Here is a 72,089-nt window from a genome sequence, read left to right on the forward strand (position 1 = left end):
CTTACCTCCATTCTGTGTAAAATAATGGGATCAATCATCAGGAGTGAACGTGAGTATAGGTCTAATAGTAACCTAGTAAATACGAGCCAACATGGATTCAGGATGAGAAGATTGTCCCTGATTAACTTCCTTGACTTCTTTGAGGAAGCAACATCCCAAGTGAACTGTGAAAAGCCCTACAACATAGTGTGACTAGACTTCCAAAAGATATTTGGCAAAGTTCCTCATGAATGGCTATTAGTCAAACTCAAAGCATTAGGGACTCATGGTGAGCCTTGGGAATGGATAAGGAACTAGTTGAAGAATAGAAGGCAATGAGTACTCATTAGAGGAGTTATTCTAGGATGGGAGGGAAGTATTGAGTGAGTGCTCCAGGGCTTGATGTTGGTATCACTACTGTTTCTCAGTTACATAAATTACCCAGTCTCAGAAACTCAATACAAGTGGTCAAATTGCTGATAATACCAAACTGGGATCGGCAGTAGAATAGGAGGAAGCAGTTCAAAAATTAGAGTGAGTTGGACAAAACAAAAATATATGGGCTCATGAAATATAATTTATACAAGTTCAAAGTACTGCATGTAGGACAGAAAAGTAAGCAGCAGCACATGTATTCCATGAATAGTGTTGAAATAGCTAAGGATGACGTAGAAAGAGACCGAGGAATCTCAGTACACTCTACACTAAACATGTCCAACAATGAAAAACAGCAATCCACGGAGCCAATAGAATTTTGAATATACGTCAGAGGGAGTGATGACCAAATTGTACAATGCTCCAGGAACATAGGAACAGGGGTAGGCCATTTAGCCCCTCGAGCCTATTCCGCCATTCAATGAGATCATGGCTGATCTGTGACCAAACTCCATAGACTTTGCCCATATCCCATAATATCTTTGGTTAACAAAAATCTAGCAATCTCAGATTTAAAATTAACAATTGACCTAGCATCAATTGCTATTTGCGGAAGAGAGTTCCAAACCACACCTTGTGTGTAGAAATGTTTCCTAGCTTCAGTCCTGAAAGGCCTGCCTCTAATTTTTAGACTATGCCCCGTAGTCCTAGACTCCCCAACCAGCAGAAATAGTTTCTCTCTAACTACCCTATCAGTTCCCCATAATACTTTGATCGGTAGCGTAGTGGTAATGTCACTGGGCTAGTAATCCAGAGGCCTGAGCTAATGATCCAGAGACGTGAATTCAAATCTCACCACGGCAGCTGGAGAATTTAAATCCATTTAATTAAATAAATCTGGAATAATTATTGTATTGGTAACCATGAAACTATCGGATTGTCGTAAAAACCCATCTGGTTCACTAATGTCCTTTAAGGAAGAAAATCTGCTGTCCTTATCTGGTCTAGCCTATTTGTGACTCCAGACCCACAGCAATGTGGTTGACTCTTAACTGCCCTCTGAAATGGCCTAGCAAGCCACTCAGTTGTAACAAACCGCTACGAAAATCAATAAAAAGAATGAAACTGGACAGACCAGCCGGCATTGACCTCGGCACTGGCTATGGACAGGGCAACGGCGCACCCAGCCCAGTCAACCCTGTAAAGTCGTCCTCACCAACATCTGGGGACTTGTGCCAAAATTGGAAGAGCTGTCCTACAAACTAGTCAAGCAACAGCCTGATAGTCATACTCACAGAATCATACCTTTCAGCCAATGTCCCAAACACCTCCATCACCATCCCTGGGTATTTCCTTTCCCACCGGCAGGACAGACCCACCAGAGGTGGCGGCACAGTGGTATACAGTCGGGAAGGGGTGGCCCTGGGAGTCCTCACATTGACTCTGGACCACATGAAGTCTCATGGCTTCAGGTATGGGCAAGAAAACCTCCTGCTGATTACCACCTCCCGCCCTCCATCAGCTGATGAATCAGTACTCATCCATGTTCAACATCACTTGGAAGAAGCACTGAGAGCAGCAAGGGCACAGAATGTACTTTGGGTGGGGGACTTAAATGTCCATCACCAAGAGTGGCTCGGTAGCACCACTACTGACAAGCTGGCCGAGTCCTGAAGGACTACCAGTCTGGGCCTGCAACAGGTGGTGAGAGAACCAACACGAGGGAAAAACCTACTTGACCTCGTCCTCGCCAAACTAGCTGTCGCAGATGCATCTGTCCATGACAGTATTGGTAGCAGTGACCACCACAGAGTCATTGTGGAGACAAAGTCCCGTCTTCACACTGCGGATACCCTCCATCGTGTTGTGTGGCACCACCACTGTGCTAAATGGGATAGATTCAGAACAGATCTAGCAGCTCAAAATTGGGCATCCATGAGGCGCTGTGGGCCATCAGCAGCAGCAGAATTGTATTCCACCACAATCTGTAACCTCATGGCCCGGCATATCCGTCACTCTACCATTACCATCAAGCCAGGGGGCCAACCCTGGTTCAATAAGGAGTGTAGAAGAGCATGCCAGGATCAGCACCCGGCGTACCTAAAAATGAGGTGCCAACCTGGGGAAACTGCAACACAGGACTACATGCATAGAAACATAGAAGATAGGAGCAGGAGTAGGCCATTTGGCCCCTCGAGCCTGCTCCGCCATTCAATGAGATCATGGCTGATCATCCAAATTCAGTACCCTGTCCCTGCTTTCTCCCCATATCCCGTGATCCCTTTAGCCTTAAGAAATATATCTAACTCCTTCTTGAATACATTTACTGAATTGGCCTCAACTGCCTTCTGTGGTAGAGAATTCCACAGGTTCACCACTCTCTGGGTGAAGAAATTCCTCCTCATCGCTGTCCTAAATGGCTTACCCCTTATCTTTAGACTGTGACCCCTGGTTCTGGACTCCCCCGCGATCGGGAACATCCTTCCTGCATCTAGTCTGTCTAGTCCTGTTAGAATTTTATAAGTTTCAATGAGATCCCCTCTCATTCTTCTAAACTCCAGCGAGTATAAGCCCAATCGACCCAATCTCTCCTCATACGTCATTCCTGCCATCCCAGGTATCAGTCTGGTGAATCTTCGCTGCACTCCCTCCATGGCAAGAACAGCCTTCCTCAGATAAGGCGGCCAAAACTGCACACAATACTCAAGGTGTGGTCTCACCAAGGCCCTGTACAACTGCAGCAAGACATCCTTGTTCCTGTACTCAAACCCTCTCGCTACGAAGGCCAACATACCATTTGCCTTCTTAACCGCCTGCTGCACCTGCATGCTTCAGCGACTGGTGCACAAGGACACCCAGGTCTCGCTGCCCTTCCCCTTCTCCCAATCTATTGCCGTTCAGATAATAATCTGCCTTCCTGTTTTTGCCACCAAAGTGGATAACCTCGCATTTATCCACATTATACTGCATCTGCCATGCATCTGCCCAATCACCCAACCTGTCCAAATCATACTGGAGTTTCTCGGCATCCTCCTCACAGCACACACGCCCACCCAGCTTTGTGTCATCTGCAAACTTGGAGATATTACATCGAGTTCCCTTGTCTAGATCATTAATATATATTGTGAAGAGCTGGGGTCCTAGGACCGATCCCTGCGGTACCCCACTAGTCACTGCCTGCCACTCGGAAAAAGACCCGTTTAATTGAACTCTTTGCTTCCTGTCTGCCAACCAGTTCTCTATCCAAGTCAGTACCTTGCCCCCAATCCCATGTGCCTTAACTTTACATGCTAATCTCTTATGCGGGGCCTTATCAAAAGCCTTCTGAAAGTCCAAATACACCACATCCACTGGTTCTCCCTTATCTATTCTACCAGTTACATCCTCAAAAAATTCCAGTAGATTAGTCAAGCAGGATTTACCTTTTGTAAATCCATGTTGACTTTGTCCGATCCTGTCACTGTTTTCCAAGTGCTCTGCTATTACATCTTTTATAATGGACTCTAGCATTTTCCCCACTACCGATGTCAGGCTTACCGGTCTATAATTCCCCGTTTTCTCTCTACCACCTTTTTTGAACAGTGGGGTAACATTAGCTACCCTCCAATCCATGGGAACTATTCCAGAGTCTATAGACTTTTGGAAGATGACCAGCAATGCATCTACTATTTCTAGAGTCACTTCCTTAAGTACCCTAGGATGTAGATGCATGCTAAAAAGCAGAAGCAGCATGCTGTAGACAGGGCTAAATGATCCCACAATCCACGGATCAGATCAAAGCTCTGCAGTCCTGCCACATTCAGTTGTGAATGGTGGTGGACCATTAAACAAATAATGGGAGGAGGAGGCTCAATGAAGATCCCATCCTCAATGATGGTGGAGCCCAGCATGTGAGTGCAAAAGACAAGCTGAAGCGTTTGCAACCATCTTCAGCCAGAAGTGCCGAGTGGATGATCCATATCGGCCTACTCTTGAGGTCCCTACCATCACAGAAGCCAGTCTTCTGTGCTAGAGAGCAGCTGAGAGTAATTAATTAATTAGCTGGTCTAATCTGGTTCTGTAACTGCCAGAGAGCTCACTTATTTAAATCTCAGCAGTATGAGTTTGGTGAGTGAGGAAGTGAATCGTAAAGGTTAATCTCTTTTTTTCTATAAAATCTAGTCTTGTGTGCTTGCAATTAGCATTTAACTTCAATTTAAATTGACTGTTTCAAGTTTTAAGTTTCTTCCAGGCTTGGGCAGGGCTAAGCAAGCTCTGTGCTTGAGAGCAGGTGAGAGTAATTAATTAATTAACTGGTCTAATCTGGCTCTGTAACTGCCAGAGAGCTCAATTATTTAAATCCCAGTAGTATAAATAAGGGAGGCTAGAGTGCAGTTTGTCATGGAGTGCAGCTTGGACAGAGTGTTAAGCTGTGAGTTTGGTGAGTGAGGGAGTTCGGGGAGGGAGATGTTCCTTTTTCTATCTTTGTCAGCTTCCAGGAGAGCAGGAGCTAAAAAGCTGCACAAGAGGGGACAGAGAGCCAGCGGGAGTTCGGCTCTGTGACACCCCCTCAACCGCATCTGGAGAAAAATAAAAGGTGACATCACAGGGAAATGGGTAAGTGATTGGTTGGTGAGTATTTTCCTCACTTCCCTTATCTTTTAAAGCTGAGGAAATTTATTAGTAATTGTAAGGTTTCATTAGTACTAGTTTACTAGCAGTAATAAATCTTATTAGGTGTAGTAGGGTTTGTTAATTAACAAAAATAAATTAATTAAGACTCAATAAAGATGGCAGAGCAGGTGATGTGTTGCGACTGCAGTATGTGGGAGTTCCTGGACGCTAGCGTGATCCAGGACGAACACGTCTGCGGTAAGTGTCTGCGGCTTGAGGAGCTTCGGCTCAGAGTTGATGAGCTGGAGGCAGAGCTGCGGACTCTGTGATGCATCAGGGAAGGGGAATGTTACCTGGACACTTTATTCCAGGAGGCAGTCACACCCCTTAGGATAGGGTCTTCTGATTTGGTCAGGGACAGGAGGATGTGACTACGAGTGAGGCAGGTATGGGGACCCAGGAGGTGGAGGAGCCTCAGCCTTTGCAATTGCCCAACAGGTTTGAGGCTCTTACGGCCTGCATGGATGAAAGCGGTGGCTGCAGGGTGGATGAGCAAACTGACCATGACACAGGTACAGGAAGCCATTCAAGCAGGGGGAGTTAATAGGAATGTAGTGGTAATTGGGGACAGCATAGTCAGGGGGATAGATACAGTTCTCTGCAGCCAAAAGTGAGAGTCCAGATGGCTGTGTTGCCTGCCTGGTGCCAGGGTTCGATAAATCTGCTCTGGGCTGGAGAGGAACTTGCAGTGGGAGGGGGAGGAGCCAGTGGTCATGGTCCATGTAGGTACCAATGACATAGGTAGAACTAGGAAAGAGGTTCTGCTGAGAGTATGAGCAGCTAGGGGCTAAATTAAAAAGCAGAACCTCAAGGGTAATAATGTCTGCATTATTACCTGAGCCATGAGCAAATTGGCATAGGGTAAATAAAATTAGAGATGAATGCGTGGCTCAAAGACTGGTGTGGGAGAAATGGGTTTCAATTCCTGGGGCACTGGCACCAGGACTGGGAAAAGTAGGATCTGTATCGTTGGGACGGTCTTCACCTGAACCGTGCTGGGACCAGTGTTCTGGCGAGTTGTATAACTAGGGGGGTAGAGAGGGCTTTAAACTAAATATTGGGGGCATGGGATCAAATTTGGTAAGATGTGGTAATTCAAAGCTTAGAGACAAGGCTATAGAGGAAGGTATTAATATGGGAAATGATAAACAGACCATGACAGGAAAGGATAGAGAGTACAATTCTAAGCGTAAATCAACAGATAAGGCTAGAGGTTACAAAAATAATAAAAGGACAAAACTAAAGGCTCTGCATCTGAATGCACGTAGCATTCGAAACAAATCAGATGAACTGATAGCTCAAATAGAAATAAATAAATATGATCTGATAGCCATTACAGAAACATGGCTGCAGGATGACATAGATTGGGACCTGAATATTGAAGGGTACATGACATACAGGAAGGTGGGAAAAGGTGGAGGGGTGGCTCTGTTAATTAATGATGGTATTAGCACAATAGAGAGGGATGACCTAAGTTCAGGAAACCAGGATGTAGAAGCAGTTTGGGTAGAGATGAGAAATAATAAAGGCAAGAAGTCACTTGTGGGAGTGGTGTAGAGGCCCCGTAACAGTAACCACATTGTAGGATGGAGTATAAAGGAAGAAATAATGGGAGCTTGTCAGAAGGGTAAGGCAATAATCATGGGGGATTTTAATCTGCATATAGACTGGAAAAATCAGATGGGCAGAGGTATGTTTTCAGGATAGTTTCTTACAACAGCACATTCTGGAGCCAACCAGAGAGCAGGCTATACTAGACCTGGTATTGTGCAACAAAATAGGATTAATTAATGACCTCCTAGTGAAGGCACCCCTAGGTAGCAGCGATTATAATATGGTTGAATTTTACATTCAGTTTGAGAGAGAGAGAGAAGAGTGGGTCCAAGACTAGTATTTTAAACAGAAATGAGGGCATGAAAGCAGAGCTAGCTAAAATGAACTGGCAAATTAGGTTAAGGGATAGGTCAATAGAGTTGCAGTGGCAGACATTTAAGGGGATATTTCAAAATACACAGAATATATATATTCCAACAAGAGAGAAAAATTCCAAGGGGAGGAACCACCATCCGTGGCTAACTAAAAAAGTTAAAGATAGTATTAAACTTAAAGAAAAAGCATATAATTGCGCAAAGATGGGTGGCAGGTCAGAAGATTGGACAAAATATAAAAAACAGCAGAGAATGACTAAAAGATTAATAAGGAGAGAAAAATTAGAGTACGAGAGAAAGCTAGCTAGAAATATAAAAACAGATAGTAAGAGTTTCTATAGATATTTAAAAAAGAAAAGAGTTAACAAAGTGAGCGTTGGTCCTATAAAAAGTGAGTCTGTGGAATTAATAATGGAAAATAAGGAGATGGCAGTTGAATTGAACAGGTATTTTGCGTCGGTCTTCACTATAGAGGACACAAATAACATCCCAGAAATAGCTGTAAATCAGGAAATGGAAGGGAGGGAGGAACTCAAGAAAATTATAATCACCAGGGAAGTGGTACTGAGCAAATTGTTGGAGCTGCGGTTTGACAAGTCCCCGGGTCCTGATGGACTTTATCCGAGTGCCTTAAAAGAAGTGGCTAGTGAGATAGTTGATGCGTTTGGTTTTAATTTTCCAAAATACCCTAGATTCGGGGAAGATTCCATTAGATTAGAAAATAGTGAATGTAACTCCTTTATTCAAAAAGGGAGGGAGACAGAAAGCAGGAATCTACAGGCCAGTTAGCTTAACATCTGTCATAGGGAAGATGTTAGAAGCTATTATTAAAGATGTTATAGCAGGGCATTTAGAAAAGTTCAAAGTAATCAGGCAGAGTCAACATGGTTTTGTGCAAGAGAAATCATGTTTAACCAATTTATTGAAGTTCTTTGAGGCAGTAACATGTGCTGTGGATAAAGGGGAACCGGTGGATGTACGGTACTTAGGTTTCCAGAAGGCATTTGATAAGATGCCACATCAAAAGTTATTGCGGAAAATAAAAGCTCATGGTTTAGGGGGTAACATATTGGCATGGATAGAAGATTGGCTAGCTAACAGGAAACAGAGTAGGCATAAATGGGTCATTTTCTGATTGGCAAGATGTAACGAGTGTGTGCCACAGGGATCAGTGCTGGGGCCTCAACTTTTTACAATTTATATAAATGACTTGGATGAAGGGACTGAAGGTATGGTTGCTAAATTTACTGATGAGACAAAGATAGGTAGGAAAGTAAATTGTAAAGAGGACACAAGGAGGCTACAAAGGGATATAGATAGGTTAAGTGAGTGGGCAAAGATCTGACAAATGGAGTATTATGTGGGAAAATGTGAAGTTGTCCATTTTGGCAGGAAGAATAAAAAAGATGCATATTATCTAAATGGTGAGAGATTGCAGAGCTCTGAGATGCAATGGGATCTGGGTGTCCTAGTGCATGAATCACAAAAGGTTACTATGCAGGTACAGCAAGTAATTAGGAAAGCTAATAGAATGTTATCGTTTATTGCGAGGGGATTTGAATACAAAAGTAGGGAGGTTATGCTTCAGTTATACAGGGCATTGGTGAGACCACATCTGGAGTACTGTGTACAGTATTGGTCTCCTTATTTAATGAAGGATGTAAATGCGTTGGAAGCATTTCAGAGACGGCTTACTAGACTAATACCTGGAATGGGTGGGTTGTCTTATGAGGAAAGGTTGGACAGGCTAGGCTTGTATTCGCTGGAGTTTAGAAGAGTAAGAGGTGACTTGATTGAAACATATGATCCTGAGGGGTCTGGACAGGGTGGCTGTGGAGAGGATGTTTCCTCTTGTGGGAGAATCTAGAACTAGGGGTCACTGTTTAAAAATATGGGGTCACCCATTTAAGACAGATGAGGAGAAATTTTTTCTCTGAGGGTCGTGAGTCCTTGGAATTCTCTTCCTCAGAGGGCGGTGGAAGCAGAGTCTTTGAATATTTTAAAGGCAGAGGTAGATAGATTCTTGGTAAGCAAGGGGGTGAAAAGTTATCGGGGGTAGGCGGGAATGTGGAGTAATCAGAGCAGCCATGATCTTATTGAATGGCGGAGCAGGCTCGAAGGGCCGAGTGGCCTGCTCCTGCTCCTAATTCGTATGTTTGTATGTTCTTCAGCCAATTCGATTCACTCCACGTGATATCAAGAAACAGCTGAGCGCACTGGATACAGCAAAGGCTATGGGCCCCGACAACAATCCCGGCTATTGTGCTGAAGACTTGTGCTCCAGAACTAGCCGCACCTCTAGCCAAACTGTTCCAGTACAGCTACAACACTGGCATCTATCCAACAATGTGGAAAACTGCCCAGGTATGTCCTGTCCACAAAAAGCAGGACAAATCCAACCCGGCCAATTAACCCAGCCAATTACCGCCCCATCAGTCAACTCTCAATCATCAGCAAAGTAATGGAAGGTGTCATTGAAAGTGCTTTCAAGTGGCACTTACTCACCAATAACCTGCTCATGGATGCCCAGTTTGGGTTCCGCCAAGACCACTCGGCTCCCGATCTCATTACAGCCTTGGTCCAAACATGGACAAAGGAGCTGAATTCCAGAGGTGAGGTGAGAGTGACTGCCCTTGACATCAAGGCAGCATTTGACCGAGTGTGGCATCAAGGAGCCCCAGTAAAACCGAAGTCAATGGGAATCGGGGGGCAGATGGTTGTGGTGGTTGAAGGTCAATCATCACAGCCCCAGGGCACCACTGCAGGAGTTCCTCACGGCAGTGTCCTAGGCCCAACCATCTTCAGCTGCTTCATCAATGACCGTCCCTCCAGCATAAGGACAGAAATGGGGATGTTCGCTGATGACTGCACAGTGTTCAGTGCCATTCACAACTCCTCAGATTATGAAGCAGTCCATGCCCGCATGCAACAAGACCTGGACGACGTTCAGGCTTGGGCTGATAAGTGGCAGGTAACATTCACGCCACATAAGTGCCAGGCAATGACTACCTCCAACAAGCGAGAGTCTAACCACCGCCCCTTGACATTCAACGGTATTACCATCGCTGAATCCCCCACCATCAACATCCTGGGGGTCACCATTGACCAGAAATTTAACTGGACCAGCCACATAAATACTGTGGCAACAAGAGCAGGTCAGAGACTAGATATTCTGCGGCAAGTGTCTCACCTCCTGACTCCATAAAGCCTTTCCACCATCCAATAGGCACAAGTAAGGAGTGTGATGAAATACTCTCCACTTGCCTGGATGAATGCAGCTCCAACAACACTCAAGAAGCTCGACACCATTCAGGACAAAGCAGCCCGCTTGATTGGCACCCCATCCACCACCTTAAACATTCACTCCCTCCACCACCGGCGCACCGTGGCTGCAGTGTGTACCATCTACAAGATGCACTGCAGCAACTCGCCAAGGCTTCTTCGGCAGCACCTCCCAAACCCGCGACCTCTTCCACCTAGAAGGACAAGGGCAGCAGGCGCATGGGAACACCACCACATCATCCAAGTCCCCCTCCAATTCACACATCACCCTGACTTAGAAGTATATCGCCCATCCTTCATCGTCACTGGGTCAAAATCCTGGAACTCCCTCCCTAACAGCAGTGTGGGAGTACCTTCACCACACGGACTGCAGCGGTTCAAGAAGGCGCCTCACCACCATCTTCTCAAGGGCAATAAATGCTGGCCTTGCCTGCGACGTCTACATCCCATAAACGAATTTAAAAAAAAAAATCATCCCTTCACCTTCTAAATTCCAGGGAATACAACCCTAGTTTGTTTAATCTCGCCTCATAATTTAACCCTTGGAGTCCAGTATCATTCTGGTAAATCTACGCTGCACTCCCTCCAAGTCCAGTATATCCTTCCTAAGGTGTGCTGCCCAGAACTGCTCACAGTACTCCAGGTGTGGTCTAACCAGGGCTCTGGATAGCTGTAGCATGACTTCTACCCCCTTGTATTCTAGTCCTCTGGATATAAAAGCCAGCATGTACCTGTTCATGACATTTTAATAATCTATGTACACGGACCCCAAGTCTCTTTGGACCTCCACTATTTATAGCTTTTCACCATTTAGAAAGTACACTGTTCTATCCTTTTTTGGTCCAAAGTGGATGACCCCATATTTATCTACATTGAAATCCATTTGCCATGGTTATGCCCATTCGTTTAATCTATTAATATCTCTTTGTAATTATATGCATGCATCTACACTGCTTACAATGCTGCCTATCTTTGTGTCATCAGCAAACTTGGATATGTGGCTTTCTATCCCATTATCTAAGTTGTTAATAAATACAGTGAATAGTTTAGGCACCAAAACAGATCCTTGCAGGACACCACTAATCACATCCTGCCAATTAGAGTACCTGCCCATTATCCCGACCCTCTGACTCCTGCCGCTCAGCTAATTTCCTAACCAGGTCAATAATTTGCCTTCAATTCCATGAGCTACAACTTTAGCTAACAGTCTCTTATGAGGGACTTTATCAAATGCCTTCTCGAAGTCCATATAAGTAGCATCCATAGGTATTCCCCTGTCCACTACTTTAGTCACCTTTTCAAAAATTTGAATGAGGTTCAGCAATAACTTGCATTTATATAGCGCCTTTAACATAGTGAAATGTCCGAAGGTGCTTCACAGGAGCATTAGAAGACAAAAATAACAACAGAAAATGCTGGAAAAACTCAGCAGGCCAGGCAACATCCGTGGAGAGAGAAATAGAGTCATCGTTTCAGGTCGAAACCCTTCGTCAGGACGAAGGGTTTCGACCTGAAACATTGACTCCATTTTTCTCTCCACGGATGTTGCCTGGCCTGCTGAGTTTTTCCAGCATTTTCTGTTGTTATTTCGGATTTCCAGCATCCGCAGTATTTTGCTATTGTTAGAAAAAAAATTTAACACCGAGCCACCTAAGGAGAAATTAGGGCAGGTGACCAAAAGCTTGGTCAAAGAGGTAGGTTTTAAGGAGCTTCATAAAGGAGGAAAGAGAGGCAGAGAAGTTTGGCCAGGGAATTCCAGAGCTTAGGGCCTAGGCAACAAAAGGCAAGGCCACCAATGGTTGAGCGATTTATAATCAGGGATGCTCAAGAGAGCAGAATTAGATGAGCACAGATATCTCGGTGGGGCTGAAGGAGATTACAGTGATAGGGAGGGGCGAGGCCATGGAGGGATTTGAAAACAAGGATGAGAATTTTGAAATCGAGGCGCTGCTCAACTGGGAGCCAATGTAGGTCAGCGAGCACAGGGGTGATGGGTGAACAGGACTTGGTGCGAGTTAGGACACGGGCAGCCGAGTTTTGTATCACCTCAAGTTTGCATAGGGTAGAATGTGGGAGGCCAGCCAGGAGTGCGTTGGAATAGTCAAGTTTAGAGGTAACGAAGGCATGGATGAGGGTTTCAGCAGCGGATGAGCTGAGGCAGGGGCAGAGACGGGCGATGTTATGGAGGTAGAAATAGGCGGTCTTAGTTATGCTGTGGATATGTGGTCGGAAGCTCATTTCAGGGTCAAATATGACAGCAAGGTTGCGAACAGTGTAGTTCAGCCTCAGACAGATGTTAGGGAGAGGGATGGAGTCAGTGATTAGGAAACGGAGTTTGTGGCGGGAACCGAAAATAATGGCATTGGTCTTCCCAATATTTAATTGGAGAAAATTGGAGGTTCATCAGACATGACCTACCCTTTACAAATCCATGCAGGTTTTCTCTGATCAGCTGAAAATTTTCAAGGTGTTCAGTCACCCTATCGTTGATTATAGACTCTAGTAATTTCCCGACAACAGATTTTAGGCTAACTGGTCTATAATTCCCTGGTTTCCCTCTCTCACCTTTCTTAAATAGCGGTGGGACGTGTGCAATTTTCCAATTTAAAGGAACAGTCCCTGAATCAAGAGAACTTTGGAAGATTATAATTAGGGTATTTGCAATGTTCTCATCTACTTTTTAAAAAACCCTGGGATGGAAACCATCTTGTCCTGGGGATTTGCCACTCTTTAGTGCCATTATTTGCTTCATTACTGTTATTATGCTTACTTTAATTTTGGTGAATCCCCATCCCTGATTCAATATTATTTTCCTTGGGATGTCTGGCATGCTATTCTCTTCCTCTAGCCAGACCACACAGTATTGTGTCCCGTTCTGGTTGCCGATACACGAGGAAGACATTCAAGCACTAAAGGCAGTGCAAAGAAGAGCCACAAGGCTGATCCCTGGTTTCAGGGATCTAAGATATTAGGAAATACCAGAGAGGTTTTCAGGCTGAAAGGTGGTCTCTGAGAGGTAAAGTTATAGAGCTATACAAGATAGTACTGCAGCAACTCGCCAAGGCTTCTTCGACAACAGCCCCCAAACCCACGACCTCTACCGCCTAGAAGGACAAGGGCAGCAGGCGCATGGGAACACCATCACCTCCAAGTTCCCCTCCAAGTCACACACCATTTGACTTGGAAATATATCGCTTTTTCTTCATCGTCACTGTGTCAAAATCCTGGAACTCCCTCCCTAACGACACTATGGGATTAGTTTCACCACATGGACTGCAGCGTTTCAAGAAGGTGGCTTACCACCACCTTCTCAAGAGCAACTAGGGATGGGCAATAAATGCTGGCCTTGGCAGCGATGTCCACATCCCATGAATGAATTTTTAAAAATCGTATGGAAAAGGTAAATCGTGGGAGTAGGACAAGGGGACATAGGTTAAAACTAGTAAAAGGTAATTTTAGAACACCCCACAGAGAGTAATAAACACTTGGAATGCACTTCAGTGAAGAGTTTTGGATGTATTTAAAAAACTTGATGCAGTAATGGGGTAACTATAGGATGCTTCTATGTGGATGAACTAATGTGGGTTGAATAGATTTTGTCAGCCATAATATTTTATGAATTGCCCACCAGTCCCTGGACAGCATTTCTGTAAACTCCATTTGAATCCCAGCATTGGTTTTACTCGCACTGCAGTTTCTGGTGCCCTTGTGGAACATAAGAACATAAGAAATTGGAGCAGGAGCAGGAGCAGGAGCAGCCCAATCGGCCCCTCGAGCCTGCTCCATCATTCAATAAGATCATGGCTGATCTGATCCTAACCTCAAATCTTCTATCACTCTCCATCCCACCCGAACCCATGTGATCTCCCGGGAGAGGCGAAAAACCAGATTTTTAAAAAACCCAATGGCCAATTTGGGAGAAAAAATCTGGGAAATTCCTCTCCGACCCATCTAGGCGATCGAAACTCGTCCAGGAGATCACTCTGTCCCTATATTTTCTACAGTACTTACCTTCTGTAAAGGCGATCTCCACCCCAGCCAGGAACAGGAATAAAACCATCTCCTGAAATCTAACACAGAATTAGAACACAAGAAGTAGGAGCAGAACCAGGCTACACGGCCCCTGGGCCCGCTCCACTACCCACAGGGCCATGACCATTCCGAACCTAGACTCATGTCCAATTTCCTGCCCACTCCCCGTAACCCTTAATTCCCTTTACTTCTGGGAAACTATCTATTTCTGTTTTAAATTTATTTAATGATGTAGCTTCCACAGCTTTCTGGGGCAGCAAATTCCACAGACCTACCACCCTCTGAGTGAAGAAGTTTCTCCTCATCTCAGTTTTGAAAGAGCAGCCCCTTATTCTAAGATTATGCCCCCTAGTTCTAGTTTCACCCATCATTGGGAACATCCTCACCGCATCCACCCGATCAAGCCCTTTCACAATCTTATATGTTTCAATAAGATCGCCTCTCATTCTTCTGAACGCCAATGAGTAGAGTCCCAATCTACTCAACCTCTCCTCATATGACCACCCCCTCATCCCCGGGATTAACCGAGTGAACCTTCTTTGTACTGACTCGAGAGCAAGTATGTCTTCTTAAGTATGGACACCAAAACTGTATGCAGTATTCCAGGTGCGGTCTCACCAATACCTTGTACAACTGCAGCAATACCTCCCTGTTTTTATATTCTATCCCCCTAGCAATAAAAGCCAACATTCCATTGGCCTTCTTGATCACTTGCTGCACCTGCATACTAACTTTTTGAGTTTCGTGCACCAGGACCCCCAGATCTCTTTGTACTACAGTACTTTCCAGTTTCTTGCCATTAAGATACTAACTTGCTCTATGATTTTTCCTGCCAAAGTGCATAACCTCACACTTTCCAGTATTGTATTCCATCTGCCAAATCTCTGCCCACTTACTTAGCCTGTCTATGTCCCTTTGCAGGTTTTTTATGTCCTCCTCACTCACTACTTTCCCTCCCATCTTTGTATCATCTGCAAACTTTGATATGTTACAATCGGTCCCCTCCTCCAAATCGTTAATATAGATTGTAAAGAGTTGGGGACCCAGCACTGACCCCTGCGGAACACCACTAGTTACTGATTGCCAGTCTGAGAATGAACCATTTATCCCAACTCTCTGCTTTCTGTTAGAGAGCCAATCCTCCACCCATGCCAGAATATTACCCCCAATCCCGTGATTTTTATCTTGAGCAATAATCTTTTGTGTGGCACCTTGTCAAATGCCTTTTGGAAGTCTAAATACACTACGTCCACTGGTTCCCCTTTATCCACCCTGTATGTTACTTCCTCAAAGAACTCAAGCAAATTTGTCAAACATGACTTCCCCTTCATGAAACCATGCTGAGTTTGTCCTATTAAATTATGTTTATCCAAATGTCCTGTTACTGTCTCCTTAATAATGGACTCTAAAATTTTACCAACCACAGCTGTTAGGCTAACCGGTGTATAGTTTCCAGCCTTCTGCCTACTACCCTTTTTAAATAAGGGTGTTACATTAGCAGTTTTCCAATCTGCCGGGACCTTTGCTGAGTCCAGGGAGTTTTGGAAAATTATTACCAATGCATCCACAATCCCTACCGCCACGTCCCTCAAGACCCTAGGATGTAAGCCATCAGGTCCAGGTGATTTATCCGCCTTGAGTCCCATTATTTTACCAAGTACCACTTCCTTAGTGATTTTAATCGTATTTAGCTCTTTCCCCCCCCCCCCCCCCCTTAGAGCCCCCTGTTTGTTCAGTGTTGGGATATTCCTAGTGTCCTCTACCATAAAGACTGATACAAAATATTTGTTCAGCGTTTTTGAATGCTGGTTTCTCAAGGAAATGTACCTGCCTCAAAAATTTCCCTTTTAAAAATAAAGCTATAATATGTACAACATCTAGTCAGGGTACACCAACTCTTAGAATCTCTAATATAAGATTAAATTATTGAATATTTAGAGATGCTTAAGATAATCAATGACAGGTTAGTGGAATGAGCAAATGGTGGCAGATGCAATTTAATGCAGAGAAGTGTGAGTTTATGTATTTTAGGAGGAAAAAAGAGAATTGGTGTATAAACACAATGGAAAGGCACTGAAGGGTGTGGAGGAGCAGAGAATCCTAGGGGTCCACAACATACATAATTCCTTGAAAAAAGTTAATGCATCAGGATAAAATTCCAGGAGAATATAATCTCCAATAATTATGAATTTGTGCATTTAATATTAATAGGGTAGTGTGCATCCTGCATATGAATGTGGCTTTCCAGTGTTGTTAAAAGGCTTACTTATGTTCTAATACTTGCGTTTATGTATTGCCAATGTTTCTGCATGTCAAAATCTCAAAGCATTTCACACAATCATTACTTTTGAAAAGCAGTGATGTTTCTGCAGGCAAAGTATATACACTTTTATACCATTAATCCAGCAGCCTTACTGTACCACAGGTTCCTGTGATACAATTAGATGCCTACATTCCTAGCCTCACTGGGGCTAGACTCTATTGCTTTATAGCTGAAAATGCCATCACAAGATGCACCTTGGTTCTTGGGCTGCTTGTTTTAAAATAACCTTCCAAGTTTAGAAGGGCAGAATCTATGATTGTACTGCTGGGCAATTTTCACAGTTTACATAGTGTGCATAGTTACACAGCCAAACAGTATGCTTTACTGAAAATCCAGCTTTCTCAGATCACAAGTTCGCCATCATTTCCACACCAGTGAGGACTCAGTTGCCAATTGAAAGGAGCAGGAACTGGGGGGAGATGAGAATTCTTTTTACGCAGCGAGTTATGATGATCTGGAATGCGCTGCCTGAAAGTGTGGAGGAAGCAGATTCTATAGAAACTATTGAAAGGAAGTTGGATGTATATTTGAATATGAAAAATTTGCAGGGCGATTGGGGAAAGAATAAGGGAGTACAACTAATTGGATAGCTCTTTCAAAGATCAGGCATGATGGGTCGAATGGCCTTCTGTGTTTGGATTCTGTTATCAAATTTGTACAAAATTCTTAGAGGGCTTGACAGGGTATATGCTGAGAGGCTGTTTCCCCTGGCTGGAGAGTCTAGAACTAGGGCTCATAGTCTCAGGATAAGGGGTCGGCCATTTAGGACTGAGATGAGAAGTTTCATCACTCAGAGGGTTGTGAATCTTTGGAATTCTCTACCCTTTGGACACTAAGGGAATGAAGGGATATGTGGATAGGGCAGGAAAGTGGAGTTGAGATAGAAGATCAGCCATGATCTTATTGAATGGCGGAGCAGTCTCGAGGGGCCGTATGGCCTACTTCTGCTCCTATTTCGTAATTGAGGCAGTGACCGCTGCACCTTCTAAGGGAAAAGTAGAAGTTTGAAGCAGTGGAAGATATAGGATGTGGGATTTGTTTTGGATTGCTCTAGCTATGAGAATGACCTCTTTCTATGCGGGAAGCTTTTATGGTTGTATGGTACTCCCAGGCATCTGCTGACACCAACTTCATCCAGCCAGTAGGAAGTGCATAAGGACAAGTAACCCTCCAAACTTACCTAAGAGGAAATGCTAATGCAAAACTTCCACTCAGAATCCCCTCTTGATAGGATGCCTGCATCCTATCAGTTCATCATGCATCACAGTGGAGCAGTAACATACCACACAGATTAACACTGTCATGCCATTCCATACAGATCTTTTAAAATAAGCCCTGCAAAAGCAAAATACTACTATAATGAACCTTTTCATTTGTAATGTTAGCTGTTGTTGCAAATTATTGGCCTAGAAATTCAGTCGCGCCACTTTTGGAGCACTAAAGTCGGGCGGTCGCTAAAGTTAGCGCCCGCCGGAAAGTGTAGGCCACTTCGCCGAAATTCAGTAGATTTGGCCAAGGAGTTTGGGCGAGTGCTGAAACTGGCGTTGCACTCCTATCTTTAGGCGCTAAGCCGGCGGTGCGGACTGATAACGCCGAGGCCGGGCGCAGCGCAGGTGCGGTCATGTTTTGATTGACAGCAGACACCCTGACGCCGGCCAGCTCTTAAAGGGGGAAGAGCCGACTTTGTCTGCTGCCACGCCCTGGATAGTGGAGCCCTGCAGCTAGGCCTCAACACTGCTGGTGGACCCAAATAGCGCCTGAAGCCATGCAGAAGGCCCGTGAACGAGCGCAGCGCTTCTCAGAGCCTACTTTGTGGGTGCTGCTTAAGGGTTTGGAAAAGAGAAGAGAGATCTTGTGCCCGGACAGTGGCAAGAAGGCTCCCAGGAGGCAGTTCAGGAGAGCCTGGAGGGAAATCGCCCACAGGGTGTCAGCCACCAGCGATGTCCCCAGGACTGGTGACCAATGCCGCAAGAAGTACAACGACCTCACTCGGTTGGTCAAGGTGAGTAGCCTTTCCAGTGTCCTCCTCATCCTTGCATGTGCACCTCACATTATGGGCAAAGGGACCTCAAAGGCCTAATGGCCATCCCTCCTCCCGCAGCTATGGCACTGGCATGATCATCAATAGCACTTTCTGCACTTTACACACTGGCCAAGCTATTCGACCATGGGAGGCAGTGCACACAACAACAGGGCACCACACTGGCCAAGCTATTCCACCATGGGAGGCAGTGCACACAACAACAGGGCACCACACTGTACTTAGAGGCCGTCCTTTCTCTTGCAGGCCAAGCTGGCCCAGAATATGAAGAGCCGGAATGTCACCGGGGGAGGCCGTGCCCAGTTCCAGGAGCTCAGTGAGCTGGAGGAGCGCGTGGCTCGACTCATGCGTGGCCGGGTGGTTGGCCCCGTTGCTATTGGTGATGCGGACCCTGTGCTGGGCCCCAATGGTAAGGACATGACCGTTTGGACCTCTCTCGTTCCCCTTGCGCTTCAGATCTACATCCTTTGCCACTGTCCGACCAATGCGCATAATGCCTCCCTCGCTGACGCCCTGTCCTCACTCTAAAGCTACTCTTCTCCTCACCAGCTGAAAGCAGGAAGGCACGAGGTCCATGAAGCTGAGAGTGCCAGTCCCTCGGAAGAGGAGGACGACGAGGACCAAGAGGAAGGCGGCACATCGGGGGAACCCTCATCCGCGTCAGGGGATGGCAATGGAGGGGAGACGTCTTGCCTGGAGGAGAGCCAGGGGGAAGTGTTGCAGGGGGGTGTAGCTCCTGGGCCCAGTGGCGTCCAGGCACGCGGGAAGGGTCGGGCAGCACAGCTGCCTTCTCCCCAGAGGGGGGAAGTGTTGCAGGGGAGGGCAGTTGCTGGGCCCAGTGGCGTCCAGGCACGCGGGAAGGGTCGGGCAGCTCGGCGGCCTTCTCCCCAGAGGGAGAGTCCGCCCTCCAGTCCGGAGACGGTCCTCGCCCAGGAGGTGCGCCTCCTTGATGAAATGTCCGCGGCCTCGGAGCGGCGCCACAACGAGTTCATGGGGGTTGTGGGACAGATGCCTCAGGCCTTTGAGTCCCTGGCTCATAGTGTGGCCGCTTTCGGGGACTCACAGGCCAGGGGTGTCGACCAACTCGCGGCAGCACGGGCCAGGGGTGTCGACCAACTCGCGGCAGCACAGGACGCGAGTCGCGAGTTCATGAGTGGTGTCGTGCAGACACTGGCTGATCTGATGCGGGCACAGACCAGGGCAGTTCGGGCACTCACTTCTGCCACACTCGCGGTGTCACGGAAGCATCGCCAGGGCACCCGCCGCCCTGCTGCAGCACAGCGGTCTGGCCTCCACCAGATTGCTGCAGTGCCAGCCTGGCCGAGTGCCAGTGTCTCTGGCGACCAGCGAGCGCCTGGCATCAGCCAGCTTGCCCCCATTGCTGCAGCCGCCACTGCCACTCCCCCAGCCAAGGTGCAACGAGCTGATGCAGAGACTGATGCTGCAGCAGTCAGCAGCCGGCCCCTCCAGGGCCGGACCTCGTCTAGGCCGACCCCCAAGGGCATCTGCCGTCACGCAGTGTGCCCCTCAGGAGCCTTCCCCCAGCCTTGCCACACCCACAGGGCCCAGGTTGAGGTGGCGCAACAGGTCGGGCAGGGGCCGGAGAAGCCTGCACAAGGACTCGCCCTCTCGGCACACCAAGTAGAGTGTGTTGCCAACTGTTTTTTTTATATGGGGGTGTTTGTGTTCTGCGGGGGGGGGCTTATTTTGGGAAGGCCGAGGATGAAGGCAAATATTATTGACAAGTTTTGTTATTCCTCCCCAGGTTGTGGGAGTGAGATATGTTTTTGACTGACTTTTTTGGGGGTCTTGTCTGTTTCTCTGTTTCATGTGGGAAGGGCCCTGAGTTTGTTAAATAAAGCTTCTTATTTATTCAGCTTGTCCAGGTGTCATGTTTCAAGTGGTTGTTGCGTTAACCGGCTGAGGGCTTGCGGAGCGGCTGCATTCAGGTGCGTTCATTGCCACAAGCCATTCCCTGACAGGGGGCCTAGAAGTGCCGTTCAATAAGCCGCCGGCGGACGGCCCTTGGACCTTGTGGCTCCCTCCTGGGCTGGTACTCCTCCTCCTCCTCCTCATGGTCCTCCTGCTCGTCCTCCTGAGGTGGTGGTCCAACGTGAGGTGGCAGTGCCTGAGTCCTGCGGATAGCCAGGTTGTGTAGCATGCAGCAAACGACGACGAACTGGGAGACGCTATCCGGCGAATACTGTAGAGATCCGCCGGAACGATCCAGGCAGCGGAACCGTTGCTTGAGGACGCCAATCGTTTGCTCTATGATGTTCCTTGTGGCTTGATGGCTTTCGTTGTATGCCTCCTCCGCAGGGGTCCTGGGCGCGCGGAGCGGGGTCATGAGCCATGTACACAAAGGGTAGCCCTTGTCCCCAATAAGCCATCCCCTTGGTGGAGGCTGTGCCTGGAACATGTCAGCCACAGTAGTCTGGCGCAGGATAAATGCATCGTGGCTGCTTCCTGGAAAGCGGGCATTGACAGCTAGGATGCGCTGCCTGTGGTCACACACCAGCTGTACATTGAGGGAATGGTAGCCCTTCCGGTTGCGGTAATCCTCGGCATTGTCGATAGGTGCCCGCATAGCCACATGCGTGCAGTCAATGGCGCCCTGCACCATGGGGAAGTCGGCGATCCTGGCAAATCCGACTGCACGCTGCTCCTGCCTCTAGGGTCATGGGGAAGGAGATGAATTGGTGTCTCCTTGCAAAAAGGGCATCGGTGACCTGCCGGATGCAGCGATGCACGGCGAACTGGGAAATGTTCGCTATGTCCCCAGCAGCGGCTTGGAATGATCCGCTTGCATAAAAGTTCAGAGCCACCGTGACCTTCACTTCCACCGACAGAGACGTCCTGCACATCAGCTGTGGACGCAGATCTCTGTGAAGCAGCTGGCAGATCTCTGCAACCACCTCCCTTCTGAAGCGCAGCCTCTTAACACAATGCGCGGCAGTCATGGTGAGATAGGACACCTGCTGCCGGTATTCCCTGAGTGGGTAAGGCCTACGTTGCCGACGCCTGATGGCCCCTCTGCGTCTAGGCATGGCTGGCCCTCTCACACAGTGTCTGCGAGCCCTTCGCACATAATGCTGGAACTGAGGGTTGGAACCCCATGCAGCCCCCATAATAAACTTGCAAACAGTGAAATCACAATGAGTGAAAGTTCCAAGCTCTGGCCAGAAGCCAAAAATACCTCTCCTATGTTGTCCCAAATCAGGAAGGTCTGTTCCTTGGTCTCTGTCCAGAAATCCAAAGCACTAAAGTCATTGCAGCAAAATGGCTGGCCTTTATAGTTCAGTGTAAGTGCCCTTTAATTAGCGCTCCCCGAGGCCCACAGGGCCTCTGCTGTGTTCCACTTCACAGTTCTTAACAGCGCCACGCCCACATTGGGCGGGCGCCACTGAATTTCCGGTTTGGGGCGCACAAACAGCGTTGCACGACGAAATGATGCCAAAGCTGCGCGCGCAGCTGAGCGGGCGCAAACACTTTGCGCCGGCGCTAAATGTCAACTGAAGTTGGGCGTAGGCGCAGATCGGCCTGCGCCCGGGCGCTAAGTGCCTAGCGCTGGAAATCTACCCCTCTTATGGCGCTAACAGCTGGCGGACGCAACTGAATTTCTAGGTCATAATGTTTTGTTTAATTTGTGGGGCAGGGAATATAGTATGGTATTGTTTATTCCAAGTGATGATTAAAAGGAGGATTACTTATATATAAATAAATGAGCTGCTTGTGCTTGTTACTGCTACTTCACACTCTTGCATGTGTGAAGTGCTTTTAATGTAAAAAAAAGTCCCAAAGCACTTTGCAAAAATTTATATGAATGAATGAATGGCCACAATGGGAGGATTAGAAAAGATGACCAAAAGCTTGCTTTTGAAAGGTGTTTTTGAAGGTGTAAAGAGAGCTGGAGGAGTTTAGGGAAGGCATGCCAGTGAATACGATTGAGTCAGTCTTCACACAGCAGTGTCAGCCTTGGCTCAGTGGTAGCACTCTCATCCCCGAGTCAAAAAGTCATGGGTTCAAGCCCCACTCCAGAAACTTGGGCACATAATCTAGACTGGTACTTCAGTGCAGTACTGAAGGAGTGCAGCACTCCATCAGAGGTGCCATCTTTCAGACGAGACATTAAACCAAGGTCCCAACTGACCTCTCAGGTGGATATAAAAGAACCTACGGCGCTATTCAAAGAAGAGCAGGGGAGCTCTCCTGGTATCCTGGCCAACACTTATTTCTCCACCAACATGTGAAAACAGATGATCTGATCATTTATTTCATTGCTGTTTGTGGGACCTTGCTGTGCGCAAATTGGCTGTCACACAAAGTCTAAATTTTCCTAGTGGTGCTTTCTATTTGATCTCTGGATTGACTACAAGTTACCTAGAAATTGGACAGGTAAATATACAATCCAGACCATAAAGAGTGAATATGAGAAAATTATCTAGAGTACAAATCTAAAAATATAACACACACTTCATGAACAAAAGCATCTGCCATTCTGCCCTCCCTGATGTTTGTGTGGATGGGCTTAAGAGGTGAGGATCACTGGGAAAGTTTTCATATAAATTGTGTTACAATTTCCATTAGGCAGAAATAAATATCATTGGAAGTATGATGCAAAAGAGCTTTAATTTTCTTAAATTGTTACAGCAATCATTGGCTAATAGCAAATAAAAGTAGAACCACAATAGTAAAAAGTACTCCTTGAAATTACTCAGCAATTCTAAACGAATACAGTTGGTTATAGGTAAATCACATGACAATGCAAGGACAGAAGCTGGAACAATGTTAATATGGCCAAATTCAATGACAAGAGTAGTAATTCTTGAATCCTCAACACAATTCTGAAGTTTTCAAGAAGTGGCACAAATGTATTAATTATTTGCATACTTCTGAATTTGCATACACAATATCAATGACTTGCTTGCTGGCGTAGTAATAACGAAACATCGTGTATCCACGGAAGAAATAAATTAAACCTGAGAAAATAATAAGATTAATCATTTTAAAAGTCAACACTCACAAACATAATCCAAATGTTTACTGAAAAGAAATCATGCTACACTAGACATTCTTTGTAATAATGCCTTCAACAGCCATACAGAAAGCATATGAGTAAGATCTGCTATATACAAGAGATGCAGACATGTCAGATGCGATATATCATAAGTGCACTTGACTATGTAACCAATGAGTGGTGGATTCATGACTTGGTTATGCTGGCCAGGTTTACAAGTGGCATAGAAATTGTGCACCACAGGTGGCAGTAGTATATTCTGTTTCTTGTTCTTTTTACGTCTTTGGGGATGTTCAAAAAATGGCAAATGATTTTCATATTATGATTACACAGAGATGGTGTAACATAGGCGTAGATATTCAACATGCTGCCCAGGTGTAGAAGTGGCATTGCGGATCAACTGCCCATTACAGAAACTGCCTGATTTTCCTTTCCAATGGGCTGCTGATCTGCAACATCAGTTTTATGACCAGGCAGAAAGTTGAAAATCTACCCCATAGAATCTTGTATTGTTTGAGGGATTGTATATACTGAGGGACTGAAGTATTTCAACTATTACTGTGGCAGGATTGGTCTTTATTATATCTATAAAACTAGTAAAAAAAAGTCTCTTCAAACTTTATCTTTCATTACATCCACTATATATACATGAGCCTTTGTAATTAAGCACGGAAGAAAGCAAGACTAAAGTATTGTTCTGGTAAGCAACTGAACATTGCATCTATTTATAATTATAAATTGGTGCATACTGCAGTAACTAAATGAAAACAACATTGTGGCTTTAATGAAAACATACCATTTTGGTTAACCGCAGCATCCACGTGGCTACCAATGCCAGGCCAGTCATTTTCTATCCATTTTGGGTATCCTTCATCCATTGTTTCTGTACGTTCATCATAACTAATAAACAAAAGGACATTGTCCAATTATTTTTAGAAAGAGTGCTTGATAAGAATTTCAGTTACATTTACATAAAGTTCAATCTCATACCTCCAGCATTTGTTTTCCACAAAGAAGAATGTCTTTCCAATCTCAGCAATATGTAATGCTGCATCAATTTTCTTAACAGTTTTGGGAAAACCAAAATTGTCGATAGTCTTAGGGTACCCTGGTAAAATATCATATCCATTGACAGCCCAGTATTTGGTTCCTGTATAATTAAATTAATTGAAATAGTTTGTGAATACATCATGAAAAGAATTGCATACTTCAATCAAAATTTAACATACACAGTTCTTAAGAGTGAGATCTAAACTAATAAGATTCAAACACATTAATTTTACATGATATCACTAAACATATATAAAGAAGATATTTGGAAGTAAGAATAGGGGAAAGAAATACACCTTAAATGGGAAGTTTCATGGCTTTAGGTCAAACAAGGCCAAGGAGCTCTCTGCTGATTACCACCTATCGCACTCCCTCAATTGGCAAATCAGTACTTCTCCATGTTGAACACCACTTGAAGGAAGAACCGACGAAAGCAAGGGCACAAATGTACTCTGGGTGGGGCACTTTAATGTCCAACACTAATAGTGGCTTGATAAAACAAACACTGATCGAGCTGGTCAAATAATAAGGGACATGGCTGCCAGACTGGGTATGTGTCAGGTGGGGAGATAACCAATATCTCCCCTTTGACCTTGTCTTCACCAGCCTACTTGTTGCAGACACATCTATCCATAGTAGAACCTGTAAGAGTGACTACCATAAAATCCTTGTGAAGATAAAGTCTCATTTTCAAAGTGAAGACACCCTCCATCATGTAATATGGCACTACCACCATGCTAAGTGGACAGCATGACGTTAGTGTGCCAGTGCAGCCTTCGGTCACCTGAGGAAGAGAGTGTTTGAAGACCAGGACCTCAAACCCGGCACTAAGCTCATGGTCTACAGAGCAGCAGTGATACCTGCCCTGCTGTACGCCTCAGAGACATGAACCATGTACAGCAGGCACCTCAAAGCACTGGAGAGGTCCCACCAACGCTGCCTCCGCAAGATCCTGCAAATACATTGGCAGGATAGGCGCACCAACGTCAGTGTACTCGCTCAGGCCAACATCCCCAGCATTGAAGCTTTGACCACGCTCGATCAGCTCCGATGGACAGTTCACATCGTCCGCATGCCCGATACGAGACTCCCAAAACAAGCGGTCTACTCGGAGCTCTGACACGGCAAGAGAGCCCCAGGTGGGAAGAGGAAACGCTTCAAGGACACCCTCAAAGCCTCCTTGAAAAAGTGCAACATCCCCACTGACAGCTGGGAATCCCTGGCCCAAGACCGCACAAAGTGGAGGAGAAGCACCCGGGAAGACGCCGAACACCTCGAGTCTCTTCGCTGGGAGCAAGCGGAAGACAAGCGCAAGGAGCGCACGTCAACCCAAGCACCCCACCCACTCGCCCTTTCAACCACCGTCTGCCCCACTTGTGACAGAAACTGTAGGTCCTGCATTTGACTCATCAGTCACTTGAGAACTCATTTTTAATGTGGAAGCAAGTCATCCTCGGTTCCGAGGGACTGCCTAAGAAGAAGAGAAGAAGTTCTAGCAGCCCAAAATTGGGCATTGTTAGGTACTGTGGGCTGTCGGCAGCAGAATTGTGTACCACCACAATCTGCCCCGACAAATCCCTCACGCCCCATCTCTATCAAACCAGGAGATTCACCCTGGTTCAAAGGGGAGTTCAGAAGAGTGTACCAGGAGCTAGGAGCAGCACCAGGTGAATTTTAGAATGAGGCACCAACCTGATGACACTGCACACAGGGCTAACTGCATTACCTCCACCATCAACATTCTGGGGGTCACCTTTGAGCAGAAACTTAACTTATCAACACTGTGGCGACAGGAGCAGAGCAAAGGCTAGGAACTCTGTGATGAGTGGCTCACCTCCTGACCCCTCAATGGCTCTCCACCATCAACAAGGCTTAAGTCAGGAGTGTGATGGTATACTCACCACTTGCCTGATAAGGTACACAAGTTTCTTAATGAACTTAGCCATTTAAAATTTTTTCCAAGCCTCTGCCCTTGTGTTGTCATTTTATCTTCATCTATAACTAAACATATTGATGCTGAGGTCATTAAAGAAAGAAAGACTCGCATTTATATAGCACCTTTCATGACCACCAGATGTCTTAAAGTGCTTTACAGCCAATGAAGTACTGTCACTGTTGTAATGTGGGAAACACAGCAGCCAATTTGCAGACAGCAAGCTCCCACAAACAGCAATGTGACAATGACCAGATAACCTGTTTTTGTTATGTTAGTTGAGGGATAAGTATTGGCCAGGACACCAGGGATAACTCCCCTGCTCTTCTTCGAAATATTGCTATGGAATCTTTTACGTCCACCCAAGAAAGCAGACAGGGCCTCGGTTTAATGTCTCATCTGAAAGCTGGCACCTCCGACAGTGCAGCACTCCCTCAGCACTGCACTGGAGTATCAGTCTAGCTTTATGTGCTCAAGTCCCTGGAGTGGACTTGAACCCACAAACCTTCTGACCCAGAGGTGAGTGTGCTACCCACTGAGGCACAGCTGACACTGGTGGTTGTTAGCATCGGCATAGAATATAAAAACAATGCAATAATGTTGAAAATATACAAGTCCTTAGGTAAATGGCAGATTGTTTTCATTGATTGTAAAGATGATAATGAGAGAGCACAAATTTAAGATAATCACAAAAAGAATGAAAGGGGAAATTAGAAAAAAAAACTCTACACAGAATATGGGTAGAATTTGGAATTCTCTGCCACAAATTCTGTTGGTGCAGAGTCCATAAATTATTTTAAAATGGAACCAGACAGTTGCTTGAAAAAGAGGACATTAAAGGTTATTGGGAGCAAGCAGAAGAGTGGAATTCAACTCATCTGGAGCAAAACACCAGTGTAGACTCGATGAGCCAAATGGCCCATTTCTGTGCTATAATATGATTCTATGTAAGCACAACACTGTTAACATTTCCGCAGGAAAGAACTCCAACTCAGAAAACAGAAGCAAGTTACATGTGATTGTAAAGGGATAAGGTAGCAAGCTGGGTTTGAACATTACCCTTTCATCTGAGTCCAAATCCATTGTAGCCTGATGGTGAGCCACCTCTTTTTGTCTTTGGTTGATCATAGTCAAAGCACCCTAGTGAAATCTCACACTGCAATGGGCCTAAATTTAGTAAGAAATCATAGTACAACCTTGGCATGCTTAAAATGAATTTGAGAATCTCAACCTAGTTCCTAGTGAATGTGAGTCCACAAAACCTAATTGGTGCTAAATTAATTATTCAGAAAGACCAGAGGATGGCTAATTAGGACTCACGCTAGTGTCTGAGACATTGTTGTTCTGAGATTGAGGGCACATTAAGGGCATAAGAAAAGTCACGGATGAGAAAAAGCCATTTGGCTCATCAAAGTTCATCCCCTAGTACTCCAAACTCTCCTCATACAGCAGACAGTTGCATTCTGGATGTCCCTAATGCCCTTTTCCCCTACTATCCCACCTGGCATATTGTTTCAAACATGTATCACCCTTTCAGTAAAAAATGTCTTATCACAGAATCTACAGTGCAGATAGAGGCCATTTCGGCCCATCGAGCCTGCACCGACACATATCCCACCCTATCCCTGTAACCCCACGTATTTAACCCCCTAACACTAAGGGTCAATTTATCATAGCCAAATCAACCTAACCTGCACATCTTTGGACTGTGGGAGGAAACCGGAGCACCCGGAGAAAACCCACGCAGACACAGGGAGAATGTGCAAACTCCACACAGACAGCCGCCCGAGGCCAGATTTGAACCCGGGTCCCTGGCGCTGTGAGGCAACAGTGCTAACCACTATGCCACTGTTTATATCAGTTACAAATTTACTTTTCACTTATTTTCCCTAGCCCAGACTTACATTAAACTAATCTGGGTTTATCTTGACTACATTATCTATCTATAATAATATGTTAAAATTGGTATGTTGGTAGAGCGTTCCATCAAAAATCCTGTGTAAACTTTCTCATGTTAAAATTCCCACAGTAATGGTGTCACTTTACCTGTGACACTTCCTTGAAATGCCAGTAGATGGCGCTTTAATAGGTTTTTAGTGTTAATTTGATCACCGCCTGTGAAGTTTCCTTGTAACACCAGAGATCACTGACAATGCTTTGAATCTTTAGCATACAGTTGCAGGCCTCCTACTCTGATGGCATTGTGTAGTGCCTCTGTTTTGCAACTCCCAGTATCTATTTGACAGCCCTCACCTTCTCTCTTCAGCTGTGGCTCAGTTGGTAGCACTTTTGCCTCTGCGTCAAGATTGTGGGTTCAAGTCCCACTCCAGAGGCTGGAGCACAAAAATCTAGGCTAACACTGCAGTACAGTACTGAGGGCATGCTACACTGTCAGAGGTGCTGTCTTTCGGATGAGATGTTAAACCAAGGTCCCATTTGCTCTCTCAGGTGGACATAGAAGATCCCATGGCACCATTTCGAAGAAGAGCAGGGGAGTTAGCCCCGGTGTCCTGGTCAATATTTATCCCTCAATCAACACCTAAAACAGATTATCTGGTCATTATCACATTGCTGTTTGTGGGGGCTTGATGTGTGCAAATTGGCCGCCATGTTTCCTACATAACAATGATGACTACACTTCAAAAAGTACTTAATTGGCTGTAAAGCACTTTGAGACGTCCGGTGGTCGTGAAAGCTGCTATATAAATGCAAGTCTTACTTTTTTCTTTATTCATTGCTTCGTGCCTGTAGGCAAAATTTATTCTTACTCCCCATTGGCTCCAGCCAGTGGTCCAGCCTTCACTCATCTTCACTCATGTGCCTGCTTCACTCTCCAGGTTCACCTTGCTCCTTTTTGCCACTTGTGTTCCTTCTCTGCCTTTCCACCCCAATCCTCCACCCTGTTGGCTTTCTGAGGCCCGTTCCAATTCCCAGCCACAAACCTCTGCTCTGCTGGCCCTCCCTGCCCAGCTTGTGTTCCTGGTCTTCACTAATTGTTGGGGGAGAGCTGACGAAGTTTAATCGACATCTGGCCCATGCCACACCTGACCGTGTAGTGCTCAATAGTTTCAGTGTTACAATCCTTGGCATTAACACCCCTTACATTGAATAGGAAAATTTACAAAGACATGAAAACAGATTTATCAATATCACAAAAGCAGAAAATTGATGATCTACTTGTAGGAAAGATCTCTAACCTTTGAAAAATAGAGTGATTTGCTTGTACTGGTTTTCATAGGAAGCATCAATGTTTGAGGGGAGATCTGGCCATTGAGATTTGATCAGAACCAGCACTGAATGCGGCATTTGTGGGAGAACACGCCAAAAGAACCTAAATAGAAATTCCAAAGATTAGTGCTATACCATTGTTTCTAATTAATGATATTTAGTTAGCATCTTCATGGTGGTACTAAATACTGAACAGCGCAACACACTAGCAATAGAGGTATATCTAATAGTATTAGGGTGATTGACTGCTGTGTTTTAAGATCGCGTCTATTTGCAACACCAGATTTCTGATTGGTCCCCTTGGAGGATAAGACCAGATTTCTGATTGAAAACATATGTGCGGCTCCGGTGTACAGCGCTCATACGCAGAAGGGGATCAGGTGCGCATGTGTGGCACTGGTATGCTGGGCGCATGCAGAAGGCCGCAAAGGTGCTCATGCAAATAATCACAGCGGTGTTTTAATAGATCTTGTGATTAATGTATTGAAAATTGAACTCTTCTCTTAAAAGTTTTCAGCAGCCATGGTGTTGGCTTTTAACAACAGTACATTTTCATTATTCATTTGAATGTAAATATCAACTAGTTTACGTCTTGTTAACAATATACTAAAACAAAAACAGAAAATGCTAGGAAATACACAGCAGTCCAACAGCATCTAAAAAGAAAACCAATGAGTTAACATTACATAAGAACATAACATAAGAACATAAGAAGTAGGAGCAGGAGTAGGCCATACGGCCCCTCGGGCCTGCTGCGCCATTCAATAGGATCATGGCTGATCCGAACCTAGACTCACGTCCACTTCCCTGCCCACTCCCCGTAACCCCTAATTCCCTTATCAGCTAGGAAACTGTCTATCTCCGTTTTAAATTTATTTAATGTCGCAGCTTCCACAGCTCTCTGAGGTAGCAAATTCCATAGATTCACTACCCTCTGAGTGAAGAAGTTTCTCCTCATCTCAGTTTTGAAAGGGCAGCCCCTTATTCTAAGATTATGCCCCCTAGTTCTAGTCTCACCCATCAGTGGAAACATCCTCCCCGCATCCACCCGATCAAGCCCCCTCACAATCTTATATGTTTCGATAAGATCACCTCTCATTCTTCTGAATTCCAATGAGTAAAGGCCCAACCTACTCAACCTTTCCTCATAAGTCAACCCCCTCATTTCCGGAATCAACCGAGTGAACCTTCTCTGAACTGCCTCGAGAGCAAGTATATCTTTTCTTAAATATGGAAACCAAAACTGTACGCAGTATTCCAGGTGTGGCCTCACCAGTACCCTATATAACTGAAGCAAGACTTCCCTGCTTTTATACTCCATCCCCCTTGCAATAAAAGCCAAGATTCCATTGGCCTTCCTGATCACCTGCTGTACCTGCATACTAACCTTCTGTGTTTCATGCACCAGGACCCCCAGATCCCTTTGTACTGTAGCACTTTGCAGTTTCTCTCCATTTAGATAATAACTTGCTCTTTGATTTTTTCTGCCAAAGTGCATAACCTCACACTTTCCAACATTATATTCCATCTGCCAAATTTCTGCCCACTCACTTAGCCTGTCTATGTCCTTTTGCAGGTTTTTTATGTCCTCCTCACTCACTGCTTTCCCTCCCATCTTTGTATCATCGGCAAACTTGGATATGTTGCACTTGGTCCCCTCCTCCAAATCGTTAATATAGATTGTAAAGAGTTGGGGTCCCAGCACTGACCCCTGCGGAACACCACTAGTTACTGATTGCCAACCCGAGAATGAACCATTTATCCCAACTCTCTGTTTTCTGTTAGATAGCCAATCTTCCACCCATGCCAGTATATTACCCCCAATCCCGTGATTTTTTATCTTGTGCAGTAATCTTTTGTGTGGCACCTTGTCAAATGCCTTTTGGAAGTCCAAATACACCACATCCACTGGTTCCCCTTTATCCACCCTGTTTGTTATGTCCTCAAAGAATTCGAGCAAATTTGTCAAACATGACTTCCCCTTCATAAAACCATGCTGACTCTGTCCGATTAAATTATGCTTATCCAAATGCCCTGTTACTGCTTCCTTAATAATGGACTCCAACATTTTACCAACCACAGATGTTAGGCTAACTGGTCTATATTTTCCAGCCTTTTGCCTACCTCCCTTTTTAAATAAGGGCGTTACATTAGCAGTTTTCCAATCTGCTGGGACCTTTCCTGAATCCAGGGAGTTTTGGAAAATTACCTCCAATGCATCCGCAATCCCTACTGCTAATTCTCTCAAGACTCTAGGATGTAAGCCATCAGGTCAAGGGGATTTATCCGCCTTAAGTCCCATTATCTTACCAAGTACCATCTCCTTAGTGATTTTAATCGTGTTTAGCTCCTCCCCCCCTATAGCCCCCTGTTTGTCCAGTGTTGGGATATTTTTAGTGTCCTCTACTGTAAAGACTGATACAAAATATTGTTCAGCGTTTTTGCCATCTCCATGTTCCCCACTACTAATTTCCCGGTCTCGTCCTCTAAGGGACCAACATTCACTTTAGCCACCCTTTTTCTTTTTATATAACTGTAGAAACTCTTGCTATCTGTTTTTATATTTTTTGCTAGTTTACTTTCATAATCTATCTTCCCTTTCTTAATTAATATTTTAGTTATTCTTTGCTGGCTTTTAAATGCTTCCCAATCTTCTATCCTCCCACTAGATTTGGCTACTTTATATGCCCTTGTTTTCAGTCGGATACTATCCTTTATTACTTTACTTAGCCACGGATGGCTGTCTTTTCTTTTACGCCCCTTTTTCCTCAGTGGAATATATTTTTCTTGAAAGTTGTGAAATATCCCCTTGAATGTACACCACTGCTCATGTACCGTCTTATACCTTGATCTATTTTCCCAGTCCACTTTAGTCAACTCTGCTCTCACACCTTCATAGTCTCCTTTATTTAAGCTTAGTTCAGTCAATATGAAAGTTAAAATCCCCCATGATTATAGCTGTTCCCTTATTACAAGCCCCAACTATTTCCTGATTTATACTCCGACCAATAGAGTTGCAACTGTTAGGAGGGCTATAGACTACATCCTTTATTAACATAGCCACCCCACCTCCCTTTCCTTCCTGTCTGTCCTTCCTAATAGTCAAATACCCCTGGATGTTTAGTTCCCAGTCATGGTCACCTTGCAGCCATGTTTCTGTAATGGCCACCAGATCATACCCATGTGTAGTTATTTGTACCGTCAACTCGTCTATTTTGTTACGAATGCTGCGTGCATTCAGATAAAGAACCTTTAAATATGTTTTGTGACAATTTATTCCTGCTTTTACCCCCTTTACTACTTTACCTTTATCTTTATATATTCTGTCCCTTCCTGACACACTCTGGTTTTTAATTCCCCCACTGCTACCTTGCTCTATTGCCTTCTCCGCTGACATTTTTATTTTTCGCTCTCTTGAAACCTCCCCCCACTAATTAGTTTAAAGCCCTCTCTACAGCCCTAGTTATTCGATTCGCCAGGATTCTAGTCCCAGCACTGGCCAAGTGAAGTCTGTCCCAACGGAACAGCTCTCCCATCCCAGTACTGGTGCCAGTGTCCCAAGAAGCAAAACCCATTTCTCCCACACCAGTCTTTGAGCCACGCATTTAACTCTCTGATTTTATTTACCCTAGCCAAATTTTCTGAGAGTAGAGGTTATATTTTCCTATTAGCTGTGCCTGGGAATGCTTAATACAGCAAAGAGAAAATGGAGGCGGGAATCTATTATTTCATGTTCTCTGCAGTGGGTGCATGCCCAGCATAAGCAGACAAATGATGTAGAGTGGAGCAATTCTGGTCCTCCCACCTCGTTTTACTCTTCATGTACCCTTGGGCACCCAAATAGAGGGGTTCCTCACAAAGCTAGCAGTGGAGCCTGTGTAAGGACCCTCTGCAGAGCAGAAGATCTGTGAAAAATAATGAGAGCACATGGACTTTTAGGCAACATGGGTAGGGAATTGGTTAGGAGGTAGGAGATAAAGACTAGGGATAATGGTTAGGTACTCAAATTAACAGGATGTGACTAGTAGTGTCCCCCAGGCATCTGTACTGGGCCTCAGTTTTTCACTATATTTATAAATGACTTAGATGAAGGACTAGAGAGCCATATAGCCAAGTTTACTGATGGCTCAGTAAATAGTGTAGATGGGAGGAGAAAATTGCAAAGGGAATTGATAGATTAACTGAATGGACAAAACTGTGGCAGAAGGAGTTTAATGTGGGGAAATGTGAGGTCATCCACTTTGGCCCTAAGAAAGATAAATCAAAGCATTTTCTAAATGGTGAGAAGCTCGAACTGTGGAGGAGCAGAGAGATTTAGGGGTCCATGTACAGATCACTAAAAGCTTGTTGTCAGCTACAAAATATAATTTTAAAGGCTAATGGAATGTTGGCCTTTATCATAAGGGGGCTGGAATACAAAGGGGTGGAAGTTCTGTAAAGCTCTGGTTAGACCCCCATTTAGAGTACTGCGTTGAGTTCTTGGCACCGCACCTCAGGAAGGATATATTGGCCTTGGAGGGGTTGCAGCGCAGATTCACCAGAATGATACCGGGGCTAAAAGGATTAAATTATGAGGACAAATTGCATAGACTAGCCTTTCCTTGAGTAGTGAAGATTAAGGGGTGATGTAATTGAGATTTAAGATGATTAATGAGTTGTAGGGTAGATAAAGAGAAACTATTTCCTCTGATGGGGGAGTCTAGAACAAAGGGATATAACCTTAAAATGAGAGCTGGGCCGTTCAGGGGTGATGTCCGAAAGCACTTCTTCACACAAGACGGAGTGGAAATCTGGAACTCTCTCCCCAAAAGATGTTGAGGCTAGATCAATTGAAAATTTCAAAACTGAGATTGATCGATTTTTGTTAGGCAATGGTATTAAGGATTACAGACCAAGGCGAGTAGATGGAGTTAAGATACAGATCAACCATAATCTAATTGAATGGCAGAACATGCTAGTCTGGCTGCATGGCTTACTCTGGTTCCTATGTTCCTAAGCAGCCTGAAGATAGAGTCTGGTGAAAGATAAGTTAAACAAAAGCAAAATATCAAGAACGCTGGAAATCTAAATTAAAACAGAAATGCTGGAAATACTCAGCAGGTCACACAGCGTCTGTGGAGAGAAAAACAGAGTTAACGTTTCAGGCCGATAACCTTTCATCAGAACTGGAAAAAGTTAGAGATGTAACAGGTTTTAAGCAATTACAGAGGCAGGGAAAGGGGGGAGATGAGGAAAGAACAAAATGGAAGGTCTGTGATAGGGTGGAAGGCAGGAGTGATTAAAAGACAAAAGGGATGATGGTGCAAGGAAAAGGGGGTGGTAAGGGGGACAAGAAAAGGGACAAGAAAAGAAACAAAAGATGGGTCTGGAGGAGCTGAAAATGACAAAAGCAGAATCATCAACAGCAACTGCTGTCCAAAAAAATGGAGCAGTGGTTGTGATCTGAAGTGTGTTAAACTCAATGGCCCAGAAATTCTGTTCGCAGGCCTCCCACGGGCGGAGGGCTGCGATTTGGAAAAATCTGCGCTTGGACCGGAGGGCTTCCGGAGGCGCAGAGTTCCATTGCTGGGCCTCTCCAAACTACCGGTGTGCAGGGCCCACGTATCCCAGAGGCGCAGGCGGTTCGCAGCGTCCCTGGGATCACGTGGGCCATGGGGAGCCAATCAGAGAAGGGAATCTCCATTCATACATTTAGAGCACCCCCAAAACATAGTAAAACTTCAAATAAATTTTTTTTTAAATCACATTTTTAAAATGACTATAAATGACATAAATTAACCATTTTAAACAAAAATTTAAATTTTTGAAAAAAATAATTAAAGCTTTTAACGGGGCTAAAAATAAACTTACTTTTCTTTAAAGTATTTTTAAATGATGAATCAGTGGAAATTTAAAAAAAAAAACTTTTTTCAACTCTTATCCTGGTAAAAGCAGCCCTTGTGCCTGCTTTTACCAGGCGCAAGAATTGTAAGGGTTTTCTGCAGGCGGAGGGCCTCCAAAAAATGGAACTCTCCACCCGCAGAGGCCCTGCTCCAGCGCAGCCGGAGGATCTGTCAAGAGCTTTCTTGACAGATCAGAAATGCTGGTTTCCAGTGCATGCGCTGTGCATGCCTGAAACCGGCATTTCCGATGTCCCTACGGGTGAGTACACAGCGCGTACCCACCCATAGGGACTGGAATATCCGGCCCAATGTTGAGTCCGGATGATTGAAAGTTAATGGCCCTTGTCTTTTCTTCTTTTTGTAGGGTCCTGAGGCCAGTGGCCTGGATCACAGCTCCAGGCATCTGAGGCCTGCAGCTGCACTCCTGCTTCTGCACCCACCACCGCTGCACTATACGAAAGGCTGATATTTAGTAGATGAGAATCATATACATATAAATTCAAGTTTAGCCATTGACCAAATAATATTAACCATAATTACTCCTGGGTAACTAAAAAGCTAAGACTTGTTCAAAATACAGCTGCAAGGACAGTCAAAAGCAGTTTTGACTAAGTTCTGATAACAAACAGCCACAGGCTGCCAGTGAAGGTTAAATTGCTAAAAAGAACATATTATGATGTTAAGTAGAAATTAGAATTCGTTTACCAAAACTAATTGCAACAATATTTAAAGGATAATTAGTATAAGGACATAAAATGAGAGAGTATTCTTTGAGAACGTCGTTGCGTTCATTGAGAAACAAGTTAAGGAGAAGAAATGGAAGCCAGACAGGGCAGCACAGCTAATGGCTTATGCGGCAGTGTATTGTGTAGAGCAAGATAAAGAGACCTTCCTAGAGCTGGAAGATAATCAGAATAGAGTTAAACACACTGATACCTGTTAGAGGAATTGAAATTGAAGTTGAAGTGGAGTGTTATATGGAATTTGGATTGGGACAATTGAGGGCCAAGGAGAAATCATGTTTAGTAAGAATTATCCACAAGATGGATAGGAGTAAAAGAGAGATCTGGAGAATCTTTTATGTCTATGATTTCTTGATTAGATGTTAAAATGTAATGTCACTTGAAATGATCGTAAGTCTGAATTTAACTGTGACTGTAATAATTGTGTTTTGTAGGTAACAGAGCATGCAAAACCAGAGGATGAGAAGCTTCAGTCAACAGGACACAGCAAGGGAATAAGTCCACCACAGTCACTCAGAAGGAACGCCGGGGTTCAATGAATAAACTGCGACTATCTTCTTGTTAAGTATTACTTCTTTGTACTGGATGTTTAATGCTTAATAAACCTGTTTTACTTATACACAATATACCTGTGCCCAGAGTGGTTTGTGTAGTCACGGACAAATTATTATAAAGAGCTTTAAAAAGCTACAGCACCAACCCCCCCCCTTCCCACCACCCACTAGACCCAGTGCAAGGCCCTGTCAGAGGAGTACCAGGATGGTGCCCAAGCCATGGCCAGGAAAATTTGACCACACTCTTCCTTCAGTAGGCACTTGGCAGGGGGACCGGGAGAAAACTTGTCCCTTACATCTTATTAAGAACATGGATTTACTCCCAAAATGTTAACCTATCATTTCTCTTTTCAGGTGCTGACAGACTGCTGTATATTTCCAATATTTTCTGTTTTTATTTCAGATTTCCATTGTTTGCTTCCTTTCATCACTAACATTATACTAACATATGTAGAATATTCTCAAAATCCTGATAAATGCATGAATTGGCAGCGAAAATTGTTACATACCTGTCTTTAAAGAACATTATTTCTCCACGTATTGTACTGACTGCATCGAAGGACAGATAAGGATCACACTTCGCTGGAGTCTTTGGATGAGGTTTTGGGTCAGGTTTATTTAATGAACCTAGGTTAGCATATTTAAAACATACTTAAATATTCATTTTACACTGATGAATCATCAATTGAAAAATAAATGACTTTGTACTGAGTGCTGGATATTTATTATTGGGCATCATTACGCCAAATAGGATGCTGACATGATAACATTAATGTTACGACCCTATTGTTGGTGAGGGGCCGATCCCAGCCCTCATGGCCTACATAAGAACATAAGAATTAGGAGCAGGAATAGGCCATACGGCCCCTCGAGCCTGCTCCGCCATTCAATAAGATCATGGCTGATCTTTGATGTGCCTCAATAATTCCGAGATTCGATGTTAGCAAAACAAAACAAGGCTTTTATTAACTTAGAAGGTAACACACAGTGGAGAGAGGTATCTTCCATCCGGAGGTCTGCAGTACTGGATATGAGGCAGGCTGAGCTTGCTTACATAGGGGCCAGGTATGGGCGGAGCCCTACACACAATACATTACAATATACAATACAATGGTGAGGAAACGGAACTGGGGTAAGGGAAATGAAACCGAAACTAAACCACAGTCACAGGCAGAGAAATACTGATTGAGTGATGAATGACATATTTCATCACAATCTTTGACCGCAACTTCACTTTCCTGCCCAATCTCCATATCCCTTGATTCCCCTAGAGTCCAAAAGTCTATCTATCTCAGTCTTAAATATACTCAACGACTTGAGCATCCACAGCCCTCTGGGGTAGAGAATTCCAAAGATTCTCAACCCTCTGAGTGAAGAAATTCCTCCTCATCTCAGTCTTAAATGGCTGACCCCTTATCCTGAGATTATATGTATGTTTCAATGAGATCACCTCTCATTCTTCTAAACTCCAGAGAGTATAGGCCCAATCTACTCAATCTCTCCTCATAGGACAACCCTCTCATCCCATGAATCAATCTAGTGAACCTTTGTTGCACCACCTCGAAGGCAAGTATATCCTTCCTCAGCTAAGGAGACCAAAACTGTGCACAGTACTCAGGTGTGGTCTCACCAAGGCCCTGTTGTACTCCAACCCCCTTGCAATAAAGGGCAACATGCCATTTATCTTCCTAATTGCTTGCTGTACCTGCATGCTAACTTTCTGTGTTTCCTGTACGAGGCCACCTAAATCTCTCTGAATGCCAACATTTAACAGTTTCTCACCATTTAAAAATATTCTGTTTTTCTATTCTTCCTACCAAAGTGAACAACCTCACATTTCCTCACATTATACTCCATCTGCCACCTGCTACTTGGAGATGTTGGAGAAGCTAGATTTGTTTTCATTAGAGCAAAGGAGGTTGAGGGGTGATTTGATGGAAGTGTACAAGATTATGACGGGTTTGGATAGGCTAGATGGGGAAAGGCTGTTCCCACCAGTTGATGGCACAAGGACGAGGGGACACAGATTTAAGGTTTTGGGCAAGAGATACAGGGGGCATGTGAGGAAAAACTTTTTCACACAGCGAGTAGTGATGACCTGGCATTCGCTGCCGACGGAAGTGGTGTAAGCGGACACACGCAATGTTTTCAAGGGGAGACTGGATAGGCACTTGAGGGAAATAAACTTGCAGGGCTACGGGGATAGAGCGGGGGAATGGGACTGACTGGATTGCTCTACAGAGAGCCGGCATGGACTGGATGGGCCGAATGGCCTCCTTCTGTGCTGTTATGACTCTATGACATTATAACTCTGAGTGTATGATAACATTTGTCTACTTTTGCTGTGTGAGACTGATTTTGACTCATATTTTCAAATGATAAGATTCATTTATTGCTAACAGAACAAAAATCACAGTTTACTTGATCTTAAATAACAGATTTAAATTCTTACCTTGTAACCTTAAGAAACATTTATGATTACATGGCAATATGAACTGTAGCAGTTTCTACTAATTAAAGTTATGTAAGCTATTATTTATAATTTTTGCTATAGAACAGTGATTTGGACCTACCATACAGTTTCTGAATTCCCGTAACATCATCGTATGGCAGTCTGAAGTCTTGAATACGAGTATATGAATATATGGGGAACATCAAAGCTCCCACATCTTGAGAATGAGCCAGTCCCAGAGAATGGCCAAATTCATGAGCAGCCACCATGAATAGGTTGTATCCTGCAAATCCATAAATAACAGTTTTATCATAACCGCCCTTTCCCAGAATTCTATTGCGAGACAGAGAATATTAAAGCCTCAGTTTAAAATGACAGGTTCCAAGAAAGATGATTAGTATAAAGTCACAACATAATGTATAATAAATAAATATAAAACTAAAATCAGGAAAAATAAATGGCCCGTATTTTCCGATCGGAGGCTTCCTGTGTGCGGATGCCTCCGATCTGGAAAAAATCTACGCCCTTACTTGAGGGCTCCGGAGGTATGGACATTTCCACTCCTGGTGCGCACGCGCAGAGGCCCAGGTATCCCAGGGGCGCAGGCGGTTCGCAAGCGTCCCTGGGATCACGTGGACCACGGGGAACCAATGGAAGAAGGGAATCCCCCTTCACACTTTTGACAGGTCTCTCAGCTTAGACCTGTCAAAAATATGAATGGGGATCACTCAAAAAACACACTAAAACATTAAATATTTAAATCACGTTTTTAAAATTAGTTAAAATGACATTAAATTAAATATTTTAAACAAAAATTTAATTTTTTGAAAAAAATAATTAAAGTTTTTTACGGGGCTAAAATAAACTTACCCTTTTTAAAAGCATTTTAAAATTATAAATAAGTGAAAAAAAAACTATTTTTACTTTTTTAAACTATTAGGCCTAGAAATTCAGTTTGGGGCGGCCAGCTCGCTCGCGCCCAGAAAGTACCGCTGCGCGCGAAGCCACTTGCACCCGCCGGAAATTCAGTTTCAGCACCCCAACTCGAAGGCGGCCGCTATTCAAGGGTTTCGGCGCCCCCGCTTGGGGCGCTGAAACTGAATATCGGCGCGCTAGGTGCCGCAGCGCCACCCGCTGCGGAGCGGCAGGCTGCGGTACTGCAGGCCTTCCTCCCTCTCTTAAGGGGGAGGTGCCTGCAACAGCGAGATCGCCGCTCGCTAGTGCCGGCAAATGAGCCCGGCACCACGGAGAAGTGCCGGGCTCCCGGAAAACAGCCAGCAATGCCGCGGGGGGGGGGAGGTGGAGGAGGCCGGGGAAGGAGGTGCGGGCAGGCGGCCGCCGAAAAAGCGGCCGACCGCACCTCCGCCTTAACTCGCCCCACTAACGCTACAGGACGGCCCCGTTTTCTGATCGCTGTTTGCGGCCGCTGCGGAAGAGGCGGCCGCAACTAAATATGGCGGTCGGGGCGGTAGCGGGGCACTGCACACACCGATGACGTCATCGGTGGCGGCGCAGCGCTACTGGCTAACGCCGCCATTACCGCAGCGCTGAATATCGGCGAAAGCTCAGCAAGTGGCGCAAAAGCCCTCTTTGGGCGAAAACTGGGCGCCAAGCCTACTGAATTTCTAGCCCTTATGCTTTTACCAGGCGTAAGATTTTTAAAGGTTTTCAGCGGGCGGAGGTTTTGCAGAAAGCGGAACTCTCCACCCACGGAGACCCTTCTCCAGGGCAGGCGGAGGATCTGTCAAGAGTATTCTTGACAGATCGGAAGTGCCGGTTTTCAGCGCAAGCGCTTCGCATGCCTGAAACCGGCACTTGCGAGGCCCCTACGGGTGTGTACACAGCTTATACACACCCGTAGGGATCGGAAAATACGGGCCATTTAAATTGTTCCTATCCAGCATGTTTTAAAATGCAAGTTATAATCATACACAGGTTTACTTTGAATAAGATAGATGCTTACCTAAATCTTTTATTATTACAACTTTAATCCATTTCTTCTGTCAATGTGTTGTTTGGGGTAGGGAATAGTATTACACCAACAAAGAGTTTTAATGTGTAGTTTCCCCACACATAATTATTCCCATGGCTAGTATGGAAAATAGGTAGATTTCTGTATTTTATATCATACAATTTTGAATAACATTCTAAAATAGAAGCTGTCTTTCCTGACTACATTTCAGAATGGAACTTAGAGTCTGGTTGAAACACAGCTAGGTAATTTTGTCTATAGATCTGTAGAGCCTTTATCTTGAGTATAATTAAGTTGTACTGGGTCAAAGCATTAACAGATCTTGGGCAAACAGATATTGTCTGAACAGCTTGTCAGTCATTCTGTATAATAATACTTGGCACTGTGTCCCTGATGCTTGTTGATTGACAGGTCTGTTCCCAGGTGTGAAATACATACTGAACACCTCTCAATATCATTAGTTTGATCTAGAGAACTGAACTCTGTGGATTAGTCATTTGCATCATCCATGTACAATTTTGCATTGCAAAGATCTATGAAAGACTTTTATTTGGAGAGTCCTGTTGCTGATCAAGTTGTGTAAGAGATAAGTTCTAAAATTAGTATTTTACCTTTTGTGGATTGATTCTATTTCTATTCTAAGTTTTAATATTTTGCTGTCACATACTGTTTCTGTGTATTATTCTATTTTTAAGTAAATCTGACTAGTTTTAGCCTTTCAGAGAAGATAGGAGAATGTGGTGGGCAACCACATTGTCTCCAATGTCCAATGATGCAGTAAAAGGGAACAGAAATTATTGGCCATACTATCTCAAACACAGCGGGGGCGATTTTATCAGCCCCGAGGAGGCAGGGATGGAAGCGGGACTGCCGGGAAAGTGGCAGAATTTGGGGGCGGGTGGCAAACCTGCCCCCAACCCGCCTTCATGCCCTCTTGCCTGGAGGCGGGAAGCCGTCCTGTCCCGGGTCCCGTCTCCTTGGAGGCGGGAAGGGATTAAAGCCTATTAACTGCCTATTAACAGGCAGAAAATAGGTTTATCCCCATTTTGTGTCCTGAAGTGCGGGCTTCCCGACGTGGGGGAAACCCGCCAGGGTGTAGGAGGCGAGCAGTGGGTCTGCGGGGGTTGGAGGGGTCTGAAAGTGCGATGTAGAGGTGAGTGATGGGTGCAAGTGTGGAGTGGTAAGTATGTGAGGTGAGTGTAAAGTGTTAGAAAATGTTAACTTACCTTTGTTTCTACCTACAGCCTTCAGCCACTGTGGAGCCGGAGTCCCCGACATCTCCATTGCAGAGATCACAGACTGGCTGCTGCATCCTCCGATCCAACAGCCAGCTGATTTCTGCAAAGTTGAAAGGTTTGATGAGTCCTGAACACAAGACCTCATCAAACTACACAGAATGTCAATATTTGACAGCTTCACAGAGCTGTCAAACGATGACAATTAATCTTTCAAAAATTCTTGACAGATGACACGTCATACATTGACGTGCTCTGCAACTGCCTTCGCCCTAATTGGTCTGCTAAACCCCGCTGGTTGGCCAGAAGCTGATGAAGGCGGGACTGAAACCCGACAAGTGGGAGTCCCGCCTCCAAAAGCTTCCCATTCAGAAAATCACCCCCCGCATGTATAATAGTGCAAATTTCTGATCATAGGAGACTCAACCTGCTTATAGAAACTTTTTTTGCTACAAACACAAGATAAAAGTTTTGTGAGAAAGCTCAAATTATAACTGCAAGCTTATAATCTAGTCCTGTGGTACTGGTGATACGGCAAGGGAAGAGGTTGAAGGGGGCAGCACCAAATAGAACCAAAGTAGCTCCCCAAAGGGAGATAGGGAAAATTGGAGTACAGATAACTGTGAACCACTCCCTTGCACCTCTGAGCAGCAAACTAGAGTTAGTAGAGTCCTTGAATAAGGTTCTCTGCTCACTCACCTAGCTTAAGAATGGTAAGTGGTGCAGGAAGACCTAAAATACTGCAAACATATCAACTTAAAATTTTAAAAATGTACAAATTAAAAAATACTTTTGAAAATGGTATACATATAGATATACTTTGAGTAACTGCTTTTTCTCAAAAAGATGTAACCCGTAGAAGTTATTTAGAGTAAGGTGGACTATATTCTATAACAACTGAGTTTGATTACATTATTTAAACCCTGTACCTTTTGCGTCCATTGACCAAGTTTCAGCTTCATCAAAATGAGTGTCACCTCCAAGACCTTTTCCTGGTGGAAAGGCATGGGCCAGAAATCCACCAGGTCCATCAAATGGATACCCATCTCCATGTACTAGCAGCAGAAAAAAAAAGTTGAAAAGATAAACCATTATAGTACATGATTGTGCTTCCCTAATTTAGCTCAATGTCAAAATGCTGTTAAATTACCTCTAGGTGAAAAGGCGATCATAATATCGGCTTCACCCTCCGAAATCTTGGTGAAAGTCAATGGTGTGACATCACTCCATACTTTGAAAGCCTCCCTGATAGCTTTGTTCACTTGATTCTGTTCAATATCTGGTGTGTAGTTGCTGATTCTTTTGGAACATAATGGAAAAATAAGTTAGAAATATTACTGCTATTATCAACAATACCATCAAAAACATCAGGGAAACATAAAATGTACCTGTAAGTCAAGTTCTTATGTTGCCATTTGAGTTTGCCTGGAAAGTGATTGTATTGAAGAAAATTGTGAACTCCGCATTGAGGTCTCTTCATTATTTCCAGCGTTGCAGAGTCCAGCTCCCCAGTTATTCGGAGGTCAAAGAATTCTTGCATTTTCTTAACCTTTGCTCTTAGAACATCATTGCTGGTTTTCAGATCATCGAAAGAATCATCTTCAAGGTGATAAAATTGTGTGACATATTGCTAGAAAAGCAGAACCACATAATGTTATTTAATATTCTTCATACATGCGACATTTCAAATTATTTAAAATGTAAGAATAATTGTTGGGTTAACTTTTGAATCCTTGGATACCTTGGCAAAATCAAAATCATTTTGACTTATCTCAGAGGGCAAGGGAAACCCAAACGTAAATGTACAATTCAGCAGAATCAAGAGAATTGGAACCTGAAAACATTTCATTTTCTTCTTGATTTGGAGTCATAGATGGGATCTCTGCTGTTTATTTCAGCCCCTTTTATACACTTGACTGATCTAGCAACATTGCATGATTCATTCAACACTGTCATTAACTAAAATATTGCAACAAGGGCCAGGATGTGATTTTAGTAAAAAAGTTATTTGGACATCATTTACAGGAAACCAAATTACAAATCTTTTGCATGTTGCATCACCATTTGTTCTTAGACAATAACATGTTAATGTGTTCCGCTCATTTAATATTTTCCTTTTCTTCACTACCAACCACTTCCTTAAATCCCTCTTCCCTGCCCATACCACTCTCACCTCCAACAACAAATGCAAGGAGCTCATGGACTTTTTTTGCCACTAAGATTGAGGTCATCCATTCAACTGCCTCTGCCGCATGCCCCCATGCTCTTTGCCCACTGATCCAAACCATCTCCAAAGTTCTCCCTGCCCTCGCCTTGACCTTGCATTGTTTCTAATTTATTTTCTATCTCTTTCCCAGCCCACCTTGTCCATGGGATCCACCTTCTACTCCCTTAACCCTATTCCTGCTAATCTGCTGACCATCCAACTTTCCTTCCTGGCCCCCATACTGTCTGTCATTGCAAATGATTCCCTCTCCTTGGGTACTGTCCTCCTCCCATTCAAAACTGCCGTCATTACCCCCCCTCATAAAACTCATCCTTGACCCTTCTGTACTTTTAAACTATCACCCATTTCCAACCTCCCTTTCCTCTCCAAAGTCCTTGAATATGTTATCGCCTCCCAAATCCATGCCCATCTTTCCCACAATGTGTTTGAATCTCTTCAATCAGGTTTCCGCTCCTGCCGCTGCAATTAAACAGCCATAATCAAAGTCACAAATGACATCCTCTGTGACTGTGACAGTGGTGCACTATCCCTCCTCAACTGCTCTACAGCCTTTGACATGGCTGACCACACCATCTTCCTCCAATGCCCCTCCTCTGTTTCCTACTTTTACCTATAACCATAGCATCTCCAGAAATGGCTTCTGTTTTTGCTGCCATGCTGTTATTTCTGGACTCCCCCAAGGATCTTGGACCCCTCTCTTCATCATCTAAACTCTGCCCCTTGGCAACATTATCTGAAGATATAGGACTGGATTTTCATTGAGGAGTCGGGTAGGAGGCGGGACTACAACTTTCGGGATTGTAGTCCCGCCTCCATTGAGTTCTAGCCAACCCACGCGATTTTGACTTGATTGACCTTGTTGAGCCCGCCCAGCGGACTCAGCAGGCCAATTAAGGGCTACCCAGCAACAGGTGACATCACAGATTGATATTTAATCTGTCAAGAACTTTTGACAGATGAAATATCAGCGTTTCACAGCTGTTTGAAGCTGTCAAACACTGACAATCTGTACTCTAACTTAATTCCTTCCTCTCAGGCTGATTTAGAGATCTCCCCGGAACAGAAAGCTGAATGCTGCAATTTTTGACAGCGTGCAGCCATTCTGCTTTCTGTGCCGGTGAGATGAGGGACTCCCGAGACCTGAAGGAAGGAAGGCTGTAAAGGTAAGTAAAGGTTAGTAGAACTTCTTTTAACACTTTACACACACCAAACACACTTACCTTTGCACTCATGCACCCATCACTCACCTGAACACCGAACATCTCGACCCCACCAAGCCCTTCATCCCGACGGTCCACCTCCTCTAACTTGGTGTGGTTTGGAGCCATCGGGAATCCCACACTTCAACATTAAAAATAGGGATTAGGCGAAAAACTGCCTGTTAACTACCTGTTAACAGGCAGTTAATTGGCACTAATCCCCTTCCCGCCTCGGGGAGGCGGGTCCCTGCTCAGGTCGGGTACCTGCCTCCTTTGAAACTGGCATGGAGGTGGGTTGGGTGCGGGATGGGTTCGGGACCCCCGATTTCGGGATTTTAACCCCCCACACACCTCCAATCCCGCCTCCATGGCCCAATGAAAATCCTGCTCATAGTGTCAGGCTCCACGCTAATGACATGCAGTTCTACCTTTCTACCACCTCTTTCAACCCCTCCACTGCCTCTGTGTTATCAGATTGCTTGTCAGACATCCAATGAAAATGACCCACATATTCTTCCAAGTAAACATTAGCTATCAACAGAAGTTAAAGATAGTATTAGATCAAAGGAAAAGGCTTATAATGCTGCCAAAAGAGTAGTAAGCCCGAGGATTGGGAGGATTTTAGAATTCAGCAAAGGAGGACCAAGAAATTGATAAAGAAAGGGAAAACAGAATATGAGAGTAAACTAGTGAGAGGCATAAAAACAGATTGTAAATGCTTCTATAGGTATGTAAAAAGGAAAAGATTAGCAAAAGTAAATGTGGGTCCCTTACAGGTTGAGACAGGAGCAATTATAATGGGGAATAAGGAAATGGCAGAGAAATTAAACAAATACTTTGGGGGAAAAATTCAGTATCGCCCCGTTTGGGGCGCCATTATCGGCCGTGCGCAAAGTTTAGCGCCTGGCGCTAATTATCGTCTCCGACAGCAAACTTGGCTTTTATCGCCCCTGGAGGTGATTGGAGCGCTAAATCAGGAGCTACACACCTCTCTTAAAGCGCTGAGGCCGAGGAGCGAGGCACTACCTCAGAGAGCGGGCGCAGCGCAGGTGCTGTCAGTTAACGATTGAACACAGACACACTGGCGCCGGTCAGTTCTTAAAGGGGAGGGTCGATCTTGCTCTGCAGCCACACCCTGCTCACTGGAGTCTTGAATCTCGGCCTGAGCAGACCTGTGGCTAAATCTAGCAGCCAGACACTATGGAAAGGGCCAGGGAGTGAGCACAGCGTTTCTGCAAGCGGGCTTTGGAGACTCTGGTTAGCGGGGTGGAGCGCAAAAGATCCATTCTGTACCCAGAGAGTGGCAGGAGGCCTTTGCCACACGAGTACAGAAGAGTGTGGAGGGAGGTGGCTCAGAGAGTGTCCTCAAGCAGCATGGTGCCTGTTGAGTCTGTGTGTCCCAGTTATGCTTATTATAAATCACTGGACACAGACAACAAGAATAACTTTAACAGGTCTTTACTATTCGGAGGTCAGGGCTGAACTGCCCAGCAAATCACTACACAACGTTTATATACCGGTGTGGTCACCACCGGTATTACAGTATACAGCAGCCAAGAGAAAGTAGTACATCTCTTAAGGTAGTTCTCTTAAGGTGGAACAGGTTACATACACCACAGTGCCTAGGACCCATGTGCAATGTAGGAAAAAGTTCAACAACCTCACTCGGGTCGTCAGGGTGAGTGCCTTTTTTTCAAAACCTCTTCATCCCTCCATCTCAACCTCACTTTATGGCCAGAGGGTCTTGAAAGCCCCAATGCCCAACATTCATCCAACACCTATGGCCCTTTCATCAAACACACACGCACATTCCACACTTTGCATATAGTAAGGGCTATTCAACCATGGGAGGCATTTCAGGCAAGACCATGGCTGTATATTTACTCAGACGTCGTCCTTTTTCTTGCAGGCCAAGCTGTCTCATAATAGGAGACAGCAGCAACGGACCGGTGGAGGGCGGCCTCACCTTCAAGCCCTCAGCGATCTTGAGGAGCACGTCCACAGGATTGTGGCAAGCCGGCTGATTGGTCCCGTCGCCACTAGAGACGCCGACCCCGTTCTGGACAGCAATGGTAAGGTCATCACCTTTTTGTCCTCTCTCCTTCCACTTGTTCCTCACAACAGCAGCCTTTGACACTTGCAATCCAAATCACTAAATCGCTGCACTCATGCTTCCCTTGCTGCCACCCTGTCCTCACGCTAAAGCCACTCTTGTACCTCCCTGCTTTCAGATGGTGATTCACCAGGTGAGGAGACGGGCCCTCAAGCTGCCAGTGAGAGTGAAGCTGAAGGCGAGGAGGAAGAGGAAGCCGGACCATCAGCGCCACCCTCTACCGAGGCAGCCCATGCCCATACTGGGGACATGCCTTCCCTGGAGGGGAGCTGGGGGGAATGGTCTGATGAGGGTGAAGCTCCAGGACCCAGCGGGCTGCAGCAATGTGAGGGGGGTAGGGAAGCTCGGGGGCCCTTCTCCCCGGAGGGAGAGTATGGCCTCGAGTCCTGCTGCACTGGACGCAGACGAGGAGTGGGTCCTCGCTGAAATGAGCGCCCAGGCGGAGCAAAGGCACACTGAGCTCATGGCTGCAGTGGCAAGGATGCCCGAATCCATTGAATCACTGGCAAGGAGTGTGTAGCACTTTGCTGTAGCACAGGCAGCTGCCATGCAAATGCTAAGTGCTGCAATGCAGTCAGTGGCTGGTCTCATGCAGATGCAGATTGAGGCCACGCGAGCACTGACTGCTGCCACCCTTGCTGGATCTGGCAGATTTCCCCGGGGCTCTCACCACGCCGCAGCAGGCCAGCAATCTGTGCTCCATCAGATTGCTCTGGATGCTGAAGTGCTGCCCCGTGCGAGTGCCAGTGTGTCGGTCGAGCAGGAAGTTGCTGTCCTCTCTCAAGATGACAGCATTCCTGCTGCCACCACTGGCACTTCTCCACTGCAGTTGCCACCACCTGCAGGACAGACTGCTGCCGCCCATGCAGAGTTGGAGCAGTCAGCAGCCGGGCCCTCCAGGCCCAGAGCTGGTCCAGGCCGTTCCTCAAGGGCATCTGCAGGCTCAGTTTCTGACACTCAGCAGCCTTCCCCCAGCCTTGCTCCAGCCACTGGGGTCCCATTACGGAGGAGCTGCAGGGTGGGAAGGGGGGAATTTTGCAAGGGAAGCAGATCACACTCGAAGGGCAAAAAGTAGGAGGTGTGGCAAAATGTTTTTCATTGTTTTATTGAAGGCCGAGGTTCGTGGTCAAATTTTTGTTACTGTTTTGGACATTGTCTCCAGGTTGTGAGAGCCAGTTATGTGAATGACTGCTTTTTTTTGTGTTTCTTTCTATTACTTTGTCATGCGGAAATGAGACACACAGGGGGAGAAATTCAGTTGTTAGCGCCACCCATTAGCGCCTTAAGAGGGCGGTAAGTGGGGCGCTAACCAACTAGCACCCGGGCGCGGCTAGACCTGCACCTCTGCGAAATTGAGTGGACATTTTGCGGCGGCGCTAAACAGTACTGCCACGATCTCCTGCACCGGCAGATCGTGACATAATTCGAGTGCGCAACGCCCCGTTAGCGCCCCAGACCAGAAATTGAGTGGCATCCCCTGCCTTACCGCCTGCCGCTAGCAACGACAGGTTGAGGGGACCATTATGCTGTCGGAAAGGGACTAGGGGAGCGCTATTTAAAGGCGACCGCTTCCTGCCTTTTTCTGTCGGTGATATTTTTGCACCACACATTCTGAGAGAGAGACTTCTGGAGAGATTCAATGCTGTGTGAAGGAGTTTTGAAGGTTGGTTTTGATTTGCCCTTGTATCGATTTAGAAGAGACTATGGGGTCTGCACTCTGAGCTCTTTCCCTGGTTCTCTCCATTGTTCTTTCCAGCAGATTTGATGTACAGGTCTCTCCAGGCTGAGATTCAGGCCGAGATTCAAGGCTGAAATGAGCAGGATGTGGATGAAGAGCAAGGCAAGATCAACCCTCCCCTTTAAGATAAAAACAGAAAATGCAGGAGAAACTCAGCAGGTCAAGCAGCATCTGTGAAGAAAGAAACAGAGTTAACGTTTCAGGTCGATGACCATTCGTCAGAACTCCCCTTTAAGAATTGGATGGTGGCAGTGTGTCTGTGTTCCATTGCTGACTGAAATCACTGAGCTTCGCCAGCGCTGTGAGGTAGCGCCCCGCTCCTCCGGTTTAGCGCCTTAAGAGAGGTGTGTAGCACCTGATTTAGCGCTCCAATCACCTCCAGGGGCAATAGAGACGAATTTTGCAGTAGGCAGCGATAATTAGCGCCAGGCGCCAAACTTTGCGCACCGCCAATAATAGCGCCCCAAACGGGGCGATACTGAATTTCTCCCCCACAGAGTTTGTGAAATAAAGAAGTGTCTGTATTCAAAATGTACATGTTTGGTCTTTGCACTCATTGTTGCCTTAACCGGCTTAGGGGTTGCGGGATAGTTTCATTCAGGTTGTTTGAATGGCAGAAGCCATTCCCTCAGAGGTGGCCTAGAAGCGACTTGCTATGAGCCTTTGACGGACGGCCCTTCCACTTTGTGCCTCCTTCCCGCCTTGGTGCTGCTGATGATCATCCTCCTCATCTTCCTCCTCCTCCTCCTCTGCTGGTGCTCCAATGTCTGGTGGCATTGGTTGGGTCCTGAGGATTGCAAGGTTATGCAGCATGCAGCACACAACAACGAAGTGGGAGACTTGCTCAGGCGGGTACTGCAGGGCTCCTCCAGAATGGTCCAGACAGCGGAACCGTTGCTTGAGCACGCCGATTGTATGCTCAACGATGTTCCTGGTAGCTTGATGGCTCTCGTTGTATCGTAGCTCAGCAGGGGTGCTGGGCGAACGGAGCAGTGTCATCAGCCAGGTGCACAGAGGATATCCCTTGTCCCCGAGAAGCAAACCTCCTGGGTGATGCGGTGCCTGGAAAAGGCCTGCCACAGAAGTCTGGTGCAGGATGAAGGCATCGTGGCTGCTGCCTGGGAATGGAAGCCCTTTCGGTTGCAGAAATCCTTGGCATTCTCTTACGGCACCCGCAGAGCCACATGCGTGCAGTTAATGGCGCCCTGCACCATGGGGAAGCCCGCTATCATCGCAAAGCCCGTTGCGTGTTCTTGCTGCTTGTCCGGGGTCATGGGGAAAGAGATGTTCTCTCGTCTCCTTTTAAAGAGGGCATTTGTTACCTGATGGATGCAGCAATGCACAGCGAACTGGGAGATATTGGCGATGTCCCCAGTAGCTGATTGAAATGAGCCGGTGGCATAAAAGTTGAGAGCCACTGTTATCTTCACTGCCACTGACAGAGACGTCCTGCTCCTCAGTTGAGGCTGCAGATCTGGCTGAAGCAGGTGGCAGAGCTCAGTGACCACCTCCTTGCTGAATCACAGCCTTCGCAAACACTGCTCCTCAGGCATATTAATGTAGGAGAACTGTTGGCGAAAAACCCTGGGAGGGTAAGGTCTCCTGTACTGAAGCCTGTTGGCCCTCCTCCATCTGGCCATGATTGCCACTCTCTCTCTGCGTCTCTGTGCCCTCCGAATGTGATGGAGAAGGACGACGTTCTCATTTATTGCAGCCCCCATAGTATCTGGGCAATCAAAGTTATGAAGGTCAAAAAGCAAAGTAGCTGCAAAGTTATGGTCAGAAGCCAAAACTACCTCAGGCAGCGTTGACTCAATGCAGAAGTCTCTCTTTCTCTCTTTGTCTCTCTCCAAATTTCTCTCTCTCTCTCAGAACGAGTGGTGCAAAAATGGCTACCACACAAAAGCCAGGAAGAGGCCACCTTTAAATAGCGCCCCCCCCAGCCCCACAGTGACTGGGAAGCGTTCCAGTCAACCTGTCGTTGGTAGTGCCAGGCAGAAAGGAGGGGGGCGCCACTGAATTTCCAGTCCGGGGCACCCCAAGGGCGTTGCACTCTCAAATGACGTCAAGATCTGAGTGCGCAGGAGATCGGGCGGTATTGTTTAGCGCCGCCGCAAAATGTCCGGTCAATTTCGCGAGAGGCGCAGATATCGCCGTGCCCAGGCGCTAGTTGGTTTGCGCCCCACTTAGCGCCCTCTTAAGGCGCTAATGGGTGGCGCTACCAACTGAATTTTTCCCCCTTTGTGTCTGTCTTCACAGAAGAAGATGCAAAAAACTTCACGGAAATAGTGGAGAACCAAGGGTCTAGCGAGAATGAGGAACTGAAAGAAATTAGTATTAGTAAAAAAGTAGTACTGGAGAAATTAATGGAATTGGAAGCCGATAAATCCCCATGACCTGATGGCCTACATCCTAGGGTTTTGAAGAGTTGGCTATAGAGATAATGGATGCATTGGTTGTCATTTTCTAAAATTCCATAGATTCTAGAACAGTTCCCGCAGATTGGAAGGTAGCAAATGTAACCCCACTATTTAAGAAAGGAGGGAGAGAGAAAACGGGGAACTACAGACCAGTTAGCCTGACATCAGTAGTAAGAAAATGCTAGAATCTATTATTAAGGATGTGGTAACAGGGCACTTAGAAAATAATAATAGGATTGGGCAGAGTCAACACGGATTTATGAAAGGGAAATCGTGTTTGACAAATCTGTTAGAGTTTTTTGAGGTTGTAACGAGCAGAATAGATAAGGGGGAAACAGTGGATGTGGTGTATTTGGATTTTCAGAAGGCATTCAATAAGGTGCCACACAAGAGGTGATTAAACAAAATTAGGGCTCATAGGATTGGGGGTAATATACTAGCATGGATTGAGGATTGGTTAACGGACAGAAAACAGAGAGTAGGAATAAATGGGTCATTTCCGGGTTGGCAGGCTGTAACTAGTGGGGTACTGCAAGGATTAGTGCTTGGGCCTCAGCTATTCACAATCTACATGAGGGGACCAAATGCAATATATCCAAGTTTGCTGGTGATACAAAGCTGGGTGGGAATGTAACCTGTGAGGAGGATGCAAGGAGGCTTCAAGGGGATATAGACAGGCTAAGTGAGTGGGCAAGAACATGGCAAATGGAATTTAATGTGGAGAAATGTGAAGTTATCCACTTTGGTAGGAAAAATAGAAAAGCAGAATATTTTTTAAATGGTGAGAGATTGGGAAATGTTGGTGTTCATAGGGACCTGGGTGTCCTTGTACACGAATCACTGAAAGTTAACATGCAGGAACAGCAAGCAATTAGGAAAGAAAATGGTATGTTGGCCTTTATTACAAGAGGATTTGAGTATAAGAGTAAAGATGTCTTGCTGCAATTATATAGGGCCCTGGTGAGATCACACCTGGAGTATTGTGTACAGTTTTGGTCTCCTTACCTAAGGAAGGATATACTTGCCATAGAGGGAGTGCAACGAAGGTTCACCAGACTGATTCCTGGGATGGGGGGATTGTCCTATGAGGAGAGATTGCGTAGACTAGGCCTACATTCTCTAGAGTGGCGAAGAATGAGACGTTATCTCATTCAAACATACAAAATTCTTACAGGGCTTGACAGGGTAGATGCAGGGAGGATGTTTCCCTTGGCTGGGGAGTCTAGAACCAGGGGTCACAGTCTCAGAATAAGGGGTCAGCCATTTAGGACTGAGATGAGGAGAAATTTCTTCACTCAGAGGGTGGTGAATCTTTGGAATTCTCTACCCCAGAGAGCTGTGGAGGCTCAGTCGTTGAGTATATTCAAGACCGAGATCGATAGATTTTTGAATATTAAGGGAATCAAGGGATATGGGGGTAGTGCAGGAAAGTGGAGATCAGGTAGAAGATCAGCCATGATCTTATTGAATGGCGGAGCAGGCTCGAGGGGCCAAATGGCCTACTCCTGCTCCTATTTCTTATGTTCTTATGTTTGGACCAAGGCTGTAATGAGGACTGCAGCCGAGTGATACTGATGGATGACAAACTAAACATTGGTGAGTAGGTTATTGGTGAGTAAGTGCCACTTGATAGGACTGTCGATGACACCTTCCATTACTTTGCTGATGATTGAGAGTAGACTGATGGGGCGGTAATTGGCCAGATTGAATTTGTCCTGCTTTCTGTGGACACAACATACCTGGGCAGTTTTACACATATAAAAACAGAAAATGCTGGAGAAACTCAGCAGGTCAGGCAGCATCTGTGAAGAGAGAAACAGAGTTAACATTTCAGGTCGATTGTTGGGTAGATGGCAGTGTTGTAGCTGTACTGGAACAGCTTGGCCAGAGGCGCGGCTAATTCTGAAGCAGAAATCTTCAGCACGACAGCCGGGATGTTGTTAGGGCCCATAGCCTTTGCTCTATCCAGTGCGCTCAGCCATTTCTTGATATCACGTGGAGTGAATCGAATTGGCTGAAGACTGGCTTCAGTGACGGTGGAGACCTCAGGAGGAGGCTGAGATGGATCATCCATTCGGTGCTTCTGGCTGAAAATGGTTGCAAACGCTTCAGCCTTGTCTTTTTCACTCGCACGCTGGGCTCCGCCATGTTGAAGATGGGGATGTTTGTGGAGCCTCCTCCTCCCGTTAGTTGTTTAATTGTCCACCACCATTCACGACCGGATGTGGCAGAACTGCAGAGCTTTGATCTGATCTGTTGGTATTGAGATTGCTTAGCTCTGTCTATAGCATGTTGCTTCTGCTGTTTAGCATGCATGTAGTCCTAAGGATAAGGGGTAGGCCATTTAGGACAGAAATGAGGAGGAATTTCTTCACCCAGAGAGTGGTGAACCTGTGGAATTCTCTACCACAGAAGGCAGTAGATGCCAATACATTAAATATATTCAAGAAGGAGTTGGATTTATTTCTTAAGGCTAAAGGGATCAAGGGGTATGGGGAGAAAGCAGGGACCGGGTACTGAATTTGGATGATCGCATTGAATGGCGGAGCAGGCTCGAGGGGCCGAATGGCCTACTCCTGCTCCTATCTTCTATGTTTCTATGTTTCTATGTCCTGTGTTGCAGCTTCACCAGGTTGGCACCTCATTTTTAGGTATGCCTGGTGCTGCTCCTGGCATGCTCTTCTACACTCCTCATTGAACCAGGGTTGATCCCCTGGCTTGATTGTACTGGTTGAGTGAGGGATATGCCAAGCCTTGAGGTTACAGTTTGTGGTGGAAGACGGGACTTCGTCTCCACAAGGACTGTGCGGTGGTCACTGCTACTAATACTGTCATGCACAGATGCATCTGCGACAGGTAGATTGGTCACGTCAAGGTCAAGTAGGCTTTCCCTCATGTTGCTTCTCTCACCACCTGCTGTAGGCCCAGTCTAACAGCTATTTCCTTCAGGACTCGGCCAGCTCGGTCAGTCGTAGTGCTCCCCAGCCACTCTTGGTGATGGACATTGAAGTCCCCCACCCAGAGTACATTCTGTGCCCTTGCCACCCTCAGTGCTTCTTCCAAGTGGTGTTCAACATGGAGGAGTACAGATTCATCAGCTGAGGGAGGGCAATAGATGCTAATCAGCAGGAGGTTTCCTTGCCCATGCTTGATTTTATGCCATGAGACTTCATGGGATCTGGAGACAATGTTGAGGACTCCCAGGGACACTCCCTCCCAACTATATACCACTGTGCTGCCATATCTGGTGGGTCTGTCCTGCCGGTGGGACAGGACATACACAGGAATCGTAATGGAGGAGTCTTGGACGTTGGCAGAAAGGTACGATTCAGTGAGTATCACTATGTTAGGCTATTGTTTGACTAGTCTGTGGGACAGCTCTCCCAATGTTGGCACAAGTCCCCAGATGTTAGTGAGGAGGACTTTGTGGGGTCAACTGGGCTGGGTGTGCCTTTGTCGTGTCCGAAGCTGGTGCCTACTTCAATGCTGGCTGGTCCATCCGGTTTAATTCTTCTTATTGTTTTTCATAGCCAGGGGTTGTACGACGTAGAAGTGGTAGGAAGAGGTAGATGAAAGAATTCTACATGCACATGGGTATGTTAGGCAATGTTGCACTGTTAAGGTTATGTTGATATTTGGAGGCACATAAAATTATTTCTTTACACCACTTTCCCATCTTGCCCATTTTTGCCTGCGGCCTGGCAAGTGGCCTTGTCACTTGTAATGAATGGTAAGACATGATTTAACTGCGAGCAATGGGTGTCTGTGAAAGGAATAGTTTGCTCATTTTAGGACTGCTTTGTGCTTGAGGGAATGTTGGTTCAGCATCTGGGTGCCAGATGGGTGCACTGGCGCAACCTAACTAAATTGTGCCATTATGAAGCCATCCCGGGCATCCCAGGTAGCGATGTGTGCCACTGCTGATGCCATGTCCACATCAATTTCCTCATCCTCCTCCTCCTCCTTCTCCTCCTGTTCCTCCTCCTCCTCCAAATAGGCTCTGCGCTCTGCGCCTTGCATCTTCAGCAGCTCCAATCCTCGTTGCTGCACTATGTTGTGTAGAGCGCAGCATACCACGATTATTCTGGAGACCCTGGCTGGTGCGTATTGAAGGGCTCCTCCAGATCTGTCAGGCATCTGAAGCGCATCTTCAGCATCCCGATTGCTTTCTCAATGACACATCTCGTTGTCATTTGGCTTTGATTGTAGTGCTCTTTGGCCTGATTGCTTGGCCTCCTCAAGGGTGTCACCATCCATGTCTTCAGTGGCTAGCCCTTGTCTCCAAGCAGCCAGCTGATAAGTCTGATCGGAGGTGCGAAGAGCTGAGGGAGGGTGGACTGGCGCAGAATGAATGATTCATGACAGCTCCCTGGGAATCTGGTGCACACATGCATGATGATCTTTTTGTGGTTGCAGATGAGCTGCCCATTGATGGAGTGCAAGCTCTTATGGTTCACAAACCCTCCTCGGTGATCTGGGAGTGCCTTGCAGGCCAAATGCGTGCAGTCAATGATACCCTGCATCTGTGGGAAGCCAGCCAGAGACGCAAAGCCGAGCGCCCACTCATTCTGACTTGCTTCATCATTGGCAAAGTGTACTTAACTGCCTGCCCTGGCAAACATGACATCGGTCACCTGGGTGATGCATTTGTGGGCAGCTGACTACGAAATCCTGCAAATATCTCCTGCAGATTATTGAAAGGAGCCTGAGGCAAAGAAGTTGAGTGTGGTGGTCACTTTGACAGCCGCTTGGCAGCAGGTCTTATTCCAGCAGGCTACAAATGTCTGCCATGACCTGATATGATAGCCTGAGCCTCCTGAGGCACTGGTATTCAGTCATGTCCAGGAAGCTGATCCTCTGCCTATATACCCTGTGTTGGGGGCAATGTTCCCCCTAATTTTTTTGGGGTGCACAACCCCTTTAAGGGGCTGCGCAGCCCATGAACAGTTTCGTGCGTGCGTGAAATTTAACTTGGAGAAACTGCGCAGCTTAGAGGGAACGTTGGTTGCGGGCATCGCCTCCTGCGAGTTGCCCCCACTGTGCTCATCCCCACTCTCCTGTGGAGCGGCAGATCGATGAGGAGAAGGCTGCTGCTGCTTCTGCTGATGCTGCTGGTATTGTTGCTGCTGGTGCTCATTTTGGTTCTCATCTGAGGTCCAAGTTGAAACAGCATAAGCGGCACCCATGCTGATATAATATATGACAGATGTAAAGTGGATATCAGACGCACAAACCTCCAATGTAGTGAGAGTGACCTCCAGTGTGAGAGTGACCTCCAAAATTGTAGAAATCACCTGCAAATTCCTGAAAGCAAACTCTCAGATCAAGTGGTGTGACCAAAAGCCTTTCCCTTAGGCAAGGAAGCAGGTGTGAGGTCTCAGTACTTACGGGATTTTTTGACTGTCATTTGTTCAGCCCCCTTAATTGCCACTTGGCTCTCGCTTTGCTTTCACTGGTGAGGTTCAGGAAGCCCCGGAATCCCGTAGACATACATTAAATTTGATGAGTTTGGAGCTACAAATACAGCAGGAGCCCAGGTGAGCGATAGTTCGGAGCTACAAAAACAGTGGGAGCCCAGGTGAGCGAGAGTTTGGAGCTACTAAAACAGCGGGAGCCCAGGTGAGCGAGAGTTTGGAGCTACAAAAACAGCAGGAGTCCAGGTGAGCGATAGTTCGGAGCTACTAAAACAGCGGGATCCCAGGTGAGCGAGAGTTCGGAGCTACTAAAACAGCGGGAGCCCAGGTGAGCGAGAGTTCAGAGCTACTACAACAGCGGGAGCCCAGGAGAGCGAGAGTTCGGAGCTACAAAAACAGCAGGGGTCCAGGTGAGCGAGAGTTCGGAGCTACAAGAACAGCGGGAGCCCAGGTGAGCGAGAGTTCGGAGCTACTAAAACAGCGGGACCCCAGGTGAGCGAGAGTTCGGAGCTACAAAAACAGCAGGAGTCCAGGTAAGCGAGAGTTCGGAGCTATAAGAACAGCGGGAGCCCAGGAGAGCGAGAGTGCGGAGCTACAAAAACAGCAGGAGTCCAGGTGAGCGAGAGTTCGGAGCTACAAGAACAGCGGGAGCCCAGGTGAGCGAGAGTTCGGAGCTACAAGAACAGCGGGAGCCCAGGTGAGCGAGAGTTCAGAGCCACAATAACAGCAGGAGTCCAGGTGAGCGAGAGTTCGGAGCTACAAAAACAGCGGGAGCCCAGGTGAGCGAGAGTTCGGAGCTACAAGAACAGCGGGAGCCCAGGTGAGCGAGAGTTCAGAGCCACAATAACAGCAGGAGTCCAGGTGAGCGAGAGTTCGGAGCTACAAAAACAGCAGGAGTCCAGGTAAGCGAGAGTTCGGAGCTATAAGAACAGCGGGAGCCCAGGAGAGCGAGAGTGCGGAGCTACAAAAACAGCAGGAGTCCAGGTGAGCGAGAGTTCGGAGCTACAAGAACAGCGGGAGCCCAGGTGAGCGAGAGTTCGGAGCCACAATAACAGCAGGAGCCCAGGTGAGCGAGAGTTCAGAGCCACAATAACAGCGGGAGTCCAGGTGAGCGAGAGTTCAGAGCTACAAGAACAGCGGGAGCCCAGGTGAGCGAGAGTTCAGAGCCACAATAACAGCAGGAGTCCAGGTGAGCGAGAGTTCAGAGCTACAATAACAGCAGGAGTCCAGGTGAGCGAGAGTTCAGAGCCACAATAACAGCAGGAGTCCAGGTGAGCGAGAGTTCAGAGCCACAATAACAGCAGGAGTCCAGGTGAGCGAGAGTTCAGAGCTACAATAACAGCAGGAGTCCAGGTGAGCGAGAGTTCGGAGCCACAATAACAGCGGGAGTCCAGGTGAGCGAGAGTTCGGAGCTACAAGAACAGCGGGAGTCCAGGTGAGCGAGAGTTCGGAGCTACAAGAACAGCGGGAGCCCAGGTGAGCGAGAGTTCGGAGCTACAAGAACAGCGGGAGCCCAGGTGAGCGAGAGTTCAGAGCCACAATAACAGCGGGAGCCCAGGTGAGCGAGAGTTCAGAGCCACAATAACAGCAGGAGCCCAGGTGAGCGAGAGTTCGGAGCTACAAGAAGTAAAAAGTAATCAAAGTGTGACATCACCAAAAAGCAAGTAAGTGATTGGTTGGTGAGTATTTCTATATTTCTCACTTTTTTTCCAAACTTGGGCATCTAAATTTAAGTGCCTTTTTTAGATTAAAAGATATACGTGTTCCAAATTTTAAAACTAAATTAATTAACTGAGATGGGAGACCAGGTTGCATGTGAGAGCTGGTGGACACCATTGAGGTCCAAGGCGACCACATTTGCAGCAAATCTTGGCTGCTTGAGGAACTTCGGCTCAGAGTTGATGAGCTGGAGTCCGAGATTCAGACACTGTGACACATTAGGGAGAGGGAGCATTACCTGGACACTAAGTTCCAGGAGGCAGTCACACCCACTAGATTTGGCCCATGGTCAGCGACAGGAGGGTGTGACTAAAAGCGAGGTAGGTATTGGGATCCAGGAGGTAGTGATGGAGGAGCCTCAGCCCTTGGCCTTGTCCAACAGGTACAAGATTCTTGCTCCCTGTGTAGATGAGGGCAGGGACTGTGGGGAGGATGAGCAATCTGACCACAGCACCGAGGTACAGGGAGCCATTCAAGTAGGGGGAGTAAAAAGAAATGTTGTAGTGATAGGGGATAGTATAGTTAGGGGGATAGACACTGTTCTCTGCAGCTGAAAGCGTGAGTCCCAAAGGCTGTGTTGCCTGCCCGGTGCCAGGGTTACGGACATCTCCTCTGGGCTGGAGAGAAACTTGGCATGGGAGGGGGAGGATCCAGTTGCCATGGTCCACGTAGGCACCAATGACATAGGTAGGACAAAGAAAGAGGTTCTGCTGAGAGAGCATGAGCAGCTAGGGGCTAAATTAAAAAGCAGAACTACAAAGGTAATAATCTCTGGATTACTACCTGAGCCACGAGCAAATTTGCATAGGGTAAATAAGATCAGAGAAATGAATGAGTGGCTCAAAGACTGGTGTGGGAGGAATGGGTTTGATTTGTGGGGCACTGGCACCAGTACTGGGATAAGAGGGAGCTGTTCTGTTTGGACTTCACTTGAACCATGCTGGGGCTAGAGTCCTGGCGACTCAAATAACTAGGGTTGTAGAGAGGGCTTTAAACTAAATAGTGGGGGGGAGGATCCAGGTGAGCGGGAATTTAAAAAGTCAATGGGAAATGACAAAGCAATAGAGCAGGATAGAGATGGGGGAATAATAACCAGAGTGTGACAGGAAGAGACAGAGGGCTAGATTTTCAGTATAGACAGTTTTGGGGCGCTAACCTTAGCGCCCGCCCGAAGTTAGCGCCCGCCCCAAAGTAGCGCCCCGTTGCCGGAAATTCAGTGGCTTCGCCCTAAGAGAGTGGTGGAGCGCTAAAAGAGGCGTTCCACTCCTACCTTTAGGCGCTAAGCCGGCGGTCCAGAGGGATAGCGCCCAGGCGGGGCGCAGCACGGGTGCGGTCATTTTTGCACTGACAGCAGACCCCGTGGTGCCGACCAGCTCTTAAAGGGGGAAGGGACGAATTGGTCTGCTGCCACGCCCTGCACACTGCAGCCTTGCAAAGAGGCCTCAACACTGCTGCTCAGCCCCAGGGAGTCATGGCAACGCCAGAGAAGGCCCATCAGCGTGCCCTGCGCTTCTCAGAGGGTGATCTGGACATAATGGTCACAGCTCTGGAGGTGAGGCGCAAGATCTTGTTTCCAGAGAGTGGGAGGAATCCAACCCACCATGACTACACCAAAGCCTGGAAGCAGATCGCCCAGAGGGTGACGTTCACCGGCGAGGCCCCCAGGACCCACAAACAATGCCGTAAGAAATACAACGATCTGACCAGGATTGTGAAGGTGAGTAGCCTTTCCAGTCTCCTCCTCATTCTTGCATGTACACCTGACATGATGGGCAAAGGGACCTGAAAGTCCTATTGGCCAGCCCTCAGCCAGCAGCATTGGGACAGTCATGAGCATCAAATGGCCATTCGGCACTCTACACTTTGGCCAAGCTATTCCACCATGGGAGGCAGTGCACAGTACATCAGGGCTTCACTCTGTCCAAGCTATTCCACCATGGGAGGCAGTGCACACTACATCAGGGCTTCACTGCGCACTTACAGCCCGTCCTTTCTCTTGCAGGCTAAAGTAGCGTTTAATCGCCAGGCCCGTGCCGGGGGTGGCCGCGCCAAGCTGCAGAAGCTCACTCGGCTGGAGGAGCGCGTGTGTGTGCTCATGGGAGCCCGTGTGATTGTCCCCACAGCGTGCGGTGTATCCGACCCTCCACTGCCCGGCAATGGTAAGGACCTCGCCTTTTGGCCCTCTCGCGTCGCACTGGCCCATCCGAGCTACCTCCTTTGCCACTGTCCCACCAATGCGCTGAATCCCACCAGTCCTAACTCCCTCGCTGACGCCGTCTCCTCACTCTGAAGCTACTCTTGTGCATTCCTGCTTTCAGCTGGTGACGACCAGGACCCTGAAGCTGCCAGTGACAGCACCTCCGACCAGGAGGAGGAGGAGGAGCAAGCCGGACCTTCGGGGGAACAGTCACGTCCCGCAGGAGAGGAGGAAATGCTTGACACCTCCTCACTGGACGAGTGCCTGGAGGAACTGTCGCAGAGCAATGCAGCTTCTGGGACCAGTGGCGTCCAGCCACCCAGCAGCCGTGCGCGTGGCCCGCGGCCTTCCCCCCAAAGGGGGGAAGGATCAGAGGGGAGTGCTGCTGCTCGGCACACTCGCCGTCACCAACGCGGCAAGGGTCCCCTAGTTCGGCCCCCTCCTCCCCAGCGGGAGAGTCGCGACTCCAGTCCGGACACCTTCACTTCGGAGGAGGTGCGGAAGCTGGATAAGATGGCCGACGACTCGGACCGGCGCCACACGGAGCTCATGAGCGTGGTGGGGTGCATGCCTGAGGCCATCGAGTCGCTGGCGACCAGTGTGCGCGAGTTCGGGGCAGCAACTGCCGCGACTGGCCGCATGCTGACTGATGCCGTCAAGACCCTGGCGGATGTGATGCGCGCGCACACCAGGACCACAGGGCCACTCACTGCTGCCACACGCGCTGTCTCAGGCAGGCATCGCCAGGGCAGGCGCCGCGCTGGACCATCCCAGCAAGCCGCCCGTCGGCTGATTGCTGCGGATCCTGCAGTGCGGGCCCGGCCGAGTGCCACCGCGCCACAGCACCAGCCAGCGCATCCCAGACGCCAGCTGGCCCACATTGCGCCATCCGTCGCCGCCATTCCCCCTCTGGGGCGTCAACGGCAAGCGGCTGCAGCTGATGGTGGCCAGGCTCAGGTGCGCCACTCAGCAGACGGCCCCTCGAGGCCCAAACGCCGTGTAGGCCGCCCCCCAGCGGCATCTGGCGGAAGGGCATCTGAGCCTCAGGCGCCTTCCCCCAGCCTCGCAGCAGCCACTGGGCAGAGCTTGCGAAGGAGCAGCAGGCAGGGCAGGGGAGGCAAAATGCTGGCCAAGGTCTCGCCCTCGCGGGCCACTCAGTAGAGGGTGTGGGCAGCTTTCCTTTAATATGGCGGTGGCCATCTTTATTTTGCCCATGGTTGTGCTTTTGGAGGGCTTATTTTTTGCGTTAGGCCGACGTTGAGGCCCGGTTTGAATAAAGGTGGAGTGGCTCCTCCCCAGTTTGTGCGAGTGAGTCGTTTGTTGGGCTTTTTGTGGGGCCCGTTTATTGTTTTTGGGGATTCATGTGGGAAGGGCTTTTCATTTTTGTGCAATAAAAAATTATCTTTATTCATGCAGTCTCCATGGTTGTTCTTCTTAGTGTTTGTTGGCTTCGCCGGCTGAGGGCTTGCGGAGCGGCTGCATTCATCTTCCCTCATGGCCCCTGGCCATTCCCTGACAGGGGGCTTAGAAGTACCGTGTAATAAGGTGGCGTCGTGCGGCCCTTGGCCCTGGTCGCTCCCTCCTGGGAACGTACTCCTGCTCCTCCTCCTCCTCCTCATGCTCCTCCTGCTCCTCCTCCTGAGGTGCTGGTCCAACGTCAGGTGGCAGTGCCTGAGTCCTGCGGATAGCCAGGTTGTGTAGCATGCAGCAAACCACCACAAATTGGGAGACCCGGTCCGGCGAATACTGGAGAGCTCCTCCGGAGCGATCAAGGCAGCGGAACCGCTGCTTGAGGACCCCAATAGTTAGCTCGATGATGTTGCGGGTGGTTTGATGGCTCTCGTTGTAGGCCTCTTCAGCAGCGGTCCTGGGCGCGCGGAGCGGGGTCATGAGCCAGGTGCACAAAGGATAGCCTTTGTCCCCAATGAGCCATCCTCTTGGGGAAGGCTGTGCCTGGAACATGTCATGCACAGTACTCTGCCGCAGGATAAAGGCATCGTGGCTGCTGCCTGGGAAGCTGGCATTGACTGCCATGATGCGCTGCTTGTGGTCACATACCAGCTGCACATTCAGAGAATGGTAGCCCTTCCTGTTGCGATACTGCTCGCCATGCTCCAGAGGGGCCCGCAAAGCCACATGCGTACAGTCAATGGCGCCCTGCACCAAGGGGAATTCCCCGAGTCTGGCAAATCCCAATGCGCGCTGATGCTGGCTCTCGAGGGCCATGGGGAAGGAGATGAATTGGCTTCTCCTTCTGAACAGTGCTTCGGTCACGTGGCGGATGCAGCGATGCGCGCCATACTGGGAGATGTTTGCTATGTCCCCAGCAGCGTATTGGAAGGAGCCGGTGGCATAGAAGTTCAATGCCACCGTCACCTTCACTTCCACCGACAGAGACGTCCTGCACCTGAGCTTTGGCCGCAGATCTCGGCGAAGCAGGTGGCAGATCTCTGCAATCACCTCCTTTCGGAATCGGAGCCTTCTAACACATCGCGTGGCACTCATGTTTAGGTAGGAGCGCTGCTGGCGGTATAGCCTGACTGGGTAAGGCCTACGTGGCCGACGCCTGTAGCCCCCTCTGCCTCTAGCCAGGGCTGCCCCTCTCACAATGCGTCTGCGAGCCCTACGGACATGGCGCTGCAGCTGCGCGTTGGCACCCCATGCAGCCCCCATCAAATCCTGGCAAACAGTCTAATTTCCAAATGGCCACTTGCAGCGCTATTGCCTGAGTCCAAAAATACCTGCCTCTTGCTGCTTGAAACCAGTTAGCTATCCTCCTTGTTGTGTCTCCAGAAATGCGTTGCACAAGACTGTTTTCTGAAAAAAGGATGGCCTTTATACTGGAGAGGACGTTCCCTTTAATTAGCGCCCCCCGGGGCCCGCGCTGGTTGTGTTGCGTTCCTTTTTCCAAACGCTCCGGCCGCCCGCCGCACAATGGGGCGGTCCGACTGAAGTTTGCAATCGGGGCGGCCAAAGGGCGTTGCACGAGGATGTGACGTCATTTTCTGCGTGCGCATCCGGGCGGGCGCTAAACTTTGCGCCGGCGCTAACGGGCAACTTAATTTGGGGCGGGGCGCAAACTGCGCTGCGCCCGGGCGCTACACGCATAGCGCCCGGAAATCACTTCTCTTAAGGCGCTAACTGCTGGCGCAAGCTACTGAAAATCTAGCCCCTAATGTTTAAAAATAAGAGTGCAACAGAAAATGGGGCCAAAACAAGGAGGAATGGTAAAAAGACAAAGTTAAAAGCTCTATATCTGCACGCAGCATTCGTAACAAGATAGATGAGTTGATGGCACAAATAGATACAAATGGGTATGATGTGATCACCATTACAGAGACGTGGTTGCAAGGTTATCAGGGCTGGGAACTGAACATTCCAGGGTATTTGACAATTCAGAAGGATAGACAGGAAGGAAAGGGAGGTGCGGTGGCTTTGTTGGTAAAGGATGGGATCAGTGCAGTGGTGAGAAGTGATATTGGCTCAGAAGATCAAGATGTAGAATTGGTTTGGGTGGAAAATAATAAAGGGAAAAAGTCTCTGGTGGGCGTAGTCCGAACAGTAGCAATATTGTTGGACAGAGTATAAATCCACAAATAATGGAGGCCTCTAAAAAAGGTACGGTAATAATCATGGGTGATTTTAATCTCCATATTGATTGGACAAATCAAATTGGCCATGGTAGCCTTGAGGAGGAGTTCATAGAGTGCACCCGGGATGGTTTCCTAGAACAGTATGTAATGGAACCAACCAGGGAGCAGGCTATCTTGGATCTGGTACTATGTAATGAGACAGAATTAATAAATGATCTCCTAGTAAAGGATCCTCTAGGAAAGAGTGATCATAGCATGGTTAAATTTCAAATTCAGTTGGAGGGTGAGAAAGTTGTATCTCAAACCAGTGTCCTGATCTTAAAGAAAGGCAATTACAGTGGCATGAGGGCAGAACTGGCTAAACTGGACTGGAAAAATAAATTAAAGGGTAAGACAGTTGAAATGCAGTGGCGGACATTTAAGGAGATATTTCATAACTTTCAACAAAAATATATTCCAGTGAGAAAGAAGATTTTAAGAGAAGGGAGCACCATCCGTGGCTAACTAAGGAAGTAAAGGATGGTATCAAATTGACAACGAATGCATACAATGTTGCCAAGATTGATGGGAGACTAGTGGATTGGGAAATGTTTAAAAACCAGCAAAGGATGACTAAAAAAATAATAAAGAGAGAGAAGATGAATTATGAGAGTAAACTGGCAAGAAACATTAAAACAGATAGTAAGAGCTTCTACAGGTATATAAAAAGGAAGAGGGTAGCTAAAGTAAATGTTGTTCCCTTAGAGGATGAGACTGGGGAATTAATAATAGGGAACGGGGAAATGGCAGAGACTCTGAACAAATATTTTGTATCTGTCTTCATGATAGAAGACACTAACAACATCCCAATAATAGATAATCAAGGGGCCTCAGGGAGGGGGGATCTAAAGACAATCACTATCACTAAGGAAACAGTACTTGGTAAAATAATGGGACTAAAAGATGACAAGTCCCCTGGACCAGATGGCCTGCAGAGATAGTGGATGCATTGGTTGCAATATACCAAAATTCCCTGGACTCTGGAGAGGTCCCAGCGGATTGGAAAACCACAAATGTATCACCCCTATTTAAGAAAGGAGGGAGACAGAAAGCAGGACACTATAGACCAGTTAGCCTAACATCTGTTGTTGGGAAAATGCTGGAGTCCTTCATTAAGGAAGCAGTAGAAAATTTTGGAAAATCATAATGCAGTCAAACAGAGTCAGCATGGTTTTATGAAAGGGAAATCATGTTTAACAAATTTGCTGGAGTTCTTTGAGGAGGTAACGAGCAGGATGGACAAAGGTGAACCAGTGGATGTGGTGTATTTGGATTTCCAGAAGGCATTCGATAAAGTGCCACATAAAAGGTTACTGCATAAGATAAGAGCTCACGGAATTGGGGGTAATATATTAGCATGGATAGAGAATTGGCTAACAAACAGAAAGCAGAGAGTCGGGATAAATGGGTCATTTTCCAGTTGGCAAACAGTAACTAGTGGGGTGCCACAGGGATCGATGCTGGGGCCTCAACTATTTACAATCTACATTAATGACTTGGATGAAGGGACCGAGTGTAATGTAGCCAAGTTTGTGGATGATACAAAGATGGGTGGGAAAGCAAGTTGTGCAGAGGACTCAAAGATCCTGCAAAGGGATATCGACAGGCTAAGTGAGTGGACAAACATTTGGCAGATGGAGCATAATGTGGGAGAATGCGATCTTATACACTTTGGCAGAAAAATAAAAAAGTAAATTATTATTTAAATGGAGAGAGATTACAAAATGCTACAGTTCAGAGGAACCTGGGGGTCCTTGTGCATGAAACACAAAAAGTTAGCATGCAGGTACAGCAAGTAATCAAAAAGGCAAATGGAATGTTGGCCTTTATTTCAAAGGGGTTGGAATATAAAAGCAGGGAAGTCATGCTACAACTGTACAGGGTATTGGCGAGATCACACCTTGAGTACTGCGTACAGTTTTGGTCTCCTTATTTAAGGAAGGATATAATTGCTTTGGAGGCAGTTCAGAGACAATTCACTGGGTTAATTCCAGAGATGAGGGGGTTGACTTATGAGGAAAGGTTGAGCAGGCTGGGCCTATACTCATTGAAATTTAGAAGAATGAGAGGTGATCTTATTGAAACATATAAGATACTGAGGGGGCTTGACAAGGTAGATGCAGAGAGGATGTTTCCCCTCGTGGGGAAATCTAGAACGCGGGGGCACAGTTTTAGAATAAAGGGTCGCCCTTTTAGAACTGAGATGAGGAGGAATTTCTTCTCTCAGAGGGTCGTAAATCTGTGGAATGCTCTGCCCCAGAGAGCTATGGAGGCTGGGTCATTAAGTACATTTAAGGTGGAGATAGACCCATTTTTGCAAGATAAGGGAGTGAAGGGTTATGGGGAGCGGGCGGGGAAGTGGCTTTGAGCCCAAGATCAGCCATGATCTTATTGAATGGCGGAGCAGGCTCGAGGGGCCAAGTGGCTTATTCCTGCTCCTGTTTCTTATGTTCTTATGTACCCCAGATAAAAAAGGCTCTTAATAGCCTCTTAACTAACTGTTAATTGCTTTTAGTTGCTAACCCGCCTCTCCCGAGGGGGTTTCTTGCTCGCAGCCGAATGTGCTCTACTTAAATACGGAAGCCGGTGGGTTGAAGCTGGCTTCCCGACACGCTGTCAATTTCAGCGCTTTTAGCCTTCCACCTACTCCCAAACCCACCCACTTTTTGATGTTAAAATTCTGGCCAAAGACTCTGAATAGATAAGAGGATGGGGGATAGGTTGGTGAAAAGGGAAGCATGAAAAACTGGTAAAGTGGTGGAGGCTTCAGTCGCCTAGGAGATTGGTAGAAGAAAAAGGTAGGTCAACACAAAGGGTGCTAACCATCCCAACAGCACGATGTTTTGATGGGAGTCCCCACCCCAAGTACCAACCTGCTCCTTTCCCCCATCCCCGGAAATGCTGGTACACCACCAAACATTTCCTGCCAAAGAGAATAAAGGAGCTGTAGTTAAGATCTGAAGTTGTTAAAGTCAATATTAAGGACAGAGGGCTGTAAAGTGCCAAATATACAAATGCATTCAACTGTACACTAGACACTTGAAGCATGTAATTGAATCAATTTTGAAAGAAACCAACCTATTACAGGTGTAGCATGCATGAAATTCAGTTAGAGGTCAAGAAGATAATTAGACCAAAGGCAGGGAGAAGTGAAAGGGCAGAGCAAGGGGGAACACCAGGTCCCTCTCACTCATCACCTCTGAGCTCACTGACCTACATTGGCTCCCGGTTCCCCAACACCTCCTATTTAAAATTCACATCCTTGTGTTCAAATCCCTTCATGGCCTCTACCCTCTCTATTTCTGTTACTGTCTCCAGACCTCTAAAAGCTCTGTGTTCCTCCAACTCTATCCTCTTATGCGACCCCACTCCCTTTGCCCCAGTTGGCTTCCGTCCAGCCTTCTTGGCCCTGTACTCTGGAATTCCTTCCCTAAACCTCTTCACTTATCCATTTCCCTCTTCATCATAGAATCATAGAAATTTACAGCACAGAAGGAGGCCATTCGACCGATAAAGAGCTATCCACCCTAATCCCTCTTTCCAGCACTTGGTCTGTAGCCTTGTAGGTTATGGCACTTCAAGTGCATATCCAAGTACTTTTTAAATGTGATGAGGGTCTCTGCGTCTACCACCCTTTCAGGCAATGAGTTCCAGACTCCCACCACCCTCTGGATGAAAAATTTTCTCCTCAAATCCCCTCTAAACCTCCAACCAATTACTTTAAATCTGTGCCCCCTGGTTATTGATCCTTCTGCTAAGGGAAATAGGTCCTTCCTATCCACTCTATCTAGGCCCTTCATAATTTTATACACTCCAATTAGGTCTCCCCTCAGCCTCCTCTGTTCCAAAGAAAACAACCCCAACGTATCCAATCTTTCCTCATAGCTAAAATTCCCCAGCCCAGGCAACATCCTCGTAAATCTCCTCTGCACCCCCTCTAGTGCAATCACATCCTTCCTGTAATGTGGCATTGGGGAAACACTGTGTGTATGTAGATAAACCTGTATAATCCCCATTTAACTGCTGTATTCCCCTCCCCCCGCAAGACAGTTGCAAGCTGAGAGGAATAAGGCACGTTCAGACTTGCCTGCTGCTGATAGAAGGAAAACCAATCAGGTTCCAGCAGGTGACCAATCCGTGAGTCATCACAGGTTCGTGGGCTTCACGAATTCAGTACTGTATTGTGAGAGTTGGAGTAAAGACCTATTTCTTGTAGCTCGCTGTGTTGCCTATTTCTTTACGTGGGAGACCGTAGTCCTCCCACATGGTGACCAGAACTGCACACAGTATTCTAGCTGCGGCCTAATTAGTGTTTTATACAGTTCAAGCATAACCTCCCTGCTCTTATATTCTCTGCCTCAGCTAATAAAAGAAAGTATCTCATATGCCTTCTTAACCACCTTATCTACCTCTCCTGCTACCTTCAGTGATCTGTGGACATGCACTCCAAGGTCCCTCTGATCTTCTGCATTTCTCAGTGTCCTACCATTTATAGTATATTTCCTTGCCTTGTTAGCCCACCCCAAATGCATTACCTCACACTTCTCCAGATTGAATTCCATTTGCCACTGTTCTGCCCACCTGACCAGTTCATTGATATCTTCCTGCAGTCTGCAGCTTTCTTCTTCATTATCAACCACACGGCCAATTTTTGTATCATCTGTAAACTTCTTAATCATACTTCCTACATTCAAGACCAAATCATTAATATATACCACAAAAAGCAAAGGACCCAGTACTAAGCCCTGCGGAACCCCACTGGAAGCAGCCTTCCAGTCACAAACACATCCTTCGACCATTATTCTTTGTTTTCTGCTTCTGAGATAATTTTGGATCCAACTTGCCACTTTGCCTTGGATCCCATGGGCTTTTACTTTCGTAACCAGTCTGCCATGCGGGACCTTATCAAAAGCCTTGCTAAAATCCATATAGACTACAACAAATGCACTACCCTCATCGACCCTTCTTGTTAACCCCTCAAAAAATTCAATTGAGTTAGTCAGACACGACCTTCCCTTAACAAATCCATGCTGACTGTCCCTGATTAATCTATGATTTCTAGATGAAGATTTATCCTGTCACTCAGAATTTTTTCCAATAATTTTCCCACCACTGAGGTTAGGCTAACTGGCCTGTAATTACTCGGTCTATCCCTTTCTCCCTTTTTAAACAACAGTACCACGTTAGCAGTGCTCCAGTCCTCTGGCACCACACCTGTAGCCAGAGAGGATTGGAAAATGATGGTGAGAACCTCTGCTATTTTCTCTCTTACTTCTCTTAACAGTCTGGGATACATGTCATCCGGGTCTGGGGATTTATCCACTTTCAAAAATGCTAAACCCCTTAATACTTCCTCTTTCACTATGTTTATTTCATCTAATATTTCACACTCCTCCTCCCTGATAGCAATTTCTGCATCGTTCCTCTCTTTTGTGAAAACAGATGCAAAGTATTCATAAAGAACCATACCCATGTCTTCCGCTTCCACACACAGGTTACCTTTATGGTCCCTAATAGGCCCTACTCTTACTTTAGTTATCCGCTTGCACTTAATGTATTTATAAAACATCTTTGGGTTTCCCTTGATTTTACTTGCCAATATTTTTTTCATGTCCTCTTTTTGCTTTCCTAATTTCCTTTCTAATGTCACCCCTTCACTTTCTATACACCTCTAGGCTTTCTGCAGTATTGAGTCCTCAGTATCTGTCATAACCTTCCCTTTTTTTCTTTATCCTACCCTGTATGCCCCTTGACATCCAGGGAGCTCTAGATTTGTTAGTCCCACCCTTTTTCTTTAAGGGAACATACTTGCTCTGAACCCTCACTATCTCTTCCTTGAATGCCTCCCACTGCTCTGACACTGATTTACCTTCAAGTTTCTGTCTCCAGTCCACTTTGGCTAAATCACCTCTCAGCTTGGTAGAATTAGCTTTTCCCCAATTGAGAACTTTTATTCCTGGTCTGTCCTTGTACTTTTCCATAACTACCAGCTAATTGAATTATAATCACTGCCATCAATATGCTCTCCCACTGATGCCCTTTCCACTTGCCCAACTTAATTTCCTAAAACTAGGTCCAGAACCGCCCCCTCTCTTGTTGGGCTTAAACATAAAAAAACATAGAAGATAGGAGCAGGAGTAGGCCATTCGGCCCCTCGAACCTGCTCCACCATTCAATGCGATCATGGCTGATCATCCAAATTCAGTACCCTGCCCCTGCTTTCTCCCCATACCCCTTGATCCCTTTAGCCTTAAGAAATATATCTAACTCCTTCTTGAATATATTTAATGTATTGGCCTCTACTGCCTTCTGTGGTAGAGAATTCCACAGGTTCACCACTCTCTGGATGAAGAAATTCCTCCTCATTTCTGTCCTAAATGGCCTACCCCTTATCCTTAGACTGTGACCCCTGGTTCTGGACTCCCCGACCATCGGGAACATCCTTCCTGCATCTAGTCTGTCCAGTCCTGTCAGAATTTTATAAGTTTCAATGAGATCCCCTCTCATTCTTCTAAACTCCAGCGAGTACAAGCCCAATCGACCCAATCTCTCCTCATATGTCATTCCTGCCATCCCAGGTATCAGCCTGGTGAATCTCGCTGAACTCCTTCCATGGCAAGAACATCCTTCCTCAGATAAGGCGACCAAAACTGCACACAATACTCAAGATGTGGTCTCACCAAGGCCCTATACAACTGCAGCAAGACATCCTTGTTCCTGTACTCAAACCCTCTCGCTATGAAGGCCAACA

The 72,089-nt window shown here is 46.6% G+C and overlaps 1 protein-coding gene across 1 annotated transcript; it reads right to left on the minus strand.

Annotated features, from left to right (window-relative positions):
- Nucleotides 1–23,223: 23,223 nt before the first annotated feature.
- Nucleotides 23,224–44,565, minus strand: LOC147111797 (collagenase 3-like). The gene is made up of 10 exons (XM_085999035.1): nt 44,421–44,565; nt 44,068–44,309; nt 43,830–43,978; nt 43,609–43,734; nt 39,594–39,755; nt 37,530–37,647; nt 29,811–29,944; nt 24,621–24,780; nt 24,427–24,530; nt 23,224–23,592 (listed from the first exon to the last, which is right to left on the minus strand). The coding sequence occupies exons 1-10, from the start codon at nt 44,526–44,528 to the stop codon at nt 23,492–23,494; spliced, it is 1,404 nt and encodes a 467-aa protein (XP_085855161.1). The 5' UTR covers nt 44,529–44,565; the 3' UTR covers nt 23,224–23,491.
- Between the last annotated feature and the right edge of the window lie 27,524 nt (nt 44,566–72,089).

This window comes from Somniosus microcephalus, chromosome 10 (assembly GCF_052327205.1).
Source record: "Somniosus microcephalus isolate GS21.2 chromosome 10, FLI_Smic_1.0, whole genome shotgun sequence".
Taxonomy (NCBI): domain Eukaryota; kingdom Metazoa; phylum Chordata; class Chondrichthyes; order Squaliformes; family Somniosidae; genus Somniosus; species Somniosus microcephalus.

Coding starts and splice junctions, on each gene's coding strand:
- LOC147111797 (XM_085999035.1), bottom strand. CDS start 44,528: ATGAAATGTTTTCAGGTTCCAATTCTCTTGATTCTGCTGAATTGTACA. Junction 44,310..44,420: donor ATGATTTTGATTTTGCCAAG/GTATCCAAGGAT, acceptor CTGCTTTTCTAG/CAATATGTCACACAATTTTA. Junction 37,648..39,593: donor GGGAATTCAGAAACTGTATG/GTAGGTCCAAAT, acceptor ATGCTAACCTAG/GTTCATTAAATAAACCTGAC.